This window comes from Primulina eburnea, chromosome 2 (genome assembly GCF_022965805.1).
Source record: "Primulina eburnea isolate SZY01 chromosome 2, ASM2296580v1, whole genome shotgun sequence".
Lineage (NCBI taxonomy): Eukaryota > Viridiplantae > Streptophyta > Magnoliopsida > Lamiales > Gesneriaceae > Primulina > Primulina eburnea.
In genome coordinates this window covers 38,855,113-38,927,201 of record NC_133102.1, presented here as the reverse complement: position 1 = coordinate 38,927,201, position 72,089 = coordinate 38,855,113, and the positions used below count along the sequence as shown (strand labels likewise).

Here is a 72,089-nt window from a genome sequence, read left to right as displayed (position 1 = left end):
GTTCAGAAAGAAGCAGACATCTATAGCTACCTCAACAACTGAAGCAGAATACCTTGCTGCTGGTAGTTGCTGTGCACAACTGATCTGGATCCAGCAACAACTGAGAGATTATGGAGTAATTACAAATAATTCGCCCATATTTTGTGATACGAGTACAATTTCCATCACCTATAATCCAGTTTTTCACTCAAAGACAAAGCATATAGATGTCAGAAACCATTTCATTAGAGATCATGCTTTGAAGAAGGACATTAGACTGGAGTATATATCAACTGAGCAACAAGCAGCTGACATCTTCACCAAACCATTACCTGAGACTAAGTTTTCTTACTTTCGCAATATTCTTGGTTTAATTGATTTGTCTTAAAATTATTACTAATGTTGCTTTACTAATAGAATTATCTGCAGAAAATAAGAACACAACAAATTTAAAATAATACTTTATTAAGAATACCATCGATCCCAGTTTACAGAAGATATTATGGAACCAACTGAATCCTGCCATTCTCTAATCCAATCATTCCACTCATAAATTTGGATTCTAGAAATGAACTAGTAGTAGAAATCTTCTCAACCACATGCCATTCCTTCCATAACATTGCTTCTAACAGACATTTGTCATCAATCAGATCTGTAACATGCCTAACTTCAAAACGATCAATGTATTTTCTTGCTGTTGCTGCTTGTGCACGAGTAGGAACAGCACCACTACTACTTACCCTCTGCAAATCATGAATCTTGAACCATGTTGACATCACTTTCATCAAGACATATTCTTCCATTATCTTCTTCAATTCTTCTAAATAAGGACTTAATTGCTCATTAACTTGAATATGCGAACTACTGCATGCATCAGAGTTACTTGAATCCGACATATTGAACTGATATTGCCTCACATTCTATCATCTTATTTATAGACAGATGAAATTTAAATGTTGAAGAAACTGAAGAGACTCAAGTCAACCGAATCGTCTTTCTCATTTACCGAAGCTTCTTAACTATCAGTTGATCATTATCAACTGATATCAGTTTGACATTTATTACTTAACGCTTAACTGATTTCAGTTCATAGTCATATTATATAAGTTAGTCTTTCATCAGTTCATTTGTTTAAGTTCGCAATCTATATATAACAACTGATGAAAATTATCATTTGTAGAAAATAGAAAAAAAAGATTAAGCTTAGATAAATATTTCATTCAACCATACACATTTGCACGAATTACAACATCATATTTTTCCTCTACATCATCTATCCACATCTTCAACCAAGTGGATAAAGCAGAGGAAGAATTCTTAAGAAAGCTATGAGAAACAGCTATGCGATTGAGGATGTTCAGTTCCTTCCGAAGCGTTAACTGATGGATGTGACCATCCTTGAATACGTCCACCCACATAGCTATGTTCAAGTGCTCCCGCACATCTCTCAACTCTGCCATCAATTCTGGAGTAGTAGCCTCTTCAATATTATACAAGAACTCAAGCTTCTGTAGTTTCTCCCAGTAATGAAGACTCTCATAGAAGATGAAGTCTTCTATGACAGCCTTCCTAGTCTCCAAAGAAAATAGTGAAGCACTCGAGCTACTTGCATCTGTCATTTTTTTTATATTTTCACTAATATGACTGAAACTAACCGTGTTACTTCTATTTATAGCAGAATATCAAGGAAGCTGAAGAGTCGTCAATGTTTCAGCAAATAATAATCTCTTACCCTTAAACTTATTTTATATCGTTATTTTAATTATTCTATGCACCAATTTAGGGAGAATAATGGTTTTAAGAGGTTAACTGAGAAGACAAATGTTCGTAAATTCTCAACGGAAAGGACACAGTCTTACAACTGATCGTTCAGTTGAGTTTTTCACTAATCTTCTCATATAAGTTAACTAATTAACCATTTTATATTCCAAATCAAGTGACGTGACTGTCTCTCAAGCATTAAATGCTATCCTTCAGCAAATGATTAGTGGAAACGTGGACACCTTTTGAACCGTGTAAAGTACACACGCTTACAGCACACGTACACTTAGTTTTACTCAAATTTTTTAATGGACTGACACGTGTCCCGAATTTGAACAGTCACGAGCAACTGTGCTAAGCCCGCTTCAATTCAGTTTTCTTCTTACGCATACAATCAGTTTCATCATACTAATTTCAGAGCTTATCACTTACGAATTTCAGATCATTTCATCTATCGAAATGGCGAATCAAATTCCCGCTTATATGCTGAATGCAATGGCTATCAACTTCGGATCCATTCTATCTTTCGGCGACGCTGATGTCAAGAACGTATTTCAAAAACTCGAAACTGCTGGGTTAAGGACATTCTTGGGACAATCATCACAAAAGATCTACCCCAAAGAACTTCAGGAATTCTACTCTAGCGGTATGATCAATTCTGATGGAAACATCGCTTCTACTATCAATGGTCAGTTGCTGACCATCTCTGAAGATTCTTCTGGAGAAATTTTTTCTTTACCATCTGATGGACTGGCACACTTCTCTGATATTAAAGCATCTGACGTTGAAAAAATGCAAACCTTACTTTCTGCTGATGGACGGAAAATCAAAGTTTCTGATCCAAAGAAAGAGCTGAATCACGAGGTTCAGTTACTTACTGATATAGTCGCCAAAGGGATTTTGGTGAAAGCTGGATCTTTTGCTGCACTTACATTGGAAAATTTTCAAGCCATTTCCATCATTATGGCTGAACGTAAATTCAACTGGAAACATTTTATATTCAATATCTTAAAGAATATGTTTCTATCATCCAAACAGTCCAAAGGCTTTGCAGTGCAACTGAGCTATCTGCTGAAAGTGAAGGGGTTAGTGGCAGATGATTTAGAAAAATCATCCAAATTCAAAGTCTTCAATGCGAAGAATACTATGCCGCTCAAGACCAAATTGGACATTTCTCATGCTCAGTTTGTAAAGATAAAACAGGAGATTGGGACTCAACAGGCAGCTCCTAAATCAGTGAAAAAGGCCAAGACATTGGCCCAACTGAAGTCAGCAAAAAGGAAATTAGTTGTGGATGAATCCGATTCAGAGAAAACTCCTCCCCAAAGATCGCCAAGAAACCGAGAACCCAGAGGATTAAACCAACAACTACAGAGGAATCTATTCCTACTGACAAGCTGATATCTTCAGATGCTCAGCAGCCAATTGAAGCAGTCCCTTTGAAGATCATCCCACCAGAAAAATCAGCTGGTGCAAAGAGAGAAACAGTTAGGATCAAAGCTCCTCTGATTAACATTGTTCGTCCTACTGTTCTGGTACCTGCCCGACCCAAAGGTATCAATATTATAGAACGGGTGGATACTACTCGAACTGGTCTAGAAATTCCACACATCCTCAGTTCTGATAAAGGCAATGGCAAATTGATTGAAGAGCCCATGCCATCCAATCCCATTCAAACCCACATTGACCTTGTTTGGGATGAGGTTAATAATTTTGCAACATCAAAACTTCAACTCTATGATGCTTGGACAACCTATCGTACTCATATTTTTGCCAAGCAACTGAGAAAGAAATCCCAGCTGAACAAGTTCATCAAACTGGAGGCTTTAGTCCTCAAGACAGTCAAAGCTGCCACCATTGTTCGAGCTCTGGAGAGAAAAACATATTTGTTTGATCAGATGAGAGTCAAGAAGTTAGCACAAATTATTGACAAACTGAAGGCTAACTACGTTCCAACAAATCCTACTGCCTATGCTGATCATGCGGTGATTACTCAGCTAGACACCGATCTGATTGGCTTGCAATCTCAAATAAAGTTTTGGGAAATGGATCAAGAGTTAGTCCTTCATAAATGAGATCCAGACGATGATGAAGAAGAAATAGTTGAAGAACCTCCCATTAATCAGAAAGATTCATCCTCAGAACAGGCTATTATTCCAACTGAAGAGCCAGTTCAGGTAATGTCTCAATCACCTACTGGTGAACATCAAATGTACATTGAAGCAGAATTATCTTTCGCAAACATTGATGAAATTATTCAAACACTGGTGCAAGAATCCCAATTGAGTGAACCTATTTCTGATAAAGTTGATCACCCCGTTGATCAAATCAATACAGAGGTTCCTATCTCTTCAGAAGCACCAGTTCAGCCAAATTTATCTGCTGAACAAGCTATTCCAACTGTTGTGCCAATTGATCCCCAAAATCATCCTCTAGAGACACCAGTTTTGGCTTCATCAGACTCTATTATTCATCCAGGCAGCTCATCTGCTGATCAAAATCCACTTTCTCCCCCTCAAGTTCCAGAAGAAATTGCTGTAACAATCACTTCAGTTCAGAATGTTGGTGAAACAGTAGCAACTGACCAAGAGTTGGTTATATTTGATCAAACCACAAGAGGACCGGAATCTTCTCATCAGTCTCCTCCTCCATCCTCATTAGATTTTGATCTTGTTCTTAAAGAAATACAGAATATGCAGCACAATATGCAGCAGATGCTCACCGAAATCAAGAAAATTCAATCCACACAATTTTCTCATATTGTCCAATTGGATTCCTCGATTGAATTTAATACAGCAAAACTGAAAGCCATCCAAGCCAACATGGAGTCTCTTACCCAAACTGTGGATGAGATGAAAAACAACAGAGGTCTAGCTCAAAGTCTATTTACAATTCAAGATATAATCAGCAAACGATTTGAGTGATTGGAAACCTCTGTTTCTCATAAAATGGAACTGTTGCAGACTTCCTTACAAATCGCTGTCTCAAGTATCTTCTCAGATGTCAAAATTATGTCCACTGAAGTTCGAAGATTATCTATGAAGATGGATGAGTTTGACAAAAAGGGGGAAGAAATCAAAGAGCATATTGAGAAACAGCAGAAGAAACCATCTTGTAAAAAAGCAGTTAATCAGATTATTAGATTCAGCTGTTATTAATTCAAGACTTCTATCAGTTCAAGAAATTCAATCTCTTATTTTATCTACAATGAGTCCAGACGTTCAGTTATTATTTACTAAGTTTTGTCAAACACCATAAAGGGAGAAGTTGTTGGAAACTAAATTCTGGAGTTTGACAAAATATGAATCAACCAAAAATACGAACCAACTGATCGATTAAACTGAACTCAGCAGCTGAATCCATGCAACTGAAAATTCAGTTATTCTCCTCACCAGTAACTGAAGCACGTCAACCGACAAAGAGACATAAAAAACTGCAACTGAATGTGGAACAACGCACTTCAATCAATACAGCTTGGAACAACTGATCAACCAACTGATACACACAAGTACATTCAACAACTGGACTTAATAACTGAAATCAACTGACTGATCAGTTGATATATTCAGCCGTATGCTAAACACCCTTCAACTGAACATGTCTCGGGAAAGAACAATCAATCGTCAAGAGACATAGAATATTGCAACGCCGTACTTCAATCAATACAGCTTAGAACAATGCATTTCGGCGAAAGCAATTAAGACTCCGCATCACAATGTCCAAGGAATAATTAAGAAGAAATCAACGGATACAAAGATTCAAATTCATCTCAAGTTACCGTTGGAGAAAAGAAGCTTATAAATATGACAGAAGAACAGCTAAAGGAGTAACGAGTCGACACAATTCAAAAGCTTGTTGTCACTCTGTCAAAATCTTAGCTCACTTTTACTTGGTATATTCGTAGCAGTTGAGGCTACAATTTGAGCTCACGAGCAAGTTGTAATAATCGTTGAAATTCGATAGTGCTAAGATCAGTTACGCACTGAGAACATTCTGTTAAACTAAGAGTTTCAGTTTTTGGCAGTGTTAAGTCCAAAATGAAGTGGGTCAGTACAATCCTTGTATTTGATCAAAGTCTTTTAGTGGATATCCTATCCTTGAGATAGAAGAGGTGACGTAGAAGTAATTGAAATCTCCGAACATCCAGAAACAACTCTTGCGTATTTCATTTTTGTATTCTATCTTTCAGTCAGTTACTTTCCGCAACTAATTCAGCTTAACTGATTGACATTGACCAACAAGATTTCGAGAATCAGTTTGTCACCAAACTGAACTCAAAATTCGAAAAGATCAGTTTTAATCGTGAGTGTTTATTCAACCCCCTTCTAAACATTCTTGATACGTTAATCGATCCTATCATACTTCAAAAATACAATGATGCTCGAATAAAAAAATATTAACAACGTAGCGTCAGACTTCGGAAGAATCTAAAGTGGAGAAAAAAAAGAATTTTGCGCAAATGAATTTTGCATAATCGATATTAGAATGTGTGGATTTTAAAGGCTTCAAAAACTCCTATTTACAAAAAAATCTTCGGAAGAATATAAAGTGGAGAAAAGAAGAATTTTACGCAAATGAATTTTGTATAAACGAAATTAGAATGTGTGCATTTTAAAGGCTTCAAAAACTCCTATTTACCAAAAATTGACGGGTAGTACAAGGGTTGTCGCGGATTCTGAATCCCGGACCAGCCCCTTTTTAATTTTTTTTTTAAATAAATTTGAATCCGGAAGTTAGTTCTCTCGAGTGTACTATTTTCATAAACTACCAAATGTGGAATATTTTTATAAATAATTTTTAAATTTATATTCTTAAAAAAAAAAAAACCCACAGCCTTCACCGATAAACTTCGCAATATCACTTGGACTTATTTGTTGCAAGAAAACAAAGAAAAAAAAATTTTTTTAAAAAATTCTTTCAAAAAGAAAGATGACAGCTACCATTTATTACCCGTGAATGACGCAGCCACACCACAGCCATTTACACTTGCACCACTACTTCTCCATTTCTTCCATTTTCAGTCTTCAAACCCTTAACAGAACAAGAAATGGGGGAGGAAGGAGGGGAGGAATACTTATTCAAGATTGTGGTAATCGGTGACTCTGCAGTGGGCAAATCGAATCTACTGTCACGATTTGCTCGAGACGAGTTCGACCACCATTCAAAAGCGACAATAGGGGTGGAGTTTCAGACCCAAGTGGTGGAGGTTGACGGCAAGGAGGTGAAGGCTCAGGTGTGGGACACCGCGGGCCAGGAGCGCTTCCGGGCTGTTACGTCTGCCTATTATCGTGGTGCTGTGGGGGCGCTGATTGTGTATGATATCAGTAGGAAGGCCACTTTCGAGAGTATCAAGCGGTGGCTCGATGAACTCAACAGTATGGTTTTGAATCTGTTCTCTCTCTTTCTTTTTCGGTTGTTTTTTGTTCTATGTGAGTGCTGGCACAATCAATAGTTTCATATTTAAGGAATTTGTTGAAAAAGGTTGGATTTTAAAACTGTTTTATTGGTGGAGATAGGCTTTCTATTCTATTCTATTCTTGATGTTTAGTTAATGTTATATACTGACAAAGCTTGATTACAGAATTAGATCAAGAATTGGTATATGGTAGGATAGTGGTGTTCTTGCATTGTCTTAGAACAAATTCAATGTAGGTTTTACCATTTCTAGTCCAACGAGCAGTAAAATATAGGTCGAAGAAAGAATGAGGATACCTTTACTTAGTAAATGATCGTTGTTTATGGCTGATCCCCGGATTGCAGAAAGAAGGTTCAATGTGATTGAATTTTGTGTAACTTTTCGAGGATTCAAAAGTCTACTATCATTATACACAAAGTAAGGTGTTCTTTGTTTTAAGTGAATTCATTTCATGAATTAGCCTCTACCTTTTGATTGAAAATTGAAAGAGAAGTGCTTAATAGTTTTGTGCATGTTTAGTTTGAGTTGAGATTTATCGGTGTAAATTTCCGGTGTATTCTCCTCCAGTCTACCACAAATTATGGTGGAAGATGTCATTTTCTTTATTATTGTCATTGATAAGATTTGTTGGGGTAGATGAGTCCTGGACAAATGACCAAATTTACTCCCACCTATATTCATTAAAGATCTTTACATCTCAAGTGGAAGTAGACACAAAAATGTTGCTTATAAATGTATTTAAGTGTTAGAGCCCATCATTCATAAATGTGGTTCGAATTTTGGGCAATACATGTTTGCCTAGATCAATAATTGTATAATCTGTTCATGTTGAGGTTAGGTACACAAATTGGTTTGTGTTTTTTTTTTTGGGTTTTTGTTTTGGAAGTATGTGCTATTATCCTTCGATAAGAAATTTTACTTTTATTAGTAAACTTCAGTTCTCATGAAAAAACAATTTCGGAGGGGGAGTATGATATGAACAAAACTGTTAGTTCCGAAAGCATGCAAGCATTTCGACCAAACCACCATCGGTACGAGTAATTGTGTGAGTTGGGCACCTGGAATTCGATATATATGAAATATTTTTCTTATACTTGATCCAAGTTTCAAATATCAACAAATGTAAGGAAAACTACTATGACAACTCAGATAGTCTGGTAACTAACATTTCTTGTGAAGTTTAGTTAGCATTTTGTTGGTGGGTTGGAAATTGCTCGTCAAGTTACTGTGTTTTGGGGGCTTGGAATATATCGAGGAATCTTGCTAAAACAGATGCCGCCATAAGTGTTTTAAATAATCTGTTAAAATCATGTATATATTATTGAACTATTTTTTTTTTTACCTTTTCTATCATGATATTTCAGCCCATTGTGACACTGCGGTTGCGAGGATGCTAGTAGGAAACAAGTGCGATTTGGAGAACATTCGAGAGGTGAGTGTGGACGAGGGCAAAAGCTTTGCTGAAGAAGAAGGACTATTCTTCATCGAGACATCTGCGTTGGATTCTACAAATGTTAGAAAGTCTTTCGAAATTGTTATTCGGGAGATCTATGACAAAGTTAGCCGGAAAATCCTCAAGTCTGACTCCTACAAGGCCGAATTGTCTGTGAATCGAGTTAGTCTGGCTGACGGGGTCGATCTGTCTAAGCAAAACAAGAGTGTTTTCTCTTGTTGTTCGAGTTGATTCCCTCGTATTTCCCCTTTGTGCTCCTTTATTTTTATGTTTTGCTTTTTATTTAATGAGCTTTTCTTGAATGCCAATGGCATCATTTGATTTCTTTTTTTGGCATTATGTTATTATGGGTATATTTTACTGGACATACCATCTGATATTTTTACCTTATTCGCGTATACATATGATAAAATAAGATTTTAATCCTCTGTTGTGGGTATAACAACATATTTTACACGAGATGATCAATTAATGATCTCAATTCATCCGACGACTTTTAAAAATTGTCTAACAATTAATTGATGATCTTGTGTAAAATATGTACAACACCATGTGATGTACAAATAACATATCAGTTAAAAAATTTGTGACAGAATGGAGAAATTTAGTTAATCAGAGTTACTATATTTTTATTATAAAAATATTAATATTTAAAAAATCTAATTTGCTATAAAATCTAGTGTGTTTGTTTTTCATAAAACTATCGTAATTAATATGTATCAGAATTATAATTTAGCGAATAAATGATTTACAGAACACAAAAGATGCATTTAGGTGGATTGCTGGGAAAATAAAGTTATAATTTACTGAGGGGACAAATTGTAAAATTATAGATATTTTTATCACAAATGAATATAATTTATCGCTATGTTGATCACGCAACGCCCGCAACACATATTATTTCCTTTTTTTGTAATAATAATAATATTTTTTCTTATAAAGATCATGAGTTATCCTCCATCTTGGATCACGTGTCTTCGTGAGCTTTCTCATGCGATGTTACTTATGGCATTATCTCATACTTGGAAGTGATTCTGGAGATGTTGGGTTCGAATGTGGAGAAAGCGAAAAAGATAACTTTCAAAAACGTCATAATACTAGAGTAATTAAGCATAGATAGGGATGTCAATGGGTCCGAGTTTTACCCAGACCCGTAATGGACTCGTCCCGTCTGAGACGGGTTTGGGCATATTAAATGAGTCATGGGGTAGGTCCCGGGTCCAATTTTTCAAACCCGTCTGAGTATGAGACAAGTCATGGGTCATATAATACACGCCTCATACATGCCACATATGTGTGAACATAAATATTCTAGGGTTTTAGTTTTATTGATTTTCATTTTTTTATTAACTCACCTCTTGGCTCAACCATACGTGCCCCACCATTCTTGATGAAGAAGAAAATGATCCTGAAGAATGTGTCTGAAATATTGCTTGCTCGCTGATTTTATATTGATCTGTTTAATTTCTGTTATGACTTATTTTTTGGGATGTCAAGATTTTTTTGGAGAGCTAGTAATTTTTTTTTATGTAATTCATTTGTCGTGAAAATATTTTGTTTGTTATTATTAAGTGTGGTCGAATACATGAATTAATTTTCTATTGTATTGTATTTAGATGCTTATTTGTTTCATAATTCATTCATGTTATAAGAAGATTATTGTTTTCATCTAAAAAAAATTCGGGCCTCACGGGTCTTGCGGGTCTACCCTGCCCCATTTTGTATTCGGGGTGAGGCGTGCCCGAAGAATATTTAACCGGGGTGGGGCGGATAATGGGTCAAATCTTTACTCATGGGACGGACGGGTCTTGGGTTTAACAATTATCAGCCCATACCCACCCCATTTACATCTGTTGACATAGAAAAGCCATAATGACACAAAATTCAAAATTGGGATTAGTCTATGATTGTTACAATAACATATGTTGGTATTATTATTATTATTATTATTATTATTATATTAATTTCTCCACCCGTATTTTTTCATTTGAAAAAAAAAAAATTCAGTTTCATTTCTAAATTCTTGGATGTTTTATGTTTTTATAATTATATTCCATGTACTAAAAGTATTCCTTCCATCTTTCTTAATGAGTAAAAAGATCTCACGTTAAAGAAAAATATAAAATTTATAGAGTTATCTCAAAATTTATATATATCTTTATATATATAAAGTTATCTCATATATTTCACTTCACATTTTCTTTTTATTAGTGCTTGAACGAAATGATTTGAAGCTAGGAATTTCAAATATATGAGATTTAATTTCATTTGATTGCTTAAATGAATTTTTGTTATGTGAATTTCAAATATATATCTTGTTAATCTATGTAAAAACAATAATAATTATGATGAACTTGAAATACACCGAGATTATTATTATTTCGAATTCCCTTCAAATTAAATCATTTTTTTCCAAATCAATTCCTCTCGTTCAAGCACTGTCTAAATGTTTATTTTTTGTTATACGTGTGTAATATATTTTTTATTAGTCCAATTATAAAATTTTAATAAATTATAATAATTAAATAGTATAGATAGGAAGGAAGTTATGGCAATTGGTGGGAAGTTCTTAAAATATGAAAAATTATAATATGGTCAACTATGTTAAAAGTACAAATTTACGATAAAAATAAAAAATTCAAACTCACAAAATATAATAAACTACACACTTTATAAAATTTTGTCTACTCAATTGTGTTTTTTCACAAATTGGGAGACATATTTATAGAATTTATTTGGAAATAATCTAAAAATAAATACATTATTACATACATCATCACACACTAATTTTCAATATTTACGACTCTTATTTTCAACGCTCAATCCTTATTTCCAATACTCTCCCTTGTGATGATGATCATGATACAATGATTGTCTTCATTACGTGTTTTTATACTGACTCGTTAAAAACCTTACTAGGAAAAACTCATTGGAATAAAAACCATATTAAGAGAAAAAAAGTGCAGTCATGTAAACTCCTCCTCATGTTAACACGAACGATTCTTCACAAATTTTGTAGATTGCGCATCCCAATATTATATATATTTTTTCTGAATATTTTCGTAGGAAGTGCCTTTTTGAAGAGATATGATGAGTTTTCACTTGACTGAATGTGATGAATATCGATATATTTATTCTTCTCAAGCTTTGGCTGAATGCGAATAACTTAGGGGGAATATGTTTAGTTCTGTCGCTTTTTATGTATCCTTCTTTCATTTGAATAACACATGCAGCATTATCTTCATATAGTGTGACAAGCTTCTTGTCGAATGATAATTCCCATGAGATTTGGATATTTTCGGTCATTGATTTTAGCCACACACATTCAGACTTGCTTATGCAGTGCAATAATCTAAGTGTGATTTGATGAAGTTGTTACGAGTGTTTGTTTCTGTGAACGCCAAGAAATTGCAGTGCCTTCACGAGTAAATACATCCCGGTTTGGGAACGTGCCTTGTTTGGATCAGATAAATACCCAGCTCAGCATAACCGATTATGCTTTGATTGGTATCTTTTGAATACAAAAGTCCCAAGTCTTTCGTTCCTCGTAAATAACGGAATATATGTTTAATTCCGTTCCGGTGTCTCTTTGTTGGATATGAGCTAAATATTGCCAATAAATTTACAGCAAAAGATATATCAGGTCTTGTACAATTTGCAAGATACATAAGGACACCAATAACACTTAGATATTATACTTCTGGACCAAGAATAACTTCATCATCTTCACATGGACGGAATAGATCTTTTTCTATATTTAACGATCTAACAACCATTGGAGTACTTAAATGATTTGATTTACCATATTAAAACGTTTAAGAACATTTTCTGTATAATTTGACTGGTAAACAAATATTTCATATTCTTTTTGTTCAATTTGCAAACTCAGGCAATACTTTGATTTTTCAAAGTCCTTCATTTCAAATTCTTCCTACAAGTACAACACAACTTCTTGAATTTCTTTATTTATTCCAAATCATCAACATATACAGCAATAATTACTCATCCGGATGTTTTTTTCTTAATGAAAACGCAAGGACAAATTGAATTGTTTATATATCCCTTTTTCATTAAGTGTTCACTTAGCCGATTATAACACATTCGACCGATTTGCTGTAATGATCTTTGCAATTTCAAACAATAATATTATTTAGGTTTTGAACTTTGTGCTTCAGGCATCTTAAATCATTCAGGGATTTTCATATATATATATATATATATATATATATATATATATATATATATATATATATATATATATATGTGTGTGTGTGTGTGTGTGTTGCTGTCGAGTGATCAATATAAGTAAGCTGTAATAACATCCATAAGACGCATTTCTATATTTTCAGATACCGCCGAACTAATCAAGTATCGAGACGTAATTGCTAACATAACAGGAGAATACGTTTCTTCATAATCAATTCCAGTCATTTGAGAAAAATCATATGCAACAAGTCTAGCTTTATATCTTACTATTTCATTTTTCTCATTCGCTTTCGAATAAAACCCCATTTGGGCCTAACAGATTTTACACCTTCAGGTATAAGGACTATAGGTCAAAAAACGTTACGTTTATTTAGCATATCCAATTCAACCCGGATGACTTCTTTTCATTTTATCCAGTCTTGTCGATTTTTACATTCATCAAAAGATTTTGGTTCATGATCTTCATTGTCATCTATGATTTAATATGCGGCATTGTAAGAAAATATCTCATCAATTTCGTTTATATCTTTTTGGTTCCATATTTTTCTAGTATTTTAATATAATTGATAGAGACTTCACGATTCTCATCAGTTTGTGGTTCTAACATAACAATTTTATCATCATATATTTCTGCCGGAATATCATTCTTTATTTTTTGATCATAGTGTTTCTCTATGCTTTTTTTTTAGGATTTTTATCCTTGGAACCGATTGGGCTTCCACACTTCAACCGTTTAATAACATCATGAGTGTCTTCAATTTGTTTTTTTTTTGGAATTTTAATTCGAACAGGGACATTTACAGCATTTATATATGATTTAGCTATTTCTTTTGTGTCTGCAAATAAATCTTGTATTTGATTTGATATTTTTTGCAAGTGCACAATTTGGTGTACATCATTTTCACATAGTTTAGTTATTGGATCCAGATGTAACAATGATGATGTATGCCATGTAATTTTCTTTTCGATATGTTTCTTTTCTTCCCCTAACATTGGGAAGATTTTTTAATTAAAATGACAATCATCAAAACGTGTTGTAAACACATCGACTGTATGAGGTTCAACATATCGAATTATTGATGGGCTATCATAACCAACATAAATTCCGATCTTTCTTTGATGTTCCATTTTTGTTCTTTGAGACGGTGCAATAAGACCGTATGCCATACATCCAAAAATTCTCATATGAGAAACGTCTGAGTATTTACCAAAGGCAAACTGCAATAGGGAGTATTTATGATATGCACTTGGTCTGATGATAATGCAGCAGCATCTAAAATTGCATGTCCTCGTATAGAAACATAGAGTTTTGTTTTCATAATCATTGTTCTAACAATCAGTTGTAGATGTTTAATCAATTATTCAGCTAATCCATTTTGTATATATACATCAACAACATGATGCTCAACAGTGATTCCCATATAATCATTGAAAGTTTGGGAAGTAAATTCACCAGCATTATCAAGTCTAATTTTCTTGATTGTATGATCGGAAAATTGATTCCGCAATTTTATTATTTGAGCAATTAATATTGCAAATGCCACATTTCGAGTTGATAATAAACATAAATGTGACCATCTGTTGGAGGCATCGATCAATACTATAAAATATCTAAATGGTCAACATGGTGGATAAATTGACCCACAAATATCACCATGAATACAGTTCAAGAAACATAGTGATTCATTTTGGATTTTATCTTGTGATGGTCTAATAATAAGTTTTCCAAAAACATGTTTTGCATTGAAACTTATAATTTTGAAAGATCTCCTGGTCTTTCAGCAGATGACCATGAGTATTTTCGACAATTATTCGCATCATTGTTGAACCAGGATGTCCTAATCAATCATTCCAATTGATTAATATTGAAGAATTATCTATCATGTTTGATTCAATTGGACTTATATATGAATAATGCAATCCAGTAGGGAGCATTGGTAATTTTTCAACTACATATTTTTTTTCATGATTTATATGTGGTAAGTGTGAGGCCCGAGGCCGAAGAGGGCGGGGGGCTGATCGCCGGTGCCATGAGGTTGCACGGACAAAGAGCGGCTCCTGGCAGGCTTCTAGGCGGAGGGAACATGGATGAACCGATCTTACACCAGAAGGAGAGGGATTCCGAAACTGTTCAGGTATGAGACTGTGCAGTTGAATAGGGCTTGAAAAATTTAATATGTACTACTCATATCAAGAAGGTGCGTCTTCTTTTCGGTAGCTCATCACATAAGAACTCCAAACTTAAGCGTGCTTGAATTGGAGCAATTCTTGGATTGGTGACCCCTGGGAAGTTTCATAGAGTGCGTGTGAGTGAGGACATAAGCACGTTAGAAAAACCCGTCTTGGTACAAGTGAGGACAGACGTCGAATCTGAGGCGTTATAGTTGATATCAGAGCCGACTTCTTCGAGTACGGCATGGTTCGGGGACGAACCAAGCGGAAGCTGGTGGGCATGTGAGGCCTGGGGCCGAAGAGAACATGGGGTGATCGCCGGTGCCTTGATGTTGCACGAACAATGAGCGGCTCATGGCAGGTTTCTAAGTGGAGGGAACATGGATGAACTAATCTTACACCGGAAGGAGAGGTATTCCGAAACTGTTCAGGTATGGGACTGTGCAATTGAAGAGGGGTTAAAAGATTTCATATGTACTACTCATATCAAGAAGGTGCATCGCTTGACTTGGGGCAATTATGGGATGGGTGACCCCTGGGAAGTTTCCTAGGGTGCGTGTGAGTGAGGATATAGCACGCTGGAAAGACCCGTCTTGGTACAGTGAAGACAGTAGTCGAATCTGAGGCGTTACAATAAGACTCATATATTTCTTATTTTCTTCATCTATTGTCTGATTATCATACTCGTGAGAATATATGTCATTAAAACTCAACAAATTTCTTTTTAATTGTGGTGAATACAAAACATTATTTATCCGAAATTTTGTACTATTAGGTAACAACAAATGTGTTTTGCCACAACCTTTAATCAAGTCTACAGGACCTGATATTTTATTCAACATTGTTTTTGTTGGTTTTAGTTCCAAGAAATATCTTTTATCTCGGAGAATAGTGTGTGTTGTACCACTATCAGATACTCAAACTTCCATCGGATTTGTTCCTTGTTTAGCTTTGTTCATAGCAGTTTCCATATTTGAACTTCAAAAAAAAATATGAAATGAAAAAAAATTATTGACAATACATATGTAAGTTATTAAAATATATAAGGCATATCATAATTATACAATAAAACATTAACATATGAGCACATGAAAAATAAAATATTTTACATTTCAATTCCACCAATATATTGATTATTTGTAGATAAATCATTCAGAAAATCTGGAGCATCAAAATGAGTTGAATCACTCAAACGACCACTGTGTTTAATAAAGTTGGTCTCTTTTTCTTTTCCCTATATTAATTCTTTGTAGAGATTACAAAGGTACTCAGGGGCTCGACAAATACGAGACCAATGTCCTGGAGTGTCGCATCTAAAATAAGAATTTTCAAATCGTTTTGAGTGATTTTCATTAACACTATTGTTCTCATGATGCATTTTCAGTGGGTGGTTCGTGACCTCTTCTTTTAGATGAGTTATAAAAGTAACTATCTCGATTGTTTTCAAAACCACAGCCACGACCACGACCTCGACCAAAACCTTGTATTTGAATTTGATTTTTGTTTTCAGGTTTAAATTCATTTTTACTTACAACATTTACTTCTGAAAATGTTGTTGATTCAGTGGGTCGGGACTGATGATTTTTCATTAGAAGCTCGTTGTTCTTTTCCGCCACAAGAAGACATGCGATAAGTGCAGAATATCTCGCAAATCCACACACTCTATATTGTTGTTATAGAGTTATATTTGATGCGTGAAAAGTAATTTTTTTTTCAAGCATTTCTGATTCCGCAATATCATGCTCACAAAATTTTAATTGCGAGATTATTCAATATATCGCCGAGTTGTAATCACTAACTTCCTTAAAATCTTGGAATCTTAATGTATTTCATTCATCACGGACGGTCGGAAGTATAGCTTCCCTTATATCTTCAAATCTTTTTTTTTTAAATCATTTCCATCAAGCAATGAGATCTTTTTCAATGAGATATTCACATTTTAATCCTTCACCAAGATGTCAACGAAAAAATATTATAACTTTTGTTTTTTCTTGTGATGATGAGATACCATTTTCTTTAATGATCTCACTTAGACCCAATGACTCAAGATGCATTTCTACATCGAGAGTCCATGACATATAATTTTTTCCTGTAATGATGAACGCAATAAATTCGAGCTTTGTCAAATTTGACATGGTTGTACTTTTCTTGTGTTCTGGAGCTTGGAAAAATATGGAGAACCGAACTTTTGAGTATCGTGCTGATAACATGTTAAAAGTAAAATTTATGGTAAAAAGTAAAAATCTCAAACTCACAAAATATATCAAACTACACACTTTATAAATTTTGTCTACTCAATTGTATTTTTTTCACAAATTGAGAGACCTATCAATAATTTTTTTTTGGAAATAATTCAAAAATAAATACATCATCACATACTAATTTTCAATATTTAAAAGTCGTATTTTCAACCCTCAATCTCTTATTTTCAAAAACCATGATTTTTTTTTCCGTTGTTCTTATTTTTATGGTTAGTTTTTTAAAATTTACTTAAAAATATCGAAATTAGTTTGTGTGCAGGAGAGATATGTAGGGATGTAAACGAACCAAACTGTGGGACCCTTAACTCTTAATCGTTATTACAGTGAAATCTGATTAGTGTTTAATTAATTAATTACAGCGGAAAATGAGTTTAAAATTTTCTTTACAATGAGCTCAAAACGTGTCAACTGTAATTATAATACTAAAAATAGTATATAATATAGTCTCGCCTCAACATGTTACAATATAAACCAAGCCCACACGTAATCCAAAACAACTATATACAAACAAATCATATCCTCGGGACATGCCCCGGTATATAGATACATATACATATATACTGGGAAACAAAACATAAAACCTCATCCCAAACTGTGACTCCCTCCAGAAATATCCTCTCCGGCCTCCTGATATCCTGGAGTACCTGCTATTGTCCACACACAAAGACAACAACATCCCTCCTTGGGGGTGAGCAAAGCTCCGTATGGAACAACCATCGTATATACCACAAGTATCTAAACAATGATATATATTATGCAATGCATGTATGTCGTGGAGGTATAAGGTAATATGCACATCCACTGAGCACATGTCAGAATCAAACGAATCGCTATCAAATCAATGCTCGAGCTGGCACACCGGTCCCAATAAGGGATACTCGTATGATTTCTTCGACGAAGCGCCATCAAATCCCAAATCTCAAATCAATCGTCGGGGCCACTAATGTCTATGTTTTAAGGGTCATGTAATACCAACCATAGCATTGTGTTCACAAACCCCAGAATCCAATCAAATCATATCAGGGTATTCAAGGATCATAGCTCAACCTGTATGTCATGTATCGATGTATGCATCAAACGATGTCTGTTAACAAAACATTTATTTTATATATCGATATTCGAATCACAATGTAATGTATGCCACATAAACTCAACCAATAAGGCATATAGACACATATTCTCAATCCAATCAGTCAAATCAATACAACATATATCATTTAATACAGATACATGTCGTATGTTACCCGGTCGCAACATACCTCAATTCTTCGTTTCCAATTGATGCATCTTGAAGATATCAATATAATACTCTATCTACATCAATAATACATTCATTTCATTCAATAATATATTCAAATTCAATAATATAAGTTTCAAATATATTTTGAAACTTTGAAAATTCATATCAAATTCAAATCATAACATAATTCAATTCCGATTTCAAAACTTAGTTTCTTGTCAGTTATTTTACCGCATATATAACCGGCAGATAATTTTTCAATATCAATTCAACGATTAAAATTCTGTAATTATAATAAATTGAGAATAATTCAAAATAACATTACTATAATAATTTCTTCTTCGTTAAAATCATACATTATTCAACAATCTTCAGTTTCTGTATGATTTAACAATTCATCGGATTTATTCCAAAAATCGACGAATTTCAAACATCACCAAAATATAAAATTTATACCTCAAATCGAAGACCTCGTGTCAACGATCCCAAAACTGAAGTCGATTCGTCGATTAGATAAACCGTTAAATCGCAAGACCGAAAAGAAAATCTCAAAATCTTTTATTCCTCTCCCCCCTCTCTCGTATTCTCTGTCAATCGAATTGAAACTCCCGTACGTGAGTTCAACTTTATCTCTTTTTTTTATTTTTTTATATATTATATTATATTATTATATTATTATATTAATGATTTTTTATGAATTTATGATTCTTTGGGCCCTCGATAAATCCTCTGTTGCTTAATTTCTCTGGTATATCTTTCGTAAATCCTTTTATGTTTTGTAAAATTCCAAACAAGAATCTTATATTCATTATTATTCTGGAATTTAAATTTCTCCTTTTCTTAGCTCAGTTTGAGTTGAAGATGGTATATAGGCTGAAAACCAATAACCTCCATGTGTGCGAAAGCCACTAAGGAAATGTTTGGTAAAATAATGCCACGTATCAGATTCTTAATATAATGTAATATAATATATAATGTTTAACATTTTAAAATCGATATATCCCTTTGGATCAGTCAAACAATCAAATTTTCTAAAACTCAAAACATGAAACTTCTATATCTTTGAGTTTTCTACGTTATATCCAAATTTCAAATCATTTAGACTTCATATGCCAAATATATGTCATGAATTACCATTTTGCTCTTAAAATTAATTCATTATTTTTCAACTTATTTACGAAAATGCCATCAAAATAAATTGAATATTTTTCAACTTATTTACGAAAATGCATCAAAATAAATTGAATATTTTTCAACTTATTTAAAAAATGCCATCAATACTATTTTAGTTTCGGGGTCTCACATTTCTCCTCAACTTAAAAGATTTCGTCCTCGAAATCTCAAACATCTCTATATATATAACATTAGCAAACATATATACATTGAATACAATGGAACAGGTGGAATAACATCAAACAAGTGCGGATATGATTCTCGCATCTTGCTTTCCAATTCCCATGTTGACTCCTCCACTCCATGTCGTGTCCATTGCACTCGAACTAGCGGAATCGATTTATTACGCAATATCTTTTCCTTTCGATCCATAATGCGAACAGGTTGTTCAACGTAGGAAAGAGAATGATCAAGTTCAACCTCGTCAGGTGCAAGTACATGTGATGGATCTGGCTCATATTTCCTTAACATAGAAACATGAAACACATCGTGAATGACAGATAGAGCTGGTGGTAATGCCAATCGATAAGCAAGATCGCCAACTCGATCAAGAATCTCGTATGGACCAACATATCGAGGCGATAAATTACCTCGCATGCCAAATCGAACAGTGCCTCTAAAGGGAGATATTTTCAAAAACAATTTGTCACCTTTCTGGAATTCCAAGGGTCGTCTTCGTTTATTCGCATAACTCGTTTGACGATCCTGGGCAGCTTTCATCCGCTGTCGAATCAACTGAACCTTATCATTCATTTCCTGTATCATTTCAGGTCCAGTCAATTTTTTCTCACCAATCTCATCCCAGAATAACGGTGATCTACATCGTCTCCCATATAGAGCTTCAAACGGTGCCATACCAATACTCGTTTGAAAGCTATTATTATAAGAAAATTCTACCAATGGTAAGACATCTTGCCATCCCATTCTAAAGTCCATCACAACATAACGTAACATATCTTCTAACGTTTGAATCGTACGCTCAGTCTGGCCATCAGTTTGAGGATGATAAGCAGTACTCAGCCAAACGCGTACTCATCGCTTCTTGGAAACTATCCCAGAATTTATAAACAAACATGGGATCACGATCTGATACAATTGAGACTGGCACACCGTACAGTCTCACAATATTCTCCATGTATAAACGGGCCATTCTCTTATAAGGATAAGTCCGCTCATACGGAATAAAATGTGCATATTTTGAAAGCCGATCAATAATAACCCAAATAGCCTCACAGCCTTTGGGCGAACGAGGTAAATGAGTAACAAAATCCATAGAAATATGTTCCCAATTCCATTTCTAGATTTTAAGACTATGGAGTAATCCTCCAGGTTTCATTCTCTCGGCTTTCGCTTGCTGGCAGACAAGACATTTAGAAATAAACTCAGCAATGTCTTTCTTCATACGTTTCCACCAGAATTGGGGTCTTAATGTCAAATACATCTTTCGACCTCCAGAGTGAATACTGTATTTGCTACAATGTGCTTCTCGAAGAAGGGCAGATTTCAAATCAGAATTATCAGTAACTACCAGCCGACCATTAAGTCATAAAGAACCATCAGAAGAAATCTGAAATCCAGACTGATGCCCTGCAGTTACAAGTTCTTTCGACTTTTGGATCTGAGCATCGCTCCGTTCGGCCTTTCGTATTTTCGATATCAAGTTCGGCTCAATTTACAATACTGAGACAGTGACAGAATTCCAATTCGAGTGAAAAGTCAAATTAGAAGTACATATATCCTCGTGTACTTTGGCGACATTAACAGAAGCTAACACAGAATCATGAACTTTACGGCTCAGGCCTCCGCAGTAACATTCACCGATCCAGGGTGATATTGAATCTCACAATCAAAGTCCTTCAGGAGATCCATCCACCTGCGTTGCTTCATATTCAGATCAGATTGAGAAAAGAGATATTTCTGACTTTTATGATCTGAATAGATAACAAACTTTTCTCCATACAAGTAATGTCACCAAATATTTAGAGCAAATACAATGGCAGCCAATTCTAGATCATGAACAGGATAACGTGTTTCATGAGATTTCAATTGACGAGACGCATAAGCAACCACTTTGCCGTGTTGCATCAAACACAACCCAAACCTTTACCAGACGCATCTGTACATACCACAAATCCTCCGGTACCTGAGGGAATAGTAAGCACATGTGCTGTGGTCAATCTCATCTTCAATTCAAGAAAACTAGCTTCACATTCATCTGAACAAATGAATCGCAGATTCTTCTGTGTCAGTTGAGTAATAGGTTTAGCTATTTTCGAAAATCCCTCAATAAAACGACGATAATAACCAGCTAAACCTATGAAGCTCCGGATCTCAGGAACATTCGTAGGTCTCGGCCAATTCAATACAGCTTCGACCTTAGCAGGATCAACAGATATGCCATGTCTCGAAAGGACGTGGCCCAAAAATACAACTTTATCCGTCCAGAATTCGCATTTAGACAATTTAGCATATAAATGTCCATTACGAAGAGTTTGAAGTACCAGTCTCAGATGTTCAACATGCTCCTTTTTCGATTTCGAATACAAAAGAATATCATCAATAAATACAATAACAAATCGGTCAAGATAATATCGAAAGACACGATTCATTAAATCCATAAAAACAGCAGGAGCATTCGTGAGACCAAAAGGCATAACCAAGAACTCATAGTGGCCATACCTGGTACGAAAAGCAGTTTTAAGCACATCTTTGTCTCGAACTCGTACTTGATGATACCCAGAACGAAGATCAATCTTAGAGTAAACAGAAGTACCCTGAAGCTGATCAAATAAATCATCAATACGAGGAAGTAGGTACTTGTTTTTCACAGTAGCCCGATTCAATTGTCTATAATCGACACACATTCGCATAGTACCATCTTTCTTTCGAACAAATAAAACTGGAGCTCCCCAAGGTGATACACTCGGTCGAATATATCCCTTACCGAGAAGATCCTGTAATTGTTCTCTCAATTCTTTCAATTCCAATGGTGCCATGCGATAGGGAGCTTTAGATATAGGAGCAGTCCCCGGCATAAGATCAATACTAAACTCAACTTCTCGATGAGGAGGAAAATCAGGAATCTCATCGTGAAATACATCCGGGAATTCTTTCGCAACAGGAATCTAAAATAAAGAAGGCTCCTTCTTAGAGACATCAATAGCGTAGATAAGATAAACCTCATCTCCGCTAGTCAAAGTCGAGACATTTCCAAGGAAGATATCAATGGAAATTTGGCTTAGGAACCCTTGCCATAAAAATTCCACTTGGGTCTATCAATAGGTCGAAATCGAACCACTCCATGAAAACAATCGACAGTAGCTCGATTTGTTGTCAAGATATCCATGCCAACAATAAAATCAAAGTCTTGCATTAGGAGGACAATCAAATTCAGAAATATCACATTGTCATCATATATCAATACACAATTCTGCACAACTTGCTTAGACAGAATAATCTTTCCTGCTTCTGAGTCGAAGGGCAGGCTGCTGAGTTGACACTTAAGGTGTAGGAACATACTGAGGACCTCCCTCGCCTTAATCCAGCTTCAGCTGCCTTGGCTCATTCAACTACCTCTGCGTAGCTCGTAGACAAATCCGGAATGACAAAAGTATAAATAGCAGGATGTAAACCATTTACAAACCTGTTATATTTTGCTTTTGCATTCGCAGCTACGTGAGGTGCATATTTCAACAGAGTAGAAAATTTCGACGCATACTCTGAAACAGTCATCGTTCCCTGCTGCAGACTATTGAATTCATTCTCCTGAGCAGTATAATAGGAAGTAGGGGAATACTGCTCCAAAAACTGGGCCTTGAAGACATCCCATGTGACTTCAATCTCGGCTTCTTTCAGTCCAATATCAGTGGCTTCCCACCAAGATTTCGCTCGATCTTTCAACTGATAAAGAGCAAGCTTCAGTCTCCGAGCCTTGGAATATTCAACAATATTAAACAGATGCTCGATATCCTTCAACCAGGCCTATGCTCTTTCTGCACTCTCGGTACCAAAGAACCTCGGTGGTTTCAAATCCTGGAATCGAGCCATCACTAAATCCATGGACAATCCTTCAAATTGTCCAACTATCCTCTCAGTACTGCTACTCGCAGCTTCATTTGTGGGATCCATCTACAAATCAAATGATGAATATCACAATTCAATATCAATTTCACATCATCATCTCATATCATAAATTTCATCAATAACTTAATCAAACTAGATCAAGTAGGAGCAAGTAATACAAATAAATCAAAAACATACGCACAATTCATTTGTGTTTATTCAAGTGTACACAAGACTCAATCGAGCATTCCCAGCTATGCTCTGATACCACTATGTGTGGGGCCCTTAACTCCTAATCGTTATTACAGTGCAATCTGATTAGGGTTTAATTATAATTACAGCGGAAAACGAGTTTAAAATTTTCTTTAAAATGAGCCCAAAACGTGTCAACTGTAATTATAATACTAAAAATAGTATATAATATAGTTTCGCCTCAACACGTCACAATATAAACCAAGCCCACACGTAATCCAAAACAACTATATACAAACAACTCATATCCTCGGGACATGCCACGGTATATAGATACATATACATATATTCAAAACATAAAACCTCATCCCAAACTGTGACTCCCTCCAGAAATACCCTCTCCGGCCTCCTGATATCCTGGAGTACCTACGATTGTCCACACACAAAGACAACAACATCCCCCCTTGGGGGTGAGCAAAGCTCCGTATGGAACAACCATCGTATATACCACAAGTATCTAAACAATGATATATGGTATGCAATGCATGTATGTCGTGGAGGTATCAGGTAATATGCTCATCCACTGAGCACATGTCAGAATCAAACGAATCGCTATCAAATCAATGCTCGAGCTGGCACACCGGTCTCAATAAGGGATACTCGTATGATTTCTTCGACGAAGCGCCATCAAATCCCAAATCTCAAATCAATCGTCGGGGCCACTAATGTCTATGTTTTAAGGGTCGTGTAATACCAACCATAGCATTGTGTTCACAAACCCCAGAATCCAATCAAATCATATCAGGGTATTCAAGGATCATAGCTCAACGTGTATGTCATGTATCGATGTATGCATCAAACGATGTGTGTTAACAAAACATTTATTTTATACATCGATTTTCGAATCACAATGTCATGTATGCCACATAAACTCAACCAATAAGGCATATAGACACACATTCTCAATCAAATCAGTCAAATCAATCCAACATATATCATATAATACAGATACATGTTGTATGTTACCCGGTCGCAACATACCTCAATTCTTCGTTTCCAATTGATGCAGCTTGAAGATATCAATATAATACTCTATCTACATCAATAACACATTCATTTCATTCAATAATATATTCAAATTCAATAATATAAGTTTCAAATATATTTTGAAACTTTGAAAATTCATATCAAATTCAAATCATAACATAATTCAATTCCGATTTCAAAACTTAGTTTCTTGTCAGTTATTTTACCGCATATATAACCGGCAGATAATTTTTCAATATCAATTCAACGATTAAAATTCTGTAATTATAATAAATTGAGAATAATTCAAAATAACATCACTATAATAATTTCTTCTTCGTTAAAATCATACACTATTCAACAATCTTCAGTTTCTGTATGATTTAACAATTTATCGGATTTTTTTTCCAAAAATCGACGAATTTCAAACATCACCAAAAATATAAAATTTATACCTCAAATCGAAGACCTCGTGTCAGCGATCCCAAAACTGAAGTCGATTCGTCGATTGGATAAACCGTTAAATCGCAAGACCGAAAAAAAATCTCAAAATCTTTTATTCCTCTCCCCGGTCTCTCATATTCTTTGTCAATTGAATTGAGTTTCAACTTTATCTCCTTTTTTTTTTTATTTTTTAATTATATTATATTATTATATTAATATAATATAATATATAATGTTTAACATTTTAACATCGATATATTTTTTTGGATCAGTCAAACGATCAAATTTTCTAAGATTCAAAACAAGAAACTTATATATCTTTGAGTTTTCTACGTTATATCCAAATTTCAAATCATTTGGACTTTATATGACAAAGATATGTCATGAATTACCATTTTGCTCTTAAAATAATTCATTATTTTTCAACTTATTTACTAAAATGCCATCAAAATAAATTGAATATTTTTCAACTTATTTACAAAAATGCCATCAATACTATTTTAGTCTCGGGGTCTCACACAAACCGTTTGTGAGCTATTCGAAGCTCGACTCGATAAAAGCTCGTTTAATGAGACTCGTTAAGATAAACAAACCAAACTCAAGCTTTACAATATTCGGCTCGTTAGTTCGTGAACATGTTCGTTGGTAAGTTCACGAGTAATCTTTTAGATGAAAAAATAATATTTTTGATATTTTATTTATTGATTTTGCATATTATATATGAAATATCTAGAAAAATCTATTAAATTTGTTTATTATAATAAATTTACAAATTTTAACAAGAATAATATATTTTTCTATAAATATATAATTTATTTTTTAATTAATTTAATGAAAATTTAAATGTTTAATTCATATTTATTAAGTTTGTTTAGGTTCGATAAAGGCTTGGATAAGCTCGTGAGCCATGTATATATTCGTTAAATAAAGCTCGGGTTCGGCTCGATTACAAACGAATAATGCTCAAACGTTCAAGAGTTCGGCTCGGCTCGCTCGACTCGATTACATCCCTAGAGATATGGGTGGTCAATCAAAAGATCCAAGTAAATTTGGTCTGACCCGACATAATCAATGTTTTTGGGCCTCCTTAATGTTGGGCTACATTGAAATTCAGCCCATTTAATGTGAACCCTAAATTTTGATTATAGTTACTTTCGCTCAGGTAAATTCATTCAATCAGTAGGAGCTCAGCTGCGTCGCCACTACTAGGTTCTGATCGAACTCCTCTTTTCATTTTGTTTCAGTTTCCCTCAGATTTCGAAATTTTATTATGTTATTTTTGGTGGAGATTACGTACCTATTCATGAATTTTAACTTTTTATTTGATTTTATTTTTAAGCTTTGATTCGTGTTAAAATTTCTTGTACTAATTCAACTTTTGGTTTGATTCATCGTCTCTCTACTCCATTTGTGTTAGCTGCGTTTATTGAGATGATCTTTCTCTCGATATATGTAGTTATATTGATATGTTTGCATGTATAGAGGAGTGTTGTATGGGATCCAGACCAATATTCTTGGCTCACCACGGAACAACCTACCGTACATTGATTTTTTGAATAAAACTGATGCATAAATTTTTTCTAAACATTCAGTTAGCTAGAATTTGTTTCAGTTTGGGTTTCATTTTGAAAAGATGGTTTTATTTTCTTTAGTGGTTGTCACAAAAATGTAGTAGAACATTGAAAATTATCAAGTATATCGTGGTAAAATCATTATCAATATCGACTTCTCACGATTCAATGTAGGACTAAAGTTTTAGGCGTTTTGAAAATAGAGAAATGTTAGCGTTTTTTCTCTTTTAAGAAATGACTTGAGTTAGTAGCCACATCATAGCTTTCAGAATTCTACTACTTCAGCGCGTAGCAGCAGTTGTTCGGAAAATAGCAACTATGCATGCGTTGCTGTCAGAGACGGATCCATTAAGGGGCTGTGCTGGGCTGTAGCCCAGCCCATTTTTTTTTAATACTTAAGTTAAATTTCAGCCCACCCCATCAATGTCCTAGACCAGTCCAATCCAGCCCAGCCCAGCCCATTTACATGGGTGAGACCAAATTTAACATGAACCATGATAACCCACAATAGCTTCGCCTAATTTTCACACATGTGTTTCCCTTTCTCTTCTGCTATTTTGTTATGTTTTTACGTGATATGGCTTTCTTTTTTCAGTATTACTACTGTTTTTTGTGGGTTTGCCATGCGCCATAACTTACATCTGAAAAAGTCGCGCACTTTTAAATCTAAGTGTATCTCATCCGACGTTTTGTCCCAAAGCTCATTTTAATTTCCCTCGTTTTGCGTTGTTTTAGTTTAATTCTTTTTTTTCTCCTCATAATTAATTTATCTTCTTGGGTGTTACTATTATCTTCTTGGGTGTTACTATTATATTGAACGAGATTTAGCTTAACATATTGATGTAAATTCTATTATTGATGAATTTTATGTTTTAAAATCTCGTAGAACACAACTTCGTTGAACGATATAATGTAATTTTTTTTAATAATATATAACTTATCATATTGAGTTCAAGCCCCCCTAACTCTTATTCCTGGATCCGTCCTTGGTTGCTGTGTCACACAGTAGCTTGGTAATGGTGTTCATATAATTTGTGCGAGTTGCTATTTCAAGTAACAACTAAGTTGGCGCGTTTATTCTAATTGTGTCTTGGAGCATAACCATGATGTCTTACCTAAGAGTAGCTGTAAATGATTGCATAATTATTTGATTTTGTTGCTTCTATTTTTCTAAATGATTATTTATGTGCCCCTATTAATAATTTATTTAAGTCTGGATTCTACTTCGATTAATTTCACTGTAAACTTAATGTTACTTTGTAGAAGTGATGGCTGTTCCTTTACTTAGCAAGAAGATTGTTAAGAAACGAGTCAAAAAGTTCAAGCGGCACCAGAGTGATTGCTATGTTTCTGTGAAGGTTCTTTCATATCTCCATTTGACATTTACAATTTAGCAGGTCATCAGATTGGGATTCATCATGGCCTCGGAAATTGTGTTAAACTGTTCAAAATTTATGTTAGAAAATACTGTTGTGTATCTACCCAACTCCTAGTCCTAGTATAGCATTTTTTGTTACTATTTTACTTTATTGTTGTTGCCATCTTTATCATTACCATATTGGCTACATGTACTGGTGCATTTCTGGTCTAGCATCTGTTATGCCCAAATCTCATTTCTTGATCATATGTCCATTGGGAAAAACATCTATAGATTAACATGATATGTTTAGTCATGTGCTAATCATTCTCAATCCTTTGACTTAAATAGTAGTGTCTGGTTCTAGGATATTGTTAAAATTGATTTATGGTTCAATAATCACTGGTTATATGTCATCAATCCCACCGTGATATTTGGACTTGTATTAAGTTTTAACGATTTGATATGCTTTATTGTTTTAATTTTCAAGGCGGGCAGTCTTTCGGTCCTAAAATTAGTTTTAAAGTCAAGTTTATGCGTGACATGTAGCGCGGACAATTGCTGGTTGGGGCGATGCCATTGATTACTCTTACTCATTTACATGTCAACAATTTAAATGTGGCTTTTGGATTGCAAAATAGATTATATATAACATATAATGGCCTTACCTTTTACAAGCGCAGCAGGCGTTGTGCTATGTGCTATGTCAACTTTCCTGATCATATGTGACTTTTTGTTGTGTTGGTCAACAAACTTAGGATGGCCCTAGCGAAAGGAGTAAAAGTATAACAGTCAGTATAAATTGTAAGGTTATTTATCTGCTGGAGTATGAAATGAACGGATTTTGAAGTCTGCACTAATACATTACAATTTACTAGAGGAAATGAAGTAAAATAATTTTCTATCCATCTCCATTATATCTTATTTTCTGAATTTTAGTGGTGCTGAGGTGTTGATTCATAACGGGAATTTAAATTCCCTTTCCACATTTGACAAAAGTGGAGCATGTTCACGTATTTATTTATGTTGCAATACTTAGTCTGTTCACTGTTGAACCTTCTTTTTGTGGCAGACAAACTGGCGTAGGCCCAAGGGTATTGATTCCCGAGTCCGAAGGAAGTTCAAGGGATGTACCCTTATGCCAAACATTGGATATGGGTCAGACAAGAAGACACGGCACTATCTTCCCAACGGGTTTAAGAAGTTTGTTGTGCACAATGTCAAAGAACTTGAAGTTTTGATGATGCACAACAGGTTTGTTACATTTCATCTTGTGCATTTTCAAACCTCCCCACTCAGTGGTTAACCTCTATAGTGCCTTTCAACAGCCCTGTTCATCTGAATTTACTGAAACTTTTATTTGTGACATTTTAGGACATATTGCGCGGAGATAGCACACAATATTTCAACCAAGAAAAGAAAGGACATTGTGGAACGGGCAGCTCAGCTGGATATTGTTGTGACCAACAAATTAGCTCGGCTGCGCAGCCAGGAGGATGAGTGAGCTATTGGGGTAAACGTATGTTTTCCTGTATTATGTTTTTAACTACTTGGTATTGGAAGGTTGAGTGGAAGTGTTGACAATGCAAAACTTTTGTTTCGTGCAATTACTATCTGTATTATGTTTAATACACTGTTTCATTTGGATTTGCAATGGATTTTTGCATTCAAGCCCATTATAAGTTCCTTATTTGGCGAAACCAGAGCTTAATCGATCAAGGTAACTTGTCCCATGTGATAAAAACTCATGTCTAGTATTGCAAAGAATTATAGCTCGGTTTTATATTTATGTTCTATTGTATTTAAGTTTCCCATTGTATTATTTCACTATCGACATGTTATAAAATGGGTTTTACTCACACATGTCATGTATTTTGGATTGTAGTTCACAAAAACTGAGGCATAATTTTTTGAACGACTTTTTCACATTTGGATAGTCTCTCGTTTTATTGGTCGGGATTGATGATAAATGATGGTCATTTTCATTTCAAAAATTGTATTTTTGTGCCTACCTTAAATCTGGAAAACTGACCCCAAAACTGCAATAGATATTTTATCTTAGTTTAATGTTGGTTGAGATATTAGGATCAGCTTATGGCTGTTGATTATGGCACAATTTATTAGGCAGTTAGAGATGTAGACTGGAACTTAGATGGCCACGTTATTTAAAAAAATGTATAGCAGTATTTGCCAATTCATCGGAGACATAAAAAAGTTGGAGCCACTCTGTCTGTTTATTAGGCTTTTGGATTTTGGTCCACTGCCTGTTCACATGCTTAATTAAATCTTGCATCAAACTTGATTGCTCTTGGAGAATTAAATGCTGTAGTTATTTGCCTCAATTTTTTGTTGGGACAGTTTCATTAAATTTTTCGAACACGATTGTTATTAGTCGTAGCTCTCAGTGGTTTATCAGATATTTTGAGCGTTTGAAATTATTAAAATTCGAGAATAATTGAACTTCTAAAGGACTTTGATTGGAATATTTTAGTCAACTAGTTTTTTTTATTCAATAGAGATTAATATTTATCTAAGCATAACTAAGAGAGAGTCCTTGGTTACATTTATTTAAAATAGATACATGTTCTTATATCTTGTAATATTTCAAAATAACCAAAAAAATATAATACTATGAGTTAATATATATATATATATATATATATATATATATATATATATATATATATATAATCAATATTTTATATGTGTGTGAATAAAATATTGATTAAAAAATTGTAGTTGATGATATATTCAATAAAATAGTAAGACTTATCTTGGTAAAAAGATAGAATAAAATCGTAGTTTAAATTTTATTTAAAAAATTGATAAAGTGGAGATTTAAAAAGTGAAAAATTAGGGATTTAAAAAGATATATAAGTATATTTTGGTGAAATGAAATATAAAAATAAGATCCTTTGAAAAAGTTTGGGTATTTCAATTTTTTTTAAAACAATTTATAAGTTGTAAATTTTTTATCAAATAAATATGAGAGCTTATAAATTTTAAAATAATTATTAATCTGTTTTTTAAGTTCATAAGCTCTGTCAAACATACTCTAACTCTGGACTTTACCACTACCGAAATTCAAATAAATTCTCAAGTTCTGAAAATGTTGTAATAGTTCACGTGAGCGATGAGTTGTATATCATGAAAATATCGAGGGACAGACTAGCAAAATTAAGACAATAATTTCGAATCTAGATCCATATCAAAACCTTGTCCCTTTCAAATAAAATCCTTTTTAATTAGGCTTAGCTCCAAATTTATATAGAGAATATTGAAATTAATATCTTTACGATTGTTTTTGTATGATAATTTTGAAATATCAGATACAATATTGGAAGAGTGTTTTTTTATTTTATAATATAAATATATTAGACTCCATACTTGTAAACAATCGAGTACAATCAATATCTTATCGTGTCGGATATGATATTTACGTTTTATTTGTCAATAAATATTCCAATAATAAATAAAATATGTAATGCTTTTTTGTTAATAAATATTCCCACGAGGGAATAATATATTTTGATTTAACATTCTCTGATTCTTACAAGCTTCTTTGATTTGGCCACTAACTTTTTCATTAAGTGGAGGTCATGTTTTAATAATCACTTGGTTAGTTGTCACGTTTTTGTCTGAATTTTGCAACAAAAAAAAAAAAGTAAAATTTAAAGACACAATACGTGTCATGAAATAAATAAAAAAAGAAAACAAATCATATTTTTTTTATGGCAAAAACTTGTGTGAGACGGTCTCACAGTTCTTATTTTGTGAGACGGGTATCTTATTTGGGTCATTTATGAAAAAATATTACTTTTTATGCTAAGAGTATTACTTTTTATTATGAATATCGGTAGGGATTGACCCGTCTCACAGAAAAAGATTCATGAGACCGTCTCACAAGAGAGCTATTCTTTTTTTATTAGTGGAGTGTAAGATATCTAGTATCACAAAAAACAGTTCCATATTAGTTTTGCATTAAATGGAATATATAAATAATTCATATGTATATTTCTTAATAACAAGAAGTAATATTTTGTGTACAAATTAACAAATAAATTAATCTATTTATATTTTTTATAATATCAAAAAATAAAAAAATTGTCATTATCAATAAGTTGTGGATGATTTGCCCACAAATCTTTATTCTGACCTTCCTCGAAATATTTATTTATTTTCTCCTCTTCATCAACTTTAAACACCCCTTGGACATAAGACTCCACGTCAATTTCCTTATTGCCATCCATGTCCCCAACGTCCGTTAAGTTGGGGATAAACGGCGGCCGAGGCATCTCCAGGATAAGATCCCAATCAACAGCCTTGAAAAAATCGTGGCCTTTGATTTCGCGGATGGTGATTCTCTTGTTCGGGTCTTTTTCGAGTAATTTTCGAATCAAGTCCCTTAACGGCGTTGCTTCCCCCGTTAAGTCCGGTGCCTTGTTCACGATCCGATAGAAGGTGTCCTTTCGGGCCGGGCCTCGAAACGGCGTCGCACCGTAGAGCATCTCGTACAGCATCACCCCTAAGCACCACAGATCGACGGCGAAGTCGTGGCCGTCGCCGAGTAGGATCTCCGGCGCCACGTACTCCTCCGTGCCGACGAACGAGTTGGATTTCTCCACCGAGTCGGACTCGGAGTTTGAAACATCCGAGAGGGGATCTGCTGCGGGTTGGGGAGAATATTCCGGCGAAATCCCGTAGTCGCGGCGGTTGAAGAAAAGGGCGAATTTCTTCTTCTTTTTCGGGGTGATTTGCGGTTTTCTTTGAGGGGTTTGACGGGTTTCTGGAGACTTTGCGGCTGTCAGTTTCGTGGAGAGATCGAAATCGACGAGCATCAAATGCCCATTTTCTTGAATCAGGACATTTTCCGGCTTCAAATCTCTGTACACAATGCCTAGCCCGTGTAGATATTCCAATGCCAACACCAATTCCGCAGCATAAAATCTACAAAACCAAACACACGACCCATCTGGAAGAGTCAGAAAAGCAGCGATAAATTTGAAACCCAAAAGGGTGTCATTGTCACGATAAAATCACCTGATGATATCCGTGGAGAACATTTTCTCAGTCTGATTCTTCCTCAAAACATTGAGATCACGGCCGGAGCAGTAATCAATAGCATATCCGACGACTTTATCGGTTTTCAAAACACCGTGAAGCTTGGGCAGTAGGGGATGATGAAAGTTGCTCAAAACCTCCCTTTCGAAGCAAATTCTCCTGTATTCCTCGCCATGGCTATTCTTCTTCTTTTCGATTAATGAAGATCTCAAAATCACTTTCACCGCAAGCAATTCGAACATTTCTGTCTGGACAAGAAACACCACGCCTTTGGCACCACGGCCAAGAACTGAAATCACCTTCAGATTGTTCAAGTCTAGAGAAATGTTATCTTGGCCTTCTTGATCGCTGCAGTACCGACGGCTGCGGCGGTGATGAACGTCATGCATGGCAACGATCAACGAATGATCAGATGTTTGGAATTTTCAGAGGATATTAGTGTTTTGCAGAGAAATGTAAATGCGAGAGAAAGAAAATGAACAATTCGTATATAACAGTCCCCTAGTGTTTGTGACACGCTTTCTTCAACAAAATGTGACGGAATTGGATTATTCCACAACGAATTTAAACATTATAATTAATATTGAAATTATTTTTTTAATTTGAAATATATTTTTCTTATTTAGATAAATCAAATCATAATTTTAAATACAAATTTAACTGTTTATATATTATTTTATGTTAATATGGATATACTTCAATTTTACCTAATTATAATATTATTTGAAATTCAATCTAATTTGTATTATTAATATATAAATAAATAGAGTACGGTCTCACAAATCTTTATCTCTGAGACGAGTCAATCCTACCTATATTCACAATAAAAGGTAGTATTCTGAGCATACAAGATACTCCAAATAAGAGACATGTCTCACAAAATACGACATGTGAAACCGTCACACACAAGTTTTTGTCAAATAAATAAAGCTTGCATTTAAGATTTGACATATTATTTCATTATAAACAATAAAACTAGTCAAAATCCATGAATTTCAAATTCATCTCCAAATATTAAAATCAATGGATTTAAAAATAATCAATCATAATTTTAAATTAAGTAAATTCTCAAACTTAATTTTGAATTTTCTTATATTACATCTTTTTTTCACAAAAAGATGATTGTATTATGAATATTTCATAAAAAAAATAATTTATTTAAGGAATTTTGTCTTTTTATTATTAATAATTAACTAACATAAACTAGCATTTAATTTATTTATCAAAAGTTTTATTGGATATAAATAAATGAATATTGGGAAAGCATTTGATTTTAAAGTTTAAAATAAGTTGTTCGAGAGAAAGGAGGAATTATTTCCAATTCCTTGGTGGGAAAGGAGGATGCCGAAAGAATATGCTTGTCTTTACCAACGAATACGACGACGTTTCAAAGGTCAAAAATAGTAGGGGAAGGGTGTGGCGGTCTTCTGGAAAACACGCCGTTCTCTCTCCTTGAAATCTTTCCCATTCGTATTTCATTTTCCTTGTGTTTATTATTCAAACATAAATTGTATATAATAATATATCTATTTTATTTTTTTTGATTGATTTTAAATGGGTAACTTATTATAATATCCAATTTATTTTTCAAACAAAATTATTTTTTTAAAAAATAAACTATAATATAAACTATTATATATTTATACTAATCTATAAATTATCTCTCTTTCTGACTTGATATAGTTCATAATTTATTTAAACTTTATACCATATCCTTTCTCATGCAATTTCAAATGTTATAGCACAAATATGTTTGAATAACTAATAATATATTAGGTCTTTTGTGAGACGGTCTCACTAATTTTTATCTGTGAGACGGGTCAACTCTAACGATATTCACAATAAAAAATAATACTATTACTCTATTAGCATAAAAAGTAATATTTTTTCATGGATGTCCCGAATAAGATATTTGTCTTACAAAATACAACTCGTGAGACCATCTAACATAAGTTTTTGCCCTAATGATAATCATGTACAAAGATATGTGACAAATAACCAACATAAATTATAAAAAAGATACACAATCTGCGGGTCGATGTTAGATTTGTTCGTGCTACCATATAGTATTATCGTATAATATGTAGACCCATGTGACAATTATACTTGGCCTCCATGTAACTTTTAAATTAAAATAGTGTTTACAAATGCTTAAAAAAAATTATAATTTTTTTTTAATTTTTTACCATTTTCTAAAAGTTGCCATCCAATTACTGAATTGTAATAATTTTTGGGTTTTTTTTTAAGTAAGCAAATAAAGTATAAAGTGTGTACATAATAATTTTTTTTATAATAATTAGAAGTTCAATATTCTGCTGCAATTTTCTTTGGTCAAAAAGGTGTAACTTAGGGTTAGCGTAGTTTTTGGCACTTTACATCATTAGTTTGAATTTGAATGAATTTCACTGACAAAGTTGAAGGTAGGCTGCCATCCATTTACACTCTCATTAAGGCCATCTTCAACCCATAAATCTATTTTGATGCAGTTTCTGCACCAAAATAATATAGTTTCTGCACCAAATATAACATTCATCTCCAACTCATTTACTTCAAATCTTACACTAAAAAGTATATTCCTAGAATATTCTTTTTTTAAACTATTTATTTATAAATTTAACAATATAAATATAATTAATGTTAATATTAGTATTATAATTATAATTTTATTTTTATTAATAGTTAAATTTATTTATTTGATTCTTATATATATTAACTCTAATATTTATAATACGAATTAATACAAATACTTCATTATTAAAATTGACATAATTTTAATACAGATAATTTATTTTTAGAACTTAATATGAATCCAAATTCAAACATCTGAACAATTATATTCCTTCCACAAATGATCAATTAAAGCATTTCGTAGTGCATAGTGAGCATACGAATTAATACAAATGCTTCATTATAAAAAGTGAATTGTATTGTTATATTAATTTTTTGCATTTGTATTTAATTATATTATTTATAAATCATTAAATCAAATTATTACTTAATTATTAATAATTAACATAAATAAATATTTAAAATCAATAATTATTATTCTTTATTTTTTATTATTAAATATCTATTTAAGATATTTAATAATAAAAAATAAAATATATATTGTACTATTATTTAAATAATCTTGATATTTTTTTTTAATATAAATAGTTATAAAAAAACAAAAAAAATAAAAAAAAAATATAACCCTTGCGCCAAATTGGCGCAAGGGCCTTCCTCTGCGCCAAATTTGGCGCAGAGGAAGGGGGCTGCGCTATTTTAGCAAAATAGCGCAGCCCTCGTTGGAGTGCAAAACCTTGCACGTGTTTTGTACCATTTTGGTGCAAGGTTGGAGATGCTCTAACGTTTGACGCCTCAAACAGTAACCCCATGTGATACATGCAAATTCAAAAAGATAGCTCGAAAATTTTACTGAGCCTAATCTGATTAGTTAGTTGGGCAATTATTTTTAAAGTATTAGTATTTCATTAATATTCGACTCTGGATTATTTTAGATCTCTTATGAGACGGTCTCACGAATCTTTATCTGTGAGACGGATCAACTCTACCGGTATTCACAATAAAAAGTAATACTCTTAACATAAAAAGTAATATTTTTTTATGGATGATCCAAATAAGATATCTGTCTTACAAAATTCGATCCGTGAGATCGTCTCACACAAGTTTTTGCCTTTTTCTTATAGTAGATTAATATTGTTATTTTGTTAAATTTTTGAAAGATTTGTGATCAAAATGAATATGAAAATATAATATTTTTTAAAAATTTTATTATGCTGTTTTTGCTTAAAAATTAGGTGATTGATTGAGTTCAATAAAAATTATCGTCAAGTATTAACTCTTATGAATAATTTTTTCTCTTATAATTTATGACACGTTATCAACACGATATTATAATCAATTGAGAATGAAAACAAATCTCATTGTGTTGATGTTCTTGAAGCAGGACAACGTGTTGTCAATAATCAATTTTATAATATATCAGTATGTGTTCTAGATTTAACACAATTATAATTATTTAAATATTGGTGCATATGAAGTATATTTATTATACAATATGTTTTGGTGATTGACAAAATAACAATATTAAGCTGTTACAAGAAACCAACCGCTACTTTGTTTTTTAGGTTTAAGATCGCCAATACAAAGTCTTGCTGCTCCAATACTTTATTCATCACCAGCTATGAATTATTTATCTTTTGACTGCTCTTTGTGAAATATAATTCATTTTTTTTCAATCGTCAGTCAGAAGTGCGCAAATCAATAAGATATGTTATTTTCAACTGCTCGGAGACTACAAGTTTCATAAATTTCTCGTCAACTTTGGAACATATCTTATTTTTTGTATTTTCAACACAGTCTCGTTTGCCATCTTCGAACAAAAATCTCTTGTCCCACAATATCCAAAGGTTCTCCAACAACCATATATACCTTCCCTTAATAGACAGTAACATAATTTTCTTAGTTTCATGACTAGTATTTATATGAAAAGACGCACCTAAATAAAAAAATCCAAGAATCAACATGACTCTCAACAGAAAAAGTAATGCATCATGAATCTCATCAGTTGCCTCATTGCAGCGTTGCTCTTGTTTGTCCTTTTTTTGTGTCATACAATTCCTTTTCATATAGAATTTTTCACTATAGTTCCAAAACTTCAAATTTATTCTAGATCTAGAATTACTTATACCGTTCCTTGATTGTAATCTGCCTCTATTCTGATTATAATTTCTGTTATTCCCCCTCTTTCTTCAATATTTAAGGAAGAATTTGATGTCGCTGTTTCACTAGAATCAATATTGTGAACCTCTTCTGCGGGAATTCTATATCTAACATCATTAAATTTTAGTTTTTCACTTTCAACTAATTAATAAACGTAGTTTGCATTAGTTCCCAACTTTTTGATAAAGACGCGAAAGTATCGATGAAAAAACCTCATCGTCAAAATTAATTTCAATTTGTCTTAAAATTGTTTAGATGTATTGTCACAGAAGTCCCTTCTGTCATCATTAAACTAAAAGAAAAATCACGATAAATACCTTATCATTTGTGGAAGTTTTCTCGTACATATCTGATAACAGTCATCAGACTCCAAGTCGACCTCTCCTTTACAACGTTATGAACCATGTTCTTCAACAACAGTGTCAATCAAATAATGTAGTTAGGTAGTCCTAAATTTGCATTATCCATAAAGTGAAATCATTGTTATCAAAATTTCCAATCTCATTTGTCAAATCTTCTTTGCTAGTCTTTTTTTTTTCTTTTTTTTCCAGATTCAACCTAACTCTCTGATACCAGTTATTAGGAAATTTGTTCCCAAATTTGATTACTGAAAGTGTAAAAGATGACGAAAGATAAACACAAGAATACACGAGTTTATATTACTTCACTCTGAATGTGAGAGTTACGTCCACTTGTCATCCCTGCAAATTTCCATTATAATGAATCTAAGAAAACAAAGAGAATTTTACAAGAAATATGTTCTCTCTCATAACTATTTTCTTGTCGCTCTATGTCTCTCTCTGTATATGAATTATCATATAATGATGGCTATCAACGTACTTAAATAATTATGTACTACATTAATATATGTTAAATATTGACCGAACATTTCGGTTGTGAATAATTCTAGCAAGCGGACTAGGTCAAGTTGTAGTAAATGGACGACAAGTCCAAGTATCGATCACACAGAGACTATTATTTAAGTACTATGATTTGAATTATTCGATTCAATCTAGGTAAACAAAAACAAGTGATTTGATGATAATTTAAACTAGCTGAATTAAATTAAATAATGCTAAATTAATAACTAAGATCGAATTTTCAGAACATGTTGAAACTTGGGGATTTTCAAATTTTAATAAAATGACCGGGAACACACAACGGTCCAAACTTTGATTATTGTCACGTAATTAACCACAGATTATTCGATGTCACGATGAAATTCCCTGAATTAACTATAAATCTATTTCTAAAATTTAAATCCTATTTTCATTTAACAGTCCAATTATTTCTAATTGAATTTAATCAAACGAAAATGCATTATTCAACGGTGGAATCACAGCTGTTGCCTAAAATCGCACATTGAAACCGAATACTATTTCTAGTCGGTTTAACTGTGCTTTGATTAATATTGTTTTGAATCTAAATTCAATCTATTCTCGTTCGAGTCAAGATCAAACAATAAACATGCAAACAATTGGTCAAATTATAAGCACGAAAATTACGCAAACATTAATCAATAACGTAAAAGTAATTCATAAATCAAATAATCCAATGAATGAACAAGATCAAAAGTTTGTCCCTCTACTCTATAAATTCAAAACTAGAAGAAACTCTAATATTCGACTTCATGACTGGAAATAAGAAAATAAAAAAGGAGAAAATCTCAGCGATGACGCGCGAATCTTGCGTGTTAAGCGCGTTCTTCCTCTCGTTTCTCCAAGCTCTAGCCGCCGCCTTCAAAGTCCCAAAAGCGTGCAAAAGCCCCCTCTAAATCTTAGGTTTTCCCTTTTTATATTTTTTTCCCAAAAATCCCCCCAAACTTTTTATTTTCGAGTCCAAATTAATATCCTCTAAAAAATCTCCAAAAATCTTCGCCAAATCTGATGTTGATATCAAGTACACGGACCCCGTGTAGTCATCAGGGTAAGGGTCCGTGTACATTCTGTGCAAAATTCTTTCCCTGAAATATTGGACACGGACCCCTACACGGGGTCCGGATAGAGGCCCGTGTAGCCACTGTAAATCTCATTCTCGGAGGGTAATTGACACGGGCCCCGTGTACAGGTCCGTCATGGGGGTCCGTGTAGGCTCTGTCAAAATATTCTTTCGGCTTCTGAGGCACGGACCCTTACATGGGGTCCGGATACTCTCCTTGTGCTATTTTCCTATTTTTCCGGGCATTTCTGACAGGGCATTGAGAAGCTTGACTTTCTTTCCCTTTCGTTGGATTTTACCATCTTTTGGTTAAACCTGCAAATGGCAATAATAAAACAAATTAAGCACGGAACTCGGAATAATAATACCAAATAAGGACGAATACGATAAAATAAAGTCCCTAAAACGCTATATAATTCGTGCTTATCAACTCCCCACACTTAACCTTTGTTCGTCCTCGAACAAATCAGACATGAAATAAAGATGAAAATATCTTAGATTCAGAAATCAAGCAATACAATCAAAACTTCTCAATATGTCAAACTTCTTCACCCCCGGTCAAAAGATCATGCTTCGAATATCACAAGATTCTTTTTCTTCGCAATTTAAGATTCAAACATTTCTTAATAAAGATAAACATAATGAGATGTGTGTAGTGTGCAGGTCAGAACTCATACTCATCACCAGCTACTTGGTTTCAGGATCACTTATTTTCACTTATTTTCGAAACCCCCCATATTCTTGACTTTCATATCCCTCTCTAATAAATGTTGAATGAAGATAACTTGGTTAATAGGTCTTTTCAAGCTTATAACGTAAGGCCAAGGTTCACGGCTACAACAGAAGGCATGAGAATCAAAAGTGAGAGAAAATAAAAATATTCCTGCAGCACATTCATTCAACTTTTGACTCGTCACCAATTACTGTATTTTTATCATCTTTAGTGCTCTACCATCTCCTTTCTTTCTCATTGTCCTCCAACTTTTACCCACAGAGTTTTCGGGTATCTTTAATACCATACACTTTTCTCGCTTTTTTTTCAACGACTCCTTCGAATATATTTCTTCAACTCATTGGAGTATCTTGAACATTTCAACGTGTAAAATAGGTTTATTTCTCTCAATCGTAGGTAGGAAAAAAGTGTATAGGCTAAAATTCAGGTAGTTGATGTGGAAATTGAATAAATTACGAATGAGGTCTAATTGTGTGTCATTGACACACATCATTCGATTTTTTACAGGCTCAAAAAGGGTTACTAGAGACAATAAAGGATGTATCGGTTAGGCTTGAAAGACTCAAACGATCCAAAGATCGCCTAAATCATCCCTAAGTCACCATCGTTCGTATTTTTGCTTCGAGGGCTAATCAGGCGAGTTCTAGGGACTGTTGTTCGATCTCTTTTTTTTTTACATCAATTCACCATCAATGAGTAAAGGTTTGACCACATGCATGGAATGAAATGTCAATACAACACTGGTTCATGTCTGACTCTCTCCCTGAAACTACGACTCTTCTCATTCAATACTAGTCATAAAACGATTTCCCGGGTGATCCAAAATCTAACTAATTAATCCGATTATCAAGTAAAACAAGAGTTCTTTCTCTAGATACAGTCACATCCTACGTGAAAAGTGTTGTTAAGTGTTGTGCAACGATGTATAATAAAACTGACTTACCCCCACATTTGAAATCGACACTTCTCTCAGTATAAAACGATGTAAAATGAACTAGGAAAACAGTTAAAGCAAGAACACTTCCTGGAAAAATGTCAATAAGTGGTGAAAATGTGGTAGAATTCATCAACTTCTGAAAAGTAGGACATTGAATACATAAGGGAACATAAGAAAGAATAGGAAAAGCATTCAAGCAATCGAATAAACCGAAAAGATGATAAGCATAAATAATAATTGTCATAAACTGAACATCAACATCTGAAAGAAAAGCATAAAATAAGAAAACTGAATAGATCATCCACAAGTCCTAAAATAATACAGCAAACTACTCTTCGTCGGATCCTACGTCTGAATCCTCAAGGCTGTCCAGTGTGGATCTGTCAAAAGGCGGAGCATAGATAACATCGGAATACAACTGCGTCCAGGCATGGTGCTCTAGTCGAGCCAATTGCGTGCGTAAGTCGTCCATGCAGTCGAATATGGCCGAGAAGACCTGAAGATTACCTCTCGGGGTGCGCTGTCTCGGTGGAAAATCAACCTGAGGTCCTGCTCGGGCATCCAATGCCGCTTCTTCCGCCACTCGATCTTCCCAGATTCGCTCATTGGCTGTAGGGGGAGGCACTGGAGGGTCACGAGGATGGGGGCTGATATGTCGACTCCCGGGGTTACGGTACCAAGCACCCTGTCGAAAAATGAAGTACATGACCTGCATGGCCTAGGTGGTGAGAATCTATGTAGAGGTGGGCAGGAAAGAAGTCTCACCAGTGAGATCGACACCATGAGCCGCCAAAATCCGGGAGATGATGATAGGAAATGGCGCATATGGCATCCTATTATTTGAGGGATCGATGTGGGCGACTGAACGTATATGGGAGATTATGATCGACGCCACTGGAATAGCAGGAATGGCCCACAATCCATTCAACATCTTATCTATGATATAAAGATCCATATGGCGGACTTCATTGTTCCCGACCTTCCTCGGAATGATATTTGCTCCCGTGAAGTAACAGATAAGACGATCAAGCATCGGGAGGGATGTCGGAAGGACGCTAGTGCGGGAACCGATTTGGAATGTGAAATATTGCAGACGACTTTGCGTCTGAGGGATTCGGAACGTGATGCCTGACAAGAAAAAGGTCCAACTGGTTGAAGACTACCGGAGGCCCGTCATTGGGGACATTCAATATAGCGGACAGATAATGTGAAGTACCGAAAATTTTAAGTCCATATGAACCACGTGCGTGCAAGTTATTAAATTCCTTATGTATTTTATGATTTTAATGCATACTTTCATTTAATTTATGAAATTTTTATTTTAATTATTTATGTTTATTTAATGTACGTTAAAATGTTTTCTTGAGTTTTATGTTTCAGGCGATTATTCGAGGCGAGATCGAGGAAAGGAGATAGGGACAATTTTTTTTAGTAAATTTTAATGCAGTATTTTATTTAAGATAAGGATGGAGTATTTTAAATAATTTAATTAATTTTAGTAATTTAAGAGCTTAATTATTTAAATGATTAATTGATTTTAAAATTTTAGAGTTGTAGTATTTGTGCATCTTATTTAAATTTAAAATTTATAATGGGGTTAATATGAGATTTATTTTAAATTAGTATGTTAAATGTTTTTAAATAGATTTTTAGTATATTAAATACATATGTTACAATTGTTTATATATATGTAGGTATATATATATACACATATATATATATATATATCAACACACAAGCACACACACTTTGACTCACCCACACACTCACACATTTACACACACATATACACGTACACACACACAACACAAAACACAAAACAAAACATGCTATTAAACTTTTTGACTAAAGAGAAGGTTGTGTTTTTAAAACACTCCTCTCTCAATTTATTTATTTCATTTTCTTCCTTCTTTTTTTTTCATTCAACGAGCACATCTCCTCTAAAAATTCCAGCATATATTTAGTAAGTTTTCTTTGAAGAAATTGAGCCAAGTTCGTCCCGGATCGTCTCCCGTATCATCTCCGCTTCGGTATCATCGTTTCGGTATTTTTAAATAACAAAAGACACGTATATTTTGTTCTTGATGCATCGATCTTGTCATATTATGAGTTGTGTTGTTATTTATGCAAAAATTATATGTGCGATGCGTAGAAGTTTGAGCAATCACGTCTAGATCAAATTTGAAACAATTTTGGATCACCAAATTCACGTTTATGTTGTTCTGTAAAATACTGAGATTTTTCGGTACATATTTTGAGAAAACTTTTAATTACAAAAACGTAGATCTTTTCGATACGTTCGATTTGATATAAAATTTGAGTTATTTGGATTATAAACGAGTGAATTATGGTGTTTTTAGTATGACTGTTATTTTTAGATCCGAAAACTCATGTTTCGCTGTTCTTTCGAAAACTGTGATTTTTCGGTACATATTTTGAGAAAACTTTTAATGACAATAACGTAGATCTTTTTGATACGTTCGATTTGATATAAAATTCGAGTTATTTGGATTAAAAACGATTGAGTTATGGTGTTTTTAGTATGACTGCTATTTTTAGATCCGAAAACTCATGTTTCGCTGTTCTTTCGAAAACTGAGATTTTTCGGTACATATTTTGAGAAAACTTTTAGTTACAAAAACGTAGATCTTTTCGATACGTTCGATTTGATATAAAATTCGAGTTATTTGGATTAAAAACGAGTGAGTTATGTTGTTTTTAGTATGACTGCTCAAATCGTGTTTCAAGAAAGTTATTAATTTTAATATGTTCTTGAAGTTTTTATGTTGCAGGCTTTGTTGGGGATCGACGGGTGATCGTTGCTGCATATAAGAAAGTTAGTAATGATGTTTAGAGTATTTTTGAGGTTTTGATTCATGTCGTTAAGAGCTTGAATTATTAAGATGTCGTAAGAAATAAACTTTAATACAAATGACAATATTTTGGGTCGTATGAATTGTAGGGTGATTATAAAAGTTTAGTTCATTGTTATGGTGTCCTAGAATGGTCTCATAGTGATGAATCTTGATGCCTTATGTGTTAATTGGGAGAATAGACATGTCGCAAAATTTTCATAAAATAATTCGTCGAACAGAGCGGACACGGACCCGGACACGGAGGTAGGCACGGTGTCCGTGCTTTCTTATTTCATCACAAGAATTTTTAAGCGCACGGACACGGACCATGATCCGGACCTAGGGACGGGGTCCGTGTACCTTCAGATTTTTGGTATATTCTTTTATTATTTAAGGTTTGATTTGAGGTTTTATACCATGGTTTAATATGATGTTTTACAGGGTTATGTCATGGGAAATTATAGAATGTTCTAAGAATCTATTTAGCTTGGGATTAAGCATGACATTTACGTTTAAGTTGTACAAGTTAAGTTTATGTATTCATATCAGTATGTTGCAGCAACGACCCGATTGACATCCAACGAATCCCTCAATGCAAAGTAAGTATGTATGACGTGCAAAGAAAATATTTGAAGTTTTTGAGGTATGCTAAATGTCTTGTGACCAAAAGTGAATGGGTTTGGAAGTCGGTGAACGTGGCCGAGGACCTCTCCCCCCCGTTAAATTATGAACGGGTTTGAAGTTAGGATTGGAAAGCGTTAAATTATGAACGGGGACCAATCCGCCCGTTAAATTATGAACGGGTTAGATCGTGGTTGTGAAGCGTTAAATTATTAACGTGGATCAACTGGCCTGTTAAATTATGAACAAGGATCTCATGTATGTGGCAGTGGATACGTCCCTGTCAGCCCAGTACTGTGGTTTGTCTGATCAGATATTTATTATGTTAAGGGTCACTTGCTTTGAAACATCCTCTACGAAAATGATGAAGTTACGTATGTTCAAGTATGCAGTATGTTTATGAAAGTTTATGATGATGGCACGTCAGAGTATGTATGTACGTATGTTCAAACTCATTATGCAAAGTTCAAAGTTATTATGCAAAGTTCAAGCTATTATTCAAGTTCAAGTTTCAAAGTATGTATGTTCAAGTTTTAAGGTTTTTATGAAAGTTTTAAATTTATTATGCAAGTTTCAAGTTTATTATGCAAGTTCAAGTTTCAAGTTATGTATGTTCTATTTTTAAGTTGCATGCGATTTTATTATGTAGTACTCGTTATTCCAGTTTATACGTGTTGAGTCTTTAGACTCACTAGACTTGATCGATGCAGGTGAGTATGTTGAAGAGGAGACAGGAGGTGGCGATCAAGGGGCAGGCTTGGACTGAGCGGAAGGCTAAACCCGAGGACCACTATGTTTATGTTTTATGAAAACTTTAAAATATTATGTTTTTATGTTGGATGTGAGATGATTTGAAATAAGTACTTTGTTTGAAAATATTAGTTGGGAATGTCGATTTTAATATTATTAAGTTAAATGACAAGTGACGACCGTATGAAATTTTATGTTTAAGAAAATTTTTAATTTTTCCGCAAATTTTGAAGTAGTAAAAGTACGGTACGTTACAGTTGGTATCAGAGCGGTGTTCTTGTAAAGGGTTATGCCTACTGCCAGTCGCAAGAAGCTCTCGAAGTCACACCTTAAGTCTGTAAGTTTTAAAGTTTTAAAGTCTTTTAAGTAGTAAGCATGAAGTCATGATTTCGGCATGTGCATGTTTTAATTCTATCACCTGTATGTTTATATGACATACGTTTTGGAGTACGGGTTTGCATATCGTTATGAGTTGAGAATGAATCTTTAAAATTTTTATGCATGATACGATATGAAATGAAAAATTATTTAATTTTCTTTCACACTGGTGTGGTAGAATTGGATATGAGTAAGAATTTTTCTTTTGGACATCAGGAAAAGTTGTAAATGAATTGTCTATACTAATTTTTGGTTAGTAGTACTGATGATATACTCGTGAGTCATAAGTTAAACTTGACAATTATGAAGGCTTTTGGGACTTGTAGATTTTCTAAGAAATTAATTATGATTTGTGATTGCTAGCTGAGTTGATTTTTGAGAACTCCATGTAAGGATTAATGATTCGAAGACTATGACGATCTTTAGAAGTATAAAGACATAGAATTTATTAAGGTGTATGCTTTATCTAGATAGATTTAAGGATTAAATTACATGAATTGAGAATTTTAAGGACCTGAGTGCAAAGCAATATTCTAAGAGATTATTTTCGAATTTACCAAATTTTGGGATTAAATTTTTAGTTCAAGAATTTTAAGGTTAATGAGGTTAGGTCGAAAAATTTATGGGTATGAAGATGCAAATTTCAAAGAGTTGTAGGGCCAAAAATATAAATTTTGGGAACTTTAAGGACCAAATTGCAAATTTCAAAATTTTTGAGGATTTAGTTCGAACTTTTAAAGAACACTTGAGTAAGATCAGTAGCTTTTTGAGGTTATGGAATTGATTTTGGGTTTAATAAGCTTAATATTGTTGAATTTTATGTTACGAGAAATCTATAAGAGGGAATTTGGAACGTCAACAACTTATGGGTAAATGTGGAATTTTTGAAACTAGGACAAATTGTATAATTTTCGAGGAAATTAAGAATTTATATGCTACAATTTTAAGAAATTTGGAGAACTAGTTTAGCGGTAAGTGATAACTGAATGGTTTAAATGATAGGAATTTTAGAGGATTTAAGCTCAAAGGGATTATTAGAACCTTGAAGTATTTGAGTTATAATATTATAAGAAATGGTAATCAAGGGAGTTGTAAGATGAATTGATATTTGGCTAGAAAGTTAGGCGCTAGTAAATTAATGTTGCGGTAAATTAAGAATTTAGAATGATAACGATTTGAGGTAAAGTTGCTCAATTAACTAAGTTATAAGGGTAGACAATGAGTTAGCAAAATTTTTGGGAACTTAAGATTGATGTGTTATAAGTTTTTATCAATGATCTTAACAGCTAGGACTATACTTTTGTTGGAGTTTGATTTTTTGTGAAAGTTGGGTATGATCGATGGTTAGGTTACTCGATAGATGTATGAAAATATTGAAGTAGACATATGGTCTTGAGAATTTTTTTTTAAAAGTTATTAAGAAAATTGGGAATAAGTAAATATGTGTGTGGAATTATATTATCTAAAACTATTTGGATTGCGTAAGTCGAATTTAAAATGTATGAGATATTTGTTAGTACGGAAAATTTTTTTGTGGGTGAAATAAATACAAAAAAGGAATTAGTGGTGTTCAACATAATTATCAATCAATGAATATTAAGATTTTTATTGAGTAAGAAATCTAAAAGTTTGCCATGGTGGTACTACAAATCACGATGTATTTTATTAATTAATGAATATTACAATACAAAGTAATGGATAAACAACAATTACAAGTAATCGTAAAAATAAAGAAAAAACATGAGGAGGATATTCTCCGATAAATACAAGAATCGTAAATATAATAACTAAAATAATTGAAAATAACTCTGCAAGAGTCATCTTCTTTTTCTTCGAAAAATTTGATGAAGAATAAGTTTTAGAGAAGAAGAGAAAGTTGGAGTGATTGAATGTATTTGTGAGATGGTATTTATAGAGAGAAAAAAAAAACTAGCCGTTAGTTACCGTTTTATGACCGTTGGTATATGTATTTATTTGTATAATTTTATGGTAAAAATATGGTGTATATAATATTAGATATGTTTAACTAATTATGTATATCATATCTCATTATTATAATGAGATGTCATAATTTATTTTGTTTAAAAATCTTATAGACTTTTATACTTGTTGTATTCCTTGCTCGAAATTAAAGGTTGACAACAATTTTATATTAGGGACGTATTTGTAAATAACTAAGTTACATACGGTGGTATTGTAAGGTAAAGAATTGATTCAAGAGTTGTAGGCCAATATTATTATGAGGTAAGATAAGATTTAACTTTTAAGTGTATTGCCGTGGATAGAAGTTGATCAGAAAAATTTTGGTGCTAAGATTTCTTAGGCTAAACTGCATTGATGCTAATGTATTAGTTCGATGAACATTACGAGTATAGTATAAGAAAAGTAAAATACGATAAGCTTGAACCTTCATTTCTAATACTGGGAACAGCGAGAAAAGTTAGAAGTCAAGATCATAGTAAAGTAAAAGTAAGTCTCCATAAGTCATTTTAAGTTGTGAATCGCAAACGAGGTTTTTGGTAGGAAATTTAATTAGGATTGAAGAGACGTAAGACAACATAAGACTTAAATATTTATCAGAGTAGCGCAGCGGTAGCGTGGATTTTTAGAATACTAGAATTAAGAATCAAACTTTTGGATTATTGAGGATTAGCGAATTTCGGGGACAAAATTCAAATTAAGGGGGATAGATTGTGAAGTCCCGAAAATTTTAAGTCCATATGAACTACGTGCGTGCAAGTTATTAAATTCCTTATGTATTTTATGATTTTAATGCATACTTTCATTTAATTTATGAAATTTATTATTTTAATTACTTATGTTTATTTAATGTACGTTAAAATGTTTTCTTGAGTTTTATGTTTCAGGCGATTATTCGAGGCGAGATCGAGGAAAGGAGATAGGGACGATTTTTTTTAGTAAATTTTAATGCAGTATTTTATTTAAGATAAGGATGGAGTATTTTAAATAATTTAATTAATTTTAGTAATTTAAGAGCTTAATTATTTAAATGATTAATTGATTTTAAAATTTTAGAGTTGTAGTATTTGTGCATCTTATTTAAATTTAAAATTTATAATGGGGTTAATATGAGATTTATTTTAAATTAGTATGTTAAATGTTTTTAAATAGATTTTTAGTATATTAAATACATATGTTACAATTGTTTATATATATGTAGGTATATATATATAAACACATATATATATATCAACACACAAGCACACACACTTTGACTCACACACACACTCACACATTTACACACACATATACACGTACACACACACAACACAAAACACAAAACAAAACATGCTATTAAACTTTTTGACTAAAGAGAAGGTTGTGTTTTTAAAACACTCCTCTCTCAATTTATTTATTTCATTTTCTTCCTTCTTTTTTTTTTCATTCAACGAGCACATCTCCTCTAAAAATTCCAGCATATATTTAGTAAGTTTTCTTTGAAGAAATTGAGCCAAGTTCGTCCCGGATCGTCTCCCGTATCATCTCCGTTTCGGTATCATCGTTTCGGTATTTTTAAATATAAAAAGACACGTATATTTTGTTCTTGATGCATCGATCTTGTCATATTATGCGTTGTGTTGTTATTTATGCAAAAATTATATGTGCGATGCGTAGAAGTTTGAGCAATCACGTCTAGATCAAATTTGAAACAATTTTGGATCACCAAATTCACGTTTTTGTTGTTCTGTAAAATACTGAGATTTTTCGGTACATATTTTGAGAAAACTTTTAATTACAAAAACGTAGATCTTTTTGATACGTTCGATTTGATATAAAATTCGAGTTATTTGGATTAAAAACGAGCGAGTTATGGTGTTTTTAGTATGCCTGTTATTTTTAGATCCGAAAACTCATGTTTCGCTGTTCTTTCGAAAACTGCGATTTTTCGGTACATATTTTGAGAAAACTTTTAATGACAAAAACGTAGATCTTTTCGATACGTTCGATTTGATATAAAATTCGAGTTATTTGGATTAAAAACGATTGAGTTATGGTGTTTTTAGTATGACTGTTATTTTTAGATCCGAAAACTCATGTTTCGCTGTTCTTTAGAAAACTGCGATTTTTCGGTACATATTTTGAGAAAACTTTTAATGACAAAAACGTAGATCTTTTCGATACGTTCGATTTGATATAAAATTCGAGTTATTTGGATTAAAAACGAGTGAGTTATGGTGTTTTTAGTATGACTGCTCAAATCGTGTTTCAAGAAAGTTATGAATTTTAATATGTTCTTGAAGTTTTTATGTTGCAGGCTTTGTTGGGGATCGACGGGTGATTGTTGCTGCATATAAGAAAGTTAGTAATGATGTTTAGAGTATTTTTGAGGTTTTGATTCATGTCGTTAAGAGCTTGAATTATTAAGATGTCGTAAGAAATAAACTTTAATACAAATGACAATATTTTGGGTCGTATGAATTGTAGGGTGATTATAAAAGTTTAGTTCATTGTTATGGTGTCCTAGAATGGTCTCATAGTGATGAATCTTGATGCCTTATGTGTTAATTAGGAGAATAGACATGTCGCAAAATTTTCATAAAATAATTCGTCGAACAGAGCGGACACGGACCCGGACACGGAGGTAGGCACTGTGTCCGTGCCTTCTTATTTCATCACAAGAATTTTTAAGCGCACGGACACTGACCATGATACGGACCTAGGGACGGGGTCCGTGTACCTTCGGATTTTTGGTATATTCTTTTATTATTTAAGGTTTGATTTGAGGTTTTATACCATGGTTTAATATGATGTTTTACAGGGTTATGTCATGGGAAATTATAGAATGTTCTAAGAATCTATTTAGCTTGGGATTAAGCATGACATTTACGTTTAAGTTGTACAAGTTAAGTTTATGTATTCATATCAGTATGTTGCAGCAACGACCCGATTGACATCCAACGAATCTCTCAATGCAATGTAAGTATGTATGACGTGCAAAGAAAATATTTGAAGTTTTTGAGGTATGCTAAATGTCTTGTGACCAAAAGTGAATGGGTTTGGAAGTCGGTGAACGTGGCCGAGGACCTCTCCACCCCGTTAAATTATGAACGGGTTTGAAGTTAGGATTGGAAAGCGTTAAATTATGAACGGGGACCAATCCGCCCGTTAAATTATGAACGGGTTAGATCGTGGTTGTGAATCGTTAAATTATGAACGTGGATCAACTGGCCTGTTAAATTATGAACAAGGATATCATGTATGTGGCAGTGGATACGTCCCTGTCAGCCCAGTACTGTGGTTTGTCTGATCAGATATTTATTATGTTAAGGGTCACTTGCTTTGAAACATCCTCTACGAAAATGATGAAGTTACGTATGTTCAAGTATGTTCAAGTATGCAGTATGTTTATGAAAGTTTATGATGATGGCACGTCAGAGTATGTATGTACGTATGTTCAAAGTCATTATGCAAAGTTCAAGCTATTATTCAAGTTCAAGTTTCAAAGTATGTATGTTCAAGTTTTAAGGTTATTATGAAAGTTTTAAATTTATTATGCAAGTTTCAAGTTTATTATGCAAGTTCAAGTTTCAAGTTATGTATGTTCTATTTTTAAGTTGCATGCGATTTTATTATGTATTATTCGTTATTCCAGTTTATACGTGTTGAGTCTTTAGACTCACTAGACTTGATCGATGCAGGTGAGTATGTTGAAGAGGAGACAGGAGGTGGCGATCAAGGGGCATGCTTGGACTGAGCGGAAGGCTAAACCCGAGGACCACTATGTTTATGTTTTATGAAAACTTTAAAATATTATGTTTTTATGTTGGATGTGAGATGATTTGAAATAAGTACTTTGTTTGAAAATATTAGTTGGGAATGTTGATTTTAATATTATTAAGTTAAATGACAAGTGACGACCGTATGAAATTTTTTGTTTAAGGAAATTTTTAATTTTTCCGCAAATTTTGAAGTAGTAAAAGTACGGTACGTTACAGATAATCGTTGGTTAACTCAATAGTAATCCCCTTGACGTAAGTACGGATGTGTTGCATCCTGGTTTTGTCTTTTTCCTCAAAGTTTGCATAGAATTGTCATACCAAGTCAGGGTAATAAGGCCCGGCGATGTCCAGAAGAGGTCCCCAACCAAATTTATCAAACTCTGTCCTGAGTGGCACCTCATGGTCAATCCGTGGATGAATGTAACGTTCCACAATGACTGAGTTCTCATGAAGCGCCGAGTACCACTCGAAATTTTCTCGGCTGGTTAACCTAAAGGAATCAATTGCTAATCTGGCGGACCCAGAAGAGGAGGAGGCACCGCCTCGTGCGTGCTTACCAGTCTGTTTGCGAGGAGGCATGTCGATTCAATCAACTAGATCCGAACAACCCAATAAATCAATGACCGCACCCCAACAGATAATCCCAAAAACAACACTCAAAGTGGCTACAATGAAACTCTTGCACAATCAAAGTCCAACACCCAATAAAATATCGAACTAACGTGCAATAATCAACCGTGTGGCACAAAATCACCAATGCAGATAAGCGGATATTGGAATCAAGTAATAGCCACGCTTACCGGAAAGTAAGAGGTGATGACACAGTGGTGCAAGGCGGTCCGACGGTGGCGGGAAGCGGCGTGAGTCGGCGTGAATGTGGAAGAGGTGCTGTGAGGAAGGTGGTGGTTGTGGATGTTGTTGGAAAGGCAGAGATGTAACGGCGAGTGGCTGTGATGATGGTGTGTGGGAGGTGTTGTGATGGCAAGGGAGGCGGCGGCGCGGCAGGAAGCGGCATGAGGTGGCGGATAGTAGTAGAATCGATTTTAGGAATTTAGGGATTTCGGAAGATTAAGTCACAATTTTATTCTAAAAACACTCAAAATTAGAAGGCACAGACCCCGTGAAGGGGTCCGTGTAAGTTTGTGGAGGGGGGAAATCTGAATGATACTGGTCCGTGTAAGCACTGGACAACGGAAGGATTGAAATAGCTTGGACACACGTCTGTGTACACTCTGGAATTTGGCAATTTCAAGATGGAAGAGTACCCTACACAAACTACGAACAGACACAAATTATGAAGCAATAAATGAACAATTCTATAGATATAAACATAAAAATTGAAATTCGATCAAGCACACAAAATGCACGAATTTTACAGAAACTGCCCGGACTTGTTCGACGTTTTCAGTCCGCTGGTCACAATAGAATCCCCATACTTTAGATATCTTCATGCTAGTGAATAACCTACATGCACCACCATTCATTGAGATTAGCTCACGAGATATGCATAAAACAAAAAAGAAAGAAAGCTAAATTAAAAGATGAAATAAAAATGAAATTAAACACTGGGTTGCCTCCCAGCAAGCGCAAAATTTATAGTCTATAGCCCGACTGTACTCCCCTATTCAATTTGGATCCTGTAGATCCACAGTGGTTGGCACGTCGGGCATGGTACCACCATGATAAACCTTCAGCCTATGCCCATTCACCTTGAATGCTCCAGTTGCTTCATTAGTGATCTCCACTGTCCCATAATGGAAAACTTGCGTGATGGTGTATGGTCCTGACCATCATGAACGCAACTTTCCTGGCATCAAATTCAGTCGAGAGTTGTATAACAGTACCAGTTGTCCAACTAAAAATTCTCGATGGACGATTTTCTGATCATGCCAACGTTTGGTTTTCTCCTTGTAAAGCTTGGCGTTCTCATAAGCATCCAACCGAAACTCATCCAGTTCATTCAGTTGCAGCACTCTCTAGTCATCTGTGGATTTAGCATCAAAATTTAAAAATTTAGTAGCCCAATAAGCCCTATCTTCAAGTTCTACGGGTAGGTGACACGACTTCCCATACAATAATCTAAAAGGAGATATGCCAATAGAGTTTTAAAAGCAGTGCGGTAAGCCCAAAGTATATCGTCGAGTTTTTTAGACCATTCTTTCCTTGAAACACCGACATTATTCTCAAGAATGAGTTTAAGTTCTCTGTTCGATACCTCAACTTGGCCACTAGTTTGAGGATGATAAGGTGTGGCCACCTTATGTCAGACCCCATACTTAGCCAACAGACTGTCAAATTGACGAATACAAAAATGAGTATCTCCATCGCTAATAATGACTCTAGGTGTGCCAAAACCTAAGAAAATATTTTTCATGAGAAATTGAACGACAACCCTAGAATCATTAGTTTTGCTGGCCAGTGCCTCCACCCACTTAGACACGTAATCAACAGCCACCAAAATATACTTGTTCCCAAAGAAACTGGGAACGGACCCATGAAATCGATACCCCATACATCAAATATCTCACAAACCAAATTATTATTGAGAGGCAATTCATGTCTCCTAGAGATATTACATGTGCACTAACAATTTGGACATTTTGTAACATATTCATGTGCATCCTTGAACAGAGTAGGCCTATAAAAACAAGATGAAGGACTTTTGACGCAGTTCTAGTTGACCCAAAATGGCCTCAAGCCGGACCAGCATGACAATGAAACAAAATCTCACTTACCTCTTCCTGGGGAATACATCTCCGGACTATACCGTCTGCTCATATTCTAAACAAATAAGGATCCTCCCACAAATAATATTTCAAATCTGAGAAAACTTTTTTCTTTTGCTGATAAGTAAAACGGGGAGGAATGAACTTACTGGATAGATAATTAACAAAATCGACATACCATGGTAAACTGTTGATCTCAAAAAGTTGTTCATCTGGGAAATCATCGCGATAATTTCATTACCTGGACTTGGATTCTCCAAACACGAGAGATGGTCTGCAACTTGGTTCTCTGTTCCCTTCCTATCGATTATCTCCAAGTCAAATTTCTGCAACAAAAGAATCCAGCGAATTAGCCTTGGTTTTGCATTCTTTTTTGCCATCAAATATTTCAAGGCTGGATGATCGGTGTGCACTACAATTTTGCTCCCTATTAAATATGATTTAAATTTATCCAGAGCAAAAACCACAACAAGAAGCTCCTTCTCTGTAGTGGCATAGTTCAGTTGGGCAGCTGATAGTGTCATACTGCCATAGTAGATGACATGAATGCATTTTCCCTCTTTTTCCCCAACACTGCCCTAGAGCTGTGTCTCTTGCATCACACATCACCTCAAATGGCGACCCCCAATCAGGTGCTATCATCACATGTGCGGTGATCAATTTCTCATTCAAAACCTGAAATGCCCGCACACACTCATCATAAAAATCAAAGCGCACATCTTTTATCAGCAAATTGGTTAGTGTCTTAGCGATGCAAGAAAAATCTTTTATAAAGCGTCTATAGAACCCTGCATGTCCTAGAAAACTACGCACTCCTCTGATGTTTGTTGGGACTGGGAGTTTTTCCATTACTTCAATTTTAGCTTTATCAACTTCAATCTCAGTTTCAGAAATTTTGTGCCCCAACACTATTCTCTATCTTACCATGAAATGACATTTTTCCTAATTTAAAACCAGATTTGACTCCTCATATCTCTCCAAGACTTTAGACAATTTAATCAAACATGTATCAAATGAAGAGCCAAAGACAGAAAAATCATCCATGATTTCAATAAAATCGTCAATCATGTCGTGAAAAATTGCCATCATTCAGCGTTGGAAAGTTGCTGGTGCATTACATAGACCGAATGACATTCGTTTATATGCAAATGTCATGTAAGGACAGCTAAACGTGGTTTTCACCTGATCTTCAGGGTCAATGGGAATTTGAATATAACCCGAATAACCATCCAGGAAACAGTAGAAAGAATGTCCAGCTAACCTTTCCAACATTTGATCAATAAAAAGAAGGGGTAAATGGTCTTTACGGGTGGCGTCATTAAGTTTTCTATAATCAATGCAAACACGCCACCCTGTAATAGTTCTGGTAGGAATCAACTCATTGTTCTCATTTTTTATTACCGTGATCCCACATTTTTTTGGAACAACTTGTACCGAACTTACCCACCTACTATCAAAAATCAGGTAAATAATACATGCATCCAGTAGCTTTATCACCTCTTTCTTGACCACCTCTTTCATAGCTGCGTTTAACCTTCTTTCAGGTTGGGTAGATGTCTTGTGGTCGGCCTCCATCAAAATTTTGTGCATGCACATGGATGAACTAATCCCCTTTATGTCTGTAATACTCCAACCTATGGTTTTGATATTATCTCTCAGAACTCGCAACAACTTTTCTTCTTCCGTACCTGTCAAAGTAGAGGAAACTATCACTGACAATTTATCATTATTAAGTAAAAATAAATATTTTAGGTGCGAAAGAAGATGTTTCATCTCTAAGATTGGGGCTTCTTCGATGGATGACTTCAAAGGTATTGGGACATTCCCAAGCTCCCCAATACTAGAGTTTACCGTTTTTGAGATCGGTCTGCTTGATTCCAAATAATGCATGTATTCCTGAATATCCTCATTCTCCAACTCCCCTGGACATGAATGAGTCAAACGAATCTCCAAGGGGTCCTCACGAGTTAATTCCTGCATATAACAATTAAAAAACTCATCAGTGACATCAATTCTAGAACAATTTGAAACATCATTGAGATATTTGATAGATTGGAAAACATTAAACACTACACTCTCATCATTCAATCTCAACACCAACTCACCCTTCTGTACATCTATCAGAGCTTTTCTAGTGGCTAAAAATGGTCTTCCTAAAATAAGAGGAATCTCACGATCCTCTTCCATATCTAACAAAACAAAGTCCACTGGGAAAATAAACTTGTCAACCTTCACTAAAACATCCTCTACTACTCCCCTAAGGTATTTAATAGATCTATCAGCTAATTGTAAGGAAATTGTAGTAGGTTTAACTTCACCAATTCCCAGCTTCTCAAAACATGAATAAGACATTAAATTAATGCTTGCACCTAAATACATAAAGCTTTACCAAAAAATGAAGTTCCTATAGTACAAGGAATAGAGAAGCTACCTGGGGCCTTAGATTTTGGAGGCAGCTTATTTTGTAAAATTGCAGAACATTCCTCCGAAAGCTTCACCATCTCAAAATCAACTAGTTTCCTCTTGTTTGACAGAATTTATTTAAGAAATTTTTCATAGGAGGGCATTTGAGCTAAAGCCTCTGCAAACGGGATATTTATGTGCAGCTTTTTGAAAATCTCAAGGACTTTTGAAAATTGATTATCCAGTTGCAGTTGCTTTGTTCTTTAGGGAAACGGGAGTGAATTAATATCAACAGTGGGGTTCGAGTTTAGAGACTTACATGTTTCCCTTGCGTCTACGGACTTTTGCTTGGATGACCCCTTTTCTTTCATATCATCTTCAACATCAACTACTTCTTGCTTTATGGGAGATTTCACCGTGACTGCATTGACACCCTTCAGATTCTTTTCCGTGTCACTACGTAGTGAACCTGGAGCTCGTGTAGCTATTTGTGTCGCCAACTGCCCTACTTGAGTTTCTACCATTTGCATCATGGCATCTTGATTTTGCCATCTCATCTCATTCTCGGCTATGTACTTGGCTAGCATATCCTCAAGATTCGACTTGCTATCTTGTGGCTTGAAACCGGGTGGCATAGAAGGTCCAGTACCTTGCGGAGGTTTAGGTGGTTGCTGAGGAGGCTTTTGCTGTGTAGGATGTTGTGGAGAATTGAAATATGGTTGCTCAACAGTATTTTCTGATTGCCTCCACCAAAAATTCGGATGATTCCTCCAGCCTGGGTTGTATGAGAAACTGTATGGATTATATTGTTGCCGACCTTGGTTTCCCACATAGTTCATTGAATCCCCTCCAAAGCACTGTATTCCCTCACAAGACATATCTGGCATGACATGCATGTCACCAGATGATCCACCAACTATCTCAGCGTTTTCCTGAATTTGATTCACTGGATTGACTGTAATGGTTTATTTGCTTGTAACAGTGCCAACTGATGTGTCAATCCATCAAGTTTTGCCGTGATCGCTGTCAAAACATCCATCTCAAGGAATCCGACTTTCTTCTCTATTTTGTTGTCTTGCCAGCCTACATTGCTCTCTGCCATAGTTAGATATGATTTCAAGCGCTACGGTTGGCGTTTTCCTGTATAAGCTACCGTTTGTTGTTGCATCAAGCATAGATCTCACATGAGGATCCACCCCATAGTAGAACGTCTCAACCTGCTGGCCTATCGAAAAACCATTTCTCAGACACATTCTCAACATCTTCTTAAACCTTGCCCATGCTGAATTCAATGATTCCCCATCTCTCTGTCTAAACGATGTGATTTCATTTCGCATTTGTGTAATCTTAGTTGGGGTAAAATACATGTGCATGAAGACCTCGACTAACCCATCCCGTGTAGTGATGGAACCAACTGGAAGGTCTCGAAGCCACTCCATAGCCTCTCCTTGTAGAGAAAATGGAAATAATCTAAGTCGAATGGCATCAGTACTCACCCCATTGCACTTGATTGTATCACAGATTGACAGAAAGTTTTCCAGATGTGCATTGGGATCTTCAGATGGTGATCCTCCGAATTTGACTTGCAGTTGAATCATCTGGATGATGGCTGGCTTAATGTTCGAATGTATTCGCATGAATTGTAGGGCGGACAATACTGGAGCCATAACCTCCAAACGCTGGTCTATGAAGCTCCATCAAAGTACGCTCATCCTCTTGTCCGGCCATGTCTTCAGATTCTGGTTTAAGGTCTATTTCAGATTCCTCTTCAGATTCGAATTCAAGAGCTAAGTTGTTGTTCCTTCGAGCTCTACGGATTCGGCGGAGAGTGCTTTCAATCTCTAGATCAAGTGACACTAGATTTTTGAAGCCTTGAGCACGGCTCATATAACATGAGCTAGACTCCTGCAATCAAAATTCAAGTGCACAATTCAAGCCCCTAAAAATGCAACAATCTGAAACAAAATTAATTAACATTATAAAAAATTTAAAATAAAAATAAGATCTAAGAATAAATGCCTAGTCTCAAATAAATAGTTTATCGTAATATTAAACAAATAGTCCCCGGCAACGGCGCCAAAAACTTGACAGAATATTTCGGTTGGGAATAATATTAGCAAGCGAACTAGGTCAAGTTGTAGTAAATGGACGACAAGTCCAAGTATCGATCACAGAGACTATTATTTAGGTACTACGATTTGAATTATTCGATTCAATCTAGGTAAACAAAAACAAGTGATTTGATGATAATTTAAACTAGTTAAATTAAATTAAATAATACTAAATTAATAACTAAGATCGAATTTGCAGAACAGGTAGAAACTTGGGGATTTTCAAATTTTAATAAAATGACCGGGAACACGCAACCGTCCAAAATTTGATTATTGTCACGTATTGAATTAATTAACCACAGATTATTCTATGTCACGATGAATTCCCTGAATTAACTATAAATCTATTTCTAGAATTTATAATCGTATTTTCATTTAACAGTCCAATTATTTCTAATTGAATTTAATCAAACGAAAATGCATTATTTAACGGTGGAATAACAGCTGTCGCCTAAGATCGCATATTGAAACCGAAAACTATTTCTAGTCGGTTTAACCGTTTTTTGATTAATATTTTTTTGAAGCTAAATTCAATCTATTCTCTTTCGAGTCAAGATCGAACAACAAACATGTAAACAATTGGCCAAAATAAAAGCACGAAAATTACGCAAACATTAATCAATAACGTAAAAGTAATTCATAAATCAAATAATCCAATGAATGAACAAGATCAATAGTTTGTCCCTATCGTGGTCCTCATCACAAGAAAAACTACTCCATAAATTCAAAACTAGAAGAAACTCTAATATTCGACTTCGTGACTGAAAAAAGAAAATAGAAGAGGAGAAAATCTCAGCGACAGCGCGCAAATCTTGCTTGTGAAGCGCGCTTTTCCTCTCGTTTCTCCGAACTCTAGCCGCCGCCTTCAAAGTCCCAAAAGCGTGCAAAAGTCCCCTCTAAATCTTAGGTTTTCCCTTTTTATATTTTTTTTCCAAAAATCCCCCCGAACTTGTTATTTTCGAGTCCAAATTAATATCCTCCCAAAAATCTTCGTCAAATCTGATGTTGATATCAAGTACACGGACCCCGTGTAGTCATTATGGTAAGGGTCCATGTACATTCTGTGCAAAATTCTTTCCTTGAAATATTGGAAACGGACCCCGTGTAGGGGTCCGGATAGAGGTCCATGTAGCCACTGTAAATCTCATTCTCGGAGGGTAATTGACATGGACCCTGTGTACAGGTCCGTCATCGAGTCTGTGTAGGCTCTGTCAAAATCTTCCTTCGGCTTCTAAGGCACGGACCCTTACACGGGGTTCGTGTAGGGGTCCGGATACTCTCCTTGTGCTATTTTCCTATTTTTCCGGACATTTCTGACAGAGTATTGCGAAGCTTGACTTTCTTTCCCTTTCGTTGGCTTTTATCATCTTTTTGTTAAACATGTGGCAATAATAAAACAAATTAAGCGCGAAAATCGGAATAAAAATACCAGATAAACATGAATACGACAAAATAAAGTCCCTAAAACGCTATATAATTCGTGCTTATCAAATATCTAAAATATCCTTAAATAAATAATTAGATTACATGCATATATTACAAGATTGAGTTCAATTAAAATCTCACTTAATTTTCAGACTCTTATCAATTATCTTTTTATGATTTATAATATAATCTTTTTTTCCCTTATTTTTCGTCTCCCTACACTATTTCTAAAATTTGCACATTTTACAAATACATATCAATCTTCAGTTAGATTTTTTCAAAGAATCCCACCTTTCGCCATTTAATATGTCATTTATCCATATTTTTCTGCAGACTGACCACGTTGGATCTTTATCCGACAGGCTTTCGATAGGAAGGCTATTACAGCCAAAAAAAATTGAAGCACATGAAACTGGCCGTACAGCAAGAAAGCAATATATATATTAGTGTATTGACACATTGGTAGTATGTTTGTACAATATTTTTTATAATTTATTTAGTTTATATTTAAATGATAATCAAAATATAATTATAAGAAATAATGATAGATTACATGCAATTTTGATATATATATAGAAAGAAAAGAATAAAAAAAATCAAGTAAAAATTGAACCTATAACTTGATGTTGTAAGGAAAAAAAATTCTATCTGCTGAACTACATGTGACTTGCATTAAAATTATAACACTTTATTAATGTATATAATTATCAAAACAAACCAGACACCAAAAATTAGTTATTTTAAAGGTCTCAAATTTAATAATATAGTATAGAAAAATAGATATAAGATAATACAAAACTGAACTATTTGAAAATTAGTACTCCAACTGAATGTAAGTTATAATAACTACATGTAAATTAACTAATGCTATCAGCTGCTATGTGAAATCTAATAAAGGCTGATTCCAATTTCCATGCAAAGCTGAACTTTTTGAACTCGATCGAAATCCAAGAATATGTTTTCACATGAGTAAGCCAGAAGAAATAAGCCTGTCTTCTCATTCTTCTCAATGTTCCTAAAATATTCCAGACCAAGAAAATAGTTTTCTGGAGTATACAATTAACAGTATTGTAAAACATAAATGATTTATGCATTTTCCAGGCAACAATCTCGATCATCACTCCACCATTTTGCTTAATTATGTGCTGTCCTCGTAATCAAGCGGCTTCTAATTCTTGTCAAGGGGCCGCTTGTGAGTACTCCTCTACCAGCAACATCGTTATTTTCTTGCATGAGTTTCCACTTTGCATTCATAGAAGGTTCTGCAACGTGAGCGTCTTTACTTCCCCTGTGTTTTCTTTGAGCCTTACTTCTTAAGCAATTCAATAAAGCTTCGGTGTGCTTTATATTAGAAGGGCTCGCTTTCTTCGAACCCAATTCTCAATCGCTGGAAGAAGTAGCTGACTGGTGCTTTGAAGTATATCATCAAATATATTTTTACTGGCCAAACTGGGTTCATGATGTCCTAAGTTACCGATGGAAAGATCACGTAATATAGTTATTGGAAAAGCATCCAATGACACATGTTCTGAATTTTCTGAGGTTGTTTTGATTCTATCAAATGATAGGGCGCCAAACTCTTCCCAGTAACATGGAAACCCAAAAACAAAATCATTGCAAATCTGTCCATGAATAGAATTCTGGAAAAACAGATGTAAAAACTATTTGAAAGTAGAAAATATTAGATATTTACCAGAAAGTTAAGGTACAGAGCTGGAAAAATGAACACAATTTGACTAGGCTGGGCAGAAGCAGAATCCTAAATCTAACTGAGGTTGTATTGGCATTTCAGGAATGTGGAATGTGTCAGATTGAATCAAATGTCAAATCTATACATCTTCACATATATTCAAGAACAAGATGTTTACGGGAACATCTCAATTCAAAACAAATATGTTCGAACGAACATCTTGTACAAATACACCGAGAGTGTTTCTCTCAATGTAACATAAAATCACTCGTATCCACGTAAAGGTTTAAAAAATGTAGCCAGGTAGAATCAATACTGTATATTTAATTTACAACAGCTAAAGACAACTAAGTCACAAAATAAGAATCGCTTATTCGTTCTTGATTCCAATAAGAAAATTATTAATGTATGGCAATGGTTATCCTGTGGTTTTTCACACCAAGCATTGTAGCTAAAACTTAAAACAGGATACAGAGGAAGAGAGAAACCTGTCTTTTGTACAATACCCCGTGTATGAATAAAACGTTGCAAAAGTAACACAAAACTAGACATCACACACTACAAATAGAATGACAATCCATTTGGTTAATGCAAACGTGGTACAGCAATTAGTAATTTTTGTCATGACAAGTGGCAATTTCATGGGAACTGAATTTGCATTTCATCATTTTCATGTCACTACTTGTAAGTATCAATTAGTGTTTCACTAAATGCAGAAAACTTTCAGACGAGAGGAGAGTAAAAGAAACTTAAACTCGGATACCTTTAGCGAGAAGTAACTGCTTAGTGTGTGAAACCTATTAAGATGACTATTGATTGTAATTTTTTTGATTATGTCTGAACCCGCAATCGCTACTCTTCGGTGTGTATCGGGTAAACACCCTGAGCTAAAACAATAGTCTGCAAACCAAGTTAGTCATATGTACCGCACTGAATAAGTCCTGTATGACAGAGGCGCGAGAAAGTAATGGAAGGGGGAATCGAACTCCTGACCACCAACTCAGATACCGCGTGAGGGCACCATTGACTGTCATTGTTATGCCATCAGCTGTCTAAAGAATAACAGCATCATGTCTCTTTCCAGACCAGGAAAATCATTTTCTGGAGTATACAATTAACAATATTGTAAAACATAAATAATTGATGCAAAAAATTTACACATGCATTTTCCTAGGCAACGATATGATTATCACTCCACCATTTTGCTTAATTCTATGCAGTCCTCATAATCAATCGGCTTCTACTTCTTGTTAAGGGGCCGCTGGTGAGTACACCCCTACCAGCAACATCATTATTTTCTTGCACAAGTTTCAGCTTTACATTAGTAGAAGATTCTGCAATGCGCGCGTTTTTACTTCCCTTTTGTTTTCTTTGAGCCTTACTTCTTAAGCCATTCAATAAAGCTTCATCTGGGGTGGAGACCGTGCTCTTCATATTAAAAGGGCTTGCTTTCTTCGAACCCAATTCTCCATCATTGGAAGTACCTGCACTGGTGCTTTGAAGTATGTCATCAAAAATATTTTTAACAGCCAAACTGGATTCAGGATGTCCTAGGTTGCCGATGAAAAGATCACGCTGTATAGTTATCGGAAGAGCATCCAATGACACATGTTCTGAGTTTTCTGAGGCTGTTTCAAGTCTATCAAAAGATAGGGGGGCAAACTCTTCCCAGTAAAATGGAAACCCAAAAACAAAATCATTGCAAACCTGTCAATAAATAGAATTTTGAAAAAACAGATGTAAAAACTATTTGAAGGTAGAAAAACATTCAATTTGTACAGAGCTGGAAAAATTAACACAATTGACAAGACTGGGCAGAAGCAGATTCCTAATGTGACCAAGGTTGTATCACCATTTCAGGAATGCGGCCTTGTGACAGTTTTTCAAATATGTCAGATTGAATCGAATGTCATATCTATTCATCTTCATATATATCCAAGTAAAGGTTTTAAAAATGTAGCCAGTTAGAATCAGTCCTGTATATTTAATTTACAAGCAGGTCCAGCTTAAGGCAAACTAAGTCACAAAATAAGAATCTCTTTTTCGTTCTTGATTTGAATAAGAAAATTATTAAAGTATGGCAACGGTTATCCTGTTGTGTTTAACATCAAGCATTGTAGCTAAAACTTAAAACAGGGTAATGAGGAGGAAGAGAGAAACCTGTCTTTTGTATATAAATAAAATGTCACACAAGTAATACAAACTAGACATCACGAACTAGAAATAGAATAATACAATGACAATCCATTAGGTCGATGCAAATGTGGTAAATCAATTAGTCATTTTTGTCTTGACAAGTGGCAATTTCACTGGAATAGAATTTAAATTTTATCATTTTCATTCACTACTTAAAAGTACCAATTAGTTTTTCGCTAAATGCAGAAAACTTTCAGATGAGAGGACGGTAAAAGAAACTTAAACTCAGATACCTTTAGAGGGAAGCCATTGTTGAGTGTGCGAGACCTATTAAGATGACCATTTACTGTAATTGTTATGCCGTCAGTTGCCTGAAGAGTAACAGCATCATGTCTCTTTACAATTGGGGCAGAGAGAAAACCCCTTGTCCCATGGCTCCTCCAATACAAAAATGAAAAAATAAAAGATCTTAGAAATCTTCTTGCGATCTTGGGCTTATATCTAATCAACAAAATCACAAAACAAAATGCTCTCCCTTGAGCAGTTACAGAATTACAAGGTAAAAAGACACCTTACACAAGTAGGATCACTAAAAAGGGTTTTCCTTTGTTAATCACATTAGAAACTATTATCACAATCTTGTGATATAAATAGACATGAAACTGTGTCTTTAGTCTATATAATGTTTATGATTTAATGATAGAAAATCTCACAAAATGTGTGGCATGAGAGACCAAGTACCCTTTACGCATAATTCACAAAGATCCTAATTCACGAAGAATTTTGAACTTTAATTATTGGCTTCTTCCAACTTTAGGTGAATTTGAACATTAAAATGTGAAGTTATCTTCAGGTAGCTGGAAGAAATGTGAACAGCAGTAGATTCTTCACCCGGCATGTATTACATTTGTTATTATTATTGCACAAATAGATCAGCCTATGGTTAAGAAGTCCTTCACCGTTGACATGTATATCCATCAAATACAAATGATTTAATCAATAATTAAATTAATTAGTAAAAGAGAGTCAAAGTTTTACTCGGTAGTGAAACCTCCAACGCCCAATCGTTTGCCATGAGCATCAGAATCTGCTTTTATAAGCCACCAATCATGCAAAAATACCTGATCAGAAAGCATTCAAAACGCGAAAAAATCGTGAATCCGTAAACGACCTACAGAAATGACACTTAAAAAGAGTTTGGTAAAGAAACACCACTTCTTTGAAGTGCGGCAAGCACAACGGAGTGCTGGTAGAGGCGGAGGAGAATGTTTTGCAAGAAGGCTTGCGGCGAAGAAGAGCTGCAATGGAGGCCGCCATTCAGATCGGATTGGAATCTGGAGGGAAAGGGGTTCTCTTTTCATTGGCGGGTTCTAAGTTGTTTTTATTTTTTAAAAAGATATATTTAATAAGAAAATGGTGTTTTTTCATTTATTATCTTCCATATCATTGACTAATATACAAATGTGAGGACTGAGTATATTGTGAAACGATATCACGAATTTTTATCTGTGAGATGGGTCAACTCTATCGATATTCACAATAAAAAATAATATTCTTAGCATAAAAAGTAATAATTTTTCATGGATGACTCAAATAAGAAATCTGTCTTACAAAATATGACTCGTGAGACCGTCTCACACAAGTTTTTGCCAAATATGATATTTCAATTTATTAGGATGAAAAAAAAAATAAAAAAAAGTGAACATTCCAAAAATAAGATTATTTTGAAAATATAATTACGATAGAGATAGTTTGAAAATTGATTTTAGTCATATGTTACCATAAATATGATCTTGTGAAACAGATTTTTTATCAGACCTGATTTATGAAAAAATATTATTTTTATGTCGTATTAAAGTCTCACAAATATATATTCATGAAATCGTCACACAAGATATGCACTCATTCAAATATTATTTTCACTTTTAAATCACTGAAAGTTAATATATTTGAATAAAAACATAAATAATATTTTATGGGGACTAAAATATAATTTTATCATTTTAAAATAAATTTTCTTTGGAAAAAATTAAGAATAAAATCTTATAATGAGTAAAACGAAAGTTGGTCCTTGCGTATTGAACATGTGTGCTATATTAAACTATATGCACACAAGTTACAAATTTCTTATGTATTTCAATTAATTTATTTTTAACGCATTAATGCATGTTTTTAACATGAATATATATGTTTAATTATTGGTTCATTAAGATTGTATGATATAAGGTTTTTAGCAGTATTTCACGTTTGAACGAGGAACGGAGACCCGTGACAATTAAGGAAAAATATTTTATTAAATAATTAATTTTAATTATTTAATATATGGTGTAAATTAATTGAGATTTTTGAAAACGGGCCTTGGACGAGGCAGATTATTTTTACTCGTCGGGTCATATTTTTAATCGGTACGCAAATTTAGCAAATCAGAGGACTTTATGAGGTTCAGAAAATATTTTCAAAAACGCACCTAAACAAAATATTTTGCAGGAGTGTTTTTGGGCTTAATGAGACTATTTTAATACATAATGAGCCTAAAATCCTTCGTAATCTTATTATTTTTAATTAAGAGCACATTATACTAATTATAATACCCCTACTTTCATAACCCTAAACACTCCACCCCTTCAACTTGGCCGCCCCTCCCTAGCCCTCAGCAGCATGTTTTCGAAAGTGCAACAGCAATCCCCTCGACTCCTCCCAAATTGTTTCAAAGAACTTCTTCCCCGTCTATCTGGTGTATGTTTTACGTGATTATCTCAATGTTTCGAATGTAAATACGCAAAGGCATGCTCTATATCTCTTTTTTTTCATCAATCACATCATGATATGTGTTTTGAATGGTTTTTGCGTGATATTACATGAATCTATCATCTTGCATTGAATCTACATGATCTTTACACGAAAATATGCATATTTATGCCATGATTATCATGTTTTGATATGGTTGAAGGGCTGCCGGATCTTTGAGGTTTAGGGAACATTTTACAGTAGGTTTCGAAGGTGGTTAAGGGTGATATCAGATCTGGATCGAAAGGGTAAGGAGCCGATGGTGATCTCTCGGTTCTAGGGTTCGAATGGCTAGACCAGGTGAAAGGGAGAGGGCAGCCATGCAAGGCTCATTCCAGGCACTGGTTCAGGTCATGTGGGGTCTGTATCGGAGCTGGTAATAGTCCATGGTCAGCTGGTAGAAGGGCTAGGCTTGGATCGAAGCTTGATGATAAGCTAAGTCGAGTTCTGGGCGAGTTCGAGTGATCCCGATCGCAAGGGCTGTAGACGCGGGTTATGTTGGTCCAACCAGGTGCACGTAGGTCTGATCATGGTCTTAGTGAAAATGATTTAATTTTTCTAAAAATGTTGGAGTTCGAATTATTTTACAAATCGAGCTCGAATTTTCCCTGGAAGCCAGTTTTGGGCAAACAAAGAGTTTAAAAGATCAAAAATATTATTTTATGGAAACAAATTTTATAAACTTTAATTAATTAATTAAGTGTTATTAGTCTCAATTTAATTAATTTAATTAGGTCCAATTACCCTTAAATTACAAGCCCAAAACTAAAGCCCATTTAACTTACAAATTAAATTATAAATAGGACTTTTAGGCTTTCATAACCTCACAATTCACTTTAATTAATCAGCCGAAAATTCAATCCCACACAGATACAATTTTCGAAATTAAGGGAAGGAGAAAAGGCTAAGAGTTTTCGTCATCCGGTCGTCCAACATTGCACCTTCGCTGAAGATCGTATATTCGAGCGTTATAAACACAAAGACACGTTTCCTAAACACTTTTAACATCATACAAATCATAATATGCTTGATTTAATTGTTTATGCATGAAAAATATTGTTTTTCGATTATTTTACGGTGGGATATGTATTTTTCAAGGTTTCAACGATTTTATGTTTATTTGAAAAACGTTTTGATTCCGACGAACATGCTGCCAATACATGATAAATTATGAAAAATTTTGTTGAGGATCGAAGTTGAGTTTAGAGGGGGGGTGAATAAACTCTACTCGTTTTTCGTTCTGATGAGGTACTAAAATCCTGTTAAGGATAGTAGTTGATCTTGTACGAATACTTTCACCTGATTACAATAAAACGTGCGGAAACAATCTGATGAAGTAGTTGAAAAACAATAAAACAGTAGGCAGCAGTTGTTTATGGAAGTTCGAAGATAAACTCTTCTACGTCTCCCCTTCTTCTGTTTCCAGAATGTATAACTAAAAGACTTTGGATATTACAGTACAACACTTGTACACACCCCCTTCAGTAGGACTTACACTTCAGCCTACTGAAACTCTTAGTTTCTCAACTCACAAAAATACGAAACACAAAGTTCTGAAAAGACTCTTTTCAGATTACAGACTCTTCTGATAAAGTATAAGTGCAGTAAAGATCGTGAAGAGTGTAAGAATTAGTAGCACAAGATGATCTACAAAAGATCAGATATAAGCTATGAAGCGTGTGCTACTTTTCTTTGTGTTGAACTTTTTAAATGTTCAAGGAATTCTGATATTCGTCTGATAAGAGAGTAGTTTTGTTCCTTGAAAATGATATTATGCGAAGTGTCGTGTCGAACAAGGATTTGATCCAAGTATATATATAATCGACTGAGTTCAACGTTCACAATCAGAGAAGTCTTCAGATAACTGATACAATCAGCTTTATTACCGAAACAAGTTCCTGCAGAAAAGCTATAAAACAATCAGTCTTGTTTTATACTTAATTGGGTAATATGCATTAAATGACTCCGTATAGTATTTAATGCTGCAATTAATACTAGTACTAGGAACTCTTTAACTGGTAACATTTAAGATAGCAATGTTAGAAAACGTTCTCTACTGGTTTTGAATTGTTATCCTTTTCTACTGGTTTAGTTTTACTAGAACAGCAGCTACTGATAAGTTATTCTGTTGTACTAGTCTGCTAGTCTACTGGTTTTAGTTATCATCAGCCACAATAAAATTCATGTCTAACAATTTCCCCCTTTGTGGTGATGCCAAAACCTAAACAGTAGAAAGTCGTTAAGTAAAACAGATAATCATTTAAACAAACGGATAATGTTAATAACGCATTAAAGTAAACAAATCAATCGGTTCCAATGTCCCTGTAAATGATTTCTTCATTTTGAGGTTCTTGATCTCTTCTATTAGAAGGTTCAGCCTCATCTTCTGTTTGCCTAACTCCTGCTTGATCTCCTATATCTCCTCTATCTTCCCTCTTTTTGGCATCAGCGGCCACCACATGGGTAAAGAGATCATTCAGTCTGCCGGAAATATTTTGAATGCCATCGGTTAGCATCTCCAGATACGGGGTCTGAGAAGAGATGCGATTATCTAATGTAGTGATAGATTGATTTTGAGAGTCAATCTTGGCATCCAAAAGTTCCACAGAAGTAGAGAGTGATCGAAAAAGATCATCATGCTCAGTGATTCGAGTGAGTATATCATTTTGAGCAAGCATGATGGTGCCGTGAGTCCTTGATATAGCTTGTCTGAAAACGGAGGTTTCAGCATACATCTTGTCTGTGGTCTCCTTAGTGAGATAGATGTATTTCCCCATTCGCTCTCGGAAAGATTGAGCACCACTGAATTCCGCAAGGTTTCACAAGATATACGTTTCACTAAATCAGAGACGTTGTTGACTTCGGTTTGTAGAAACCGAATCTGATGTTCCAGGTCAAAGGTATCTGATTCCGAGGAGGGAGTTCGTGCAAGAATGCGTTGTTTGATCTCAGAAAGACGAGAATTCGTCGCAGTAAAAACAGGGAGGGAGACAGTCAACACAGTAGAAACAGGAGGAGCATCCATCAATGCAGTAGAAGGAGCAGGGTCTGCTGTGCTTTGTGCTGGAATTGCAGAAACAGTAGGTTCAACAGCAACCAGAGGAAGAGTAATATCTTCAGTAGGAATGGCCAAGTCAGAGGCCAAAGCTTCTTCCATTGGTACAGTAACAGCCTGTGAAACTGAAGATGCTTCAATAGAAGGTGCAGAAGGCTGTTCCAGAAGAATATTCATTTCTGCTTGATGTTCAGCAGAAAACAACTCTAAATTCGGCAGTAAAGAAGTAGCATCTGGTTCTGCTAATTGTTGCCCTGGGGTAGGAGAACCAGAAGGGGGCAAGGAAATAGCCGGTGCTGCTTCCAAAGTGGTAGAGACAGTAGGGACAATCGATTCAATGACTTCCTCAACTGAAGCCAGTTCATGCACGGACAATAGTGATGAGGACTGAATGGGCCTAGTCGGAGATGCAGGAGTACTAAGAACAGCAGCCTTTGGGGAGGCTGTAGTCCTTTCCTCAACTGTCTGATTCTGTTGAAAGATCGGGACAAGGCCAACATGATAAACAGTAGGCTCTCCAAAGCCTTGTTCTTGAGCAACAAGATGCTCACTCATCTGCTTTAATCTGTCAGAAAGAATCAAAATAACATTTTGATCCTGAACAGCAGTAGGAACGGCAGGATCAAAATTCGATTGAAGAACTTTCAGAACTGATTCTAATTTCTGATATTTCAGCTGATCGAGGATTAAGTTCCTTCTGTGCAAGGCCTCGATGACATTTTCTGTTTTTGCCAGCTGAAAAATTCTCTTTTCCGCATTCATCATTTTGCCATAAGCCCCTTTTGTTTTGAAGTAAGCAAATGAATGAAACAAACGGACAGTATGTCATTCATCAAAGAAATTCATGTCATCGTTTGCAGAGATCTCAATCTCGGCTAGATGAAGATCAGCGCCGGTGGTGACAGTGGTTTTGTGACCAAAAATAGGTGGTTCTTCAACCATTTTCCCTTTGCCTTTGTCAGAAGATGAAATGGGCGCAATAGGTCGAAAAGCAGAAGACCCGCTTGCTGGTTCCCGAATAACGATTCCAGATGTTGGCTTAAAAGCAGTAGCAGTAGAAGGTGCTGAAACAGACGCAGTAGCGTGTGCAGTCGAAGAAGCAGTTGATCGAGCAGAAGGAACCGCTTCTGGAAAGACCTGACGAATAGGTACTTTCTCAATTTCAGACAGTGCTGCTGTCTTTTTGATCTTAAGAATGGTGCGCGGTTTCTTCTTGGCTGGGGTTGGCACTGCTGGTCGAACAGCAGCAGCAGACTCTTCTGATGCTGTTTTATCGGAATCCGTCGAAATAATCAATCGCTTCTTTGAAATTTTCTTTTGATACATTTGCAGCATCAATCATGATGACTGAAGTAGCATCGAGATCACTGGTAGATGCGAAACCAGCATCCTTGAGCAAAACACTGATCTGAACCGCGAAACCAGAACTTCTCCTGACAACCATATCCTTCATAGTTCTGAAAATAAAATGACTCCAGTCTACCTTAATCCCCTTAGAGATGGCAGTCATTACTTGAACTTTCTCCTTCGTCAACTTGTCGAAGGTGCCAGCCTTGATCAAAATAGCTTTAGCCACAATATCGGCCAGAATCTGATACTCTATTTTGAGCAATTTCTTGTGACAGGAAGGAGACACTTCTTCTCCAGATGCTGAGAAAGAGCTGAGTGCAACAGACATATCTGTCTTGGAAATATCAGAGAGTT

At 34.6% G+C, this 72,089-nt stretch overlaps 4 protein-coding genes across 4 annotated transcripts; 2 read left to right on the top strand and 2 right to left on the bottom strand.

The window, feature by feature from the left end:
- The first annotated feature begins 6,664 nt into the window (after nt 1-6,664).
- LOC140823122 (ras-related protein RABA5b-like) lies at nt 6,665-8,999 on the top strand. Its single transcript, XM_073184286.1, has 2 exons — nt 6,665-7,115; nt 8,521-8,999. Exons 1-2 carry the CDS (start codon nt 6,788-6,790, stop codon nt 8,838-8,840), a joined length of 648 nt encoding a protein of 215 aa, XP_073040387.1. The 5' UTR covers nt 6,665-6,787; the 3' UTR covers nt 8,841-8,999.
- A 17,466-nt stretch (nt 9,000-26,465) lies between these two features.
- Nucleotides 26,466-29,984, top strand: LOC140823121 (large ribosomal subunit protein eL32z-like). Its single transcript, XM_073184285.1, has 4 exons — nt 26,466-26,594; nt 28,220-28,314; nt 29,386-29,567; nt 29,688-29,984. Exons 2-4 carry the CDS (start codon nt 28,225-28,227, stop codon nt 29,815-29,817), a joined length of 402 nt encoding a protein of 133 aa, XP_073040386.1. The 5' UTR covers nt 26,466-26,594; nt 28,220-28,224; the 3' UTR covers nt 29,818-29,984.
- Nucleotides 29,985-32,294: 2,310 nt separating this feature from the next.
- Nucleotides 32,295-33,877, bottom strand: LOC140823120 (serine/threonine-protein kinase OXI1-like). Its single transcript, XM_073184284.1, has 2 exons — nt 33,354-33,877; nt 32,295-33,260 (listed from the first exon to the last, which is right to left on the bottom strand). Exons 1-2 carry the CDS (start codon nt 33,761-33,763, stop codon nt 32,402-32,404), a joined length of 1,269 nt encoding a protein of 422 aa, XP_073040385.1. The 5' UTR covers nt 33,764-33,877; the 3' UTR covers nt 32,295-32,401.
- A 29,519-nt stretch (nt 33,878-63,396) lies between these two features.
- LOC140823119 (uncharacterized) lies at nt 63,397-65,912 on the bottom strand. The gene is made up of 4 exons (XM_073184283.1): nt 65,759-65,912; nt 65,582-65,664; nt 64,837-64,981; nt 63,397-64,114 (listed from the first exon to the last, which is right to left on the bottom strand). The coding sequence occupies exons 1-4, from the start codon at nt 65,858-65,860 to the stop codon at nt 63,620-63,622; spliced, it is 825 nt and encodes a 274-aa protein (XP_073040384.1). The 5' UTR covers nt 65,861-65,912; the 3' UTR covers nt 63,397-63,619.
- Nucleotides 65,913-72,089: the final 6,177 nt, after the last annotated feature.

What these genes read in the sequence shown, in the direction of transcription:
- LOC140823122 (XM_073184286.1), top strand. Translation starts at nt 6,788, where the DNA reads ATGGGGGAGGAAGGAGGGGAGGAATACTTATTCAAGATTGTGGTAATC. An exon ending in GTGGCTCGATGAACTCAACA is followed by an intron (nt 7,116 to 8,520) that starts GTATGGTTTTGA and finishes ATGATATTTCAG; the next exon opens with CCCATTGTGACACTGCGGTT.
- LOC140823121 (XM_073184285.1), top strand. Translation starts at nt 28,225, where the DNA reads ATGGCTGTTCCTTTACTTAGCAAGAAGATTGTTAAGAAACGAGTCAAA. An exon ending in ATTGCTATGTTTCTGTGAAG is followed by an intron (nt 28,315 to 29,385) that starts GTTCTTTCATAT and finishes TTTTTGTGGCAG; the next exon opens with ACAAACTGGCGTAGGCCCAA. An exon ending in GTTTTGATGATGCACAACAG is followed by an intron (nt 29,568 to 29,687) that starts GTTTGTTACATT and finishes GTGACATTTTAG; the next exon opens with GACATATTGCGCGGAGATAG.
- LOC140823120 (XM_073184284.1), bottom strand. Translation starts at nt 33,763, where the DNA reads ATGCATGACGTTCATCACCGCCGCAGCCGTCGGTACTGCAGCGATCAA. An exon ending in TTCTCCACGGATATCATCAG is followed by an intron (nt 33,261 to 33,353) that starts GTGATTTTATCG and finishes TTGGTTTTGTAG; the next exon opens with ATTTTATGCTGCGGAATTGG.
- LOC140823119 (XM_073184283.1), bottom strand. Translation starts at nt 65,860, where the DNA reads ATGGCGGCCTCCATTGCAGCTCTTCTTCGCCGCAAGCCTTCTTGCAAA. An exon ending in GCTTGCCGCACTTCAAAGAA is followed by an intron (nt 65,665 to 65,758) that starts GTGGTGTTTCTT and finishes CTTTCTGATCAG; the next exon opens with GTATTTTTGCATGATTGGTG. An exon ending in ACAATGGCTTCCCTCTAAAG is followed by an intron (nt 64,115 to 64,836) that starts GTATCTGAGTTT and finishes ATTTATTGACAG; the next exon opens with GTTTGCAATGATTTTGTTTT.